This window comes from Cervus elaphus, chromosome 24, assembly GCF_910594005.1.
Source record: "Cervus elaphus chromosome 24, mCerEla1.1, whole genome shotgun sequence".
NCBI classification, from domain to species: domain Eukaryota; kingdom Metazoa; phylum Chordata; class Mammalia; order Artiodactyla; family Cervidae; genus Cervus; species Cervus elaphus.
Genome location: NC_057838.1, coordinates 15,228,064 through 15,300,152, shown reverse-complemented (window position 1 = coordinate 15,300,152; position 72,089 = coordinate 15,228,064). Strand labels below are relative to the sequence as shown.

General features: G+C 40.3%; 1 non-coding gene across 1 annotated transcript; it reads right to left on the bottom strand.

Annotated features, from left to right (window-relative positions):
- Positions 1 to 38,224: 38,224 nt before the first annotated feature.
- On the bottom strand, positions 38,225 to 38,331 carry LOC122683420. The gene has a single exon (XR_006337757.1). It is a non-coding gene; the product is annotated as a U6 spliceosomal RNA (small nuclear RNA).
- Between the last annotated feature and the right edge of the window lie 33,758 nt (positions 38,332 to 72,089).

Genomic DNA, 72,089 nt, shown 5'->3' with positions numbered 1-72,089 from the left:
ACTCTATGCCTTGCACTAGTCTAACTGGTGGGAGTACAGCAGCAAGGTAAAGTACCTACCTTGATTTTGTTGTTCAGCCGCCCAGTCACGTCCAGCTCTTTGCAATCCCATGGACTACAGCACACCAGCCTTCCTTGTCCTTCACTATTTCCTGGAGTTGGCTCAAAGTAATGTCCACTGAGTCAGTGATGCCATCCAGCCATCTCATCCACTGGCAGTCCAGTGATTAAGACTCCATGCTTCCAAGGCTGGGCCATGGGTTTGATCCCTGGTGGGGGGATTAGACATGGAATAGTGGGCTGGTTCAAAGTTGGGAAAGGAGTACATCAAGGCTGTATATTGTCACTCTGCTTATTCAACTTATATGCAGAGTACATAATGCGAGATGCAGAGCTGGAAGAAGCACAAGTTGGAATCAAGATTGACCAGAGAAATATCAGCAACCTTAGATATGCAGATGACACAACCTTTATGGCAGAAAGCAAAGAGGAACCCCTTGATGAAGGTAAAAGAGGAGAGTGAAAAAACTGGCTTAAAACTCAACATTCAGAAAACTAGATCATGGCATCTGGTCCCATCACTTCATGGAAAATAGATGGGGAAACAGTGGAAACAGTGACAGACTTTATTTTGGGGGGCTCCCAAATCCCTGCAGATGGTGACTGTAGCCATGAAATTAAAAGACGCTTGCTCCTTGGAAGAAAAGCTATGACAAACCTAGACAGTGTATTAAAAAGCAGAGACATCACTTTGCCAACAAAGTTCGTATCATCAAAGCTATGGTTTTTCCAGTAGTCATGTATGGATGTGAGAGGTGGACCATAAAGAAGGCTGACTGCCAAAGAACTGATGCTTTCGAAATGTGGTGCTGGGGAATACTCTTGAGAGTCCCTTGGACAGCAAGGAGATCAAACCAGTCCGTCCTAAAGGAAATCACTCCTGAATATTCATTGGAAGGACTGATACTGAAGCTGAAGCTCTGGACAGCCCCTATTTATTGAGCATAGTTCATGTGCCAGGCACTTTCTAGGCACTAGGAATAGAATAATGAACAAAATGGACACATATCATACCCTCATGGACCTCATATGAAGAGAGTAAATATGCAGATAAATCAGGAAACTGGTAGACAAGAAAGTCTCCACTTTAAGTAACATTTCAGTGGAGATTTGAAGGAAGCCTCAAGGCAAGCTGTTGTTGATGTATCTGAGAGTTGTGTACATTAGACAAAGAGAATAGGCAGTGCAAAGGCCCTGAGGCAGGAGGGTGTTTGACATGCTTGGCGGACCCATGTGGCTGGAACAGAAAAGCTTGAGAGGGGCCAGCCATGTAGGGAGAGCCTTGAGAGTGGGGACCCTCAGTTCAGTTCAGTCGCTCAGTCGCGTCCAACTCTGCGACCCCATGGACTGCAGCTTGCCAGGCTTCCTTGTCCATCACCAACTCCTGGATTTACTCAAACTCATGTCCACTGAATCGGTGATGCCATCCAACCATCTCACCCTCTGTCGTCCCCTTCTCCTCCTGCCCTCAATCTTTCCCAGCATCAGGGTCTTTTCAAATGAGCCAGCTCTTCATATCAGGTGGCCAAAGTATTGGAGTTTCAGTTTCAGCATCAGTCCTTCCAATGAATATTTAGGACTGATTTCCTTTAGGATGGACTGGTTGGATCTCCTTGCAGTCCAAGGGACTCTCAAGAGTCTTCTCCAACACCATATTTCAAAAGCATCAATTCTTCGGTGCTCAGTTTTCTTTATGGTCCAACTCTCACATCCATACATGACTACTGGAAAAACCATAGCTTTGAATAGACAGACCTTTGTTGGCAAAGTAATGTCTCTGCTTTTAATATGCTGTCTAGGTTGGTCATAACTCTTTTTCCAAGGAGCAAGCGTCTTAATTTCATGGCTGTAGTCACCATCTGCAGTGATTTTGGAGACCAAAAAAATAAAGTCTGTCACTGTTTCCACTGTTTCCCCATCTATTTTCCATGAAGTGATGGGACTGGATGCCATGATCTTAATTTTCTGAATGTTGAGTTTTAAGTCAAATTTTTTACTCTCCTTTTTCACTTTCATCAAGAGGCTCTCTAGGGGACCCTAGGACATGACATTTCCACTGAGTCAGATGGGACAGCACTGGTGAGATTTAAGAATAGTGGCATGAGCCAACATGATTTACAGCCGTCACTCTGTCCTTCATATAGTCTAGACTATAGGAAGACCCAGGGGGTGCTGGGGCCAGTTAGGAAGCTGTTGCAGTGACCCAGGTAAAAGACGATGGTGGCTCAGGACTCATATGCTGTATCTATTTTGAAGAAGACAGGCTGATGTAATTTGCCAATGGTTGTGCTGATGGGAGGGTCAATGGTAAAGAATCCACCTGCCAATGCAGGAGATTCGGGAGATGAGAGTTTGATCCTGGGTTGGAAAGATCCTGGAGAAGGAAATGGCAACCTGCTCCAGTATTCTTGCCCGGGAAATCCCATGGACGGAGGAGCCTGGGGGGCTACAGGGGTCACAAAAATTTAAAACATGACTGAGGGAGAGTACACCCACACACACATGCTGATGGCTGAGTATGACAAAAATGATTAAAAGGGCTACTGGAATGGAAAGCCTGTAGGCTCTGCCACTGCTACGTATATAATTTTTTGTATGCCTTTCACAATGCTTGGCACACCTTAAATGTTCCACAAATATTTGCCAAATGCATATATTTTAACCTTTTAAGAGGGCTACTCTCAGAATTTCTCTCACTCTACCAGACATCCACCATAAATGATGAAACAAATTTAGGGAAAAACCCAAATTCTAATAGCACACAACAAGACTGTGTTTTCTGTGACTTTGTGTCAGTGACACTACTTCTGGAAACTTAAGGAAGAAAATATACTGCAAGGACATTTGTTTGTGACATTATTAATAGAACTTTCAAGAAGAAACCAAGTACAGAAATCTCCCATCCAACCATGATGGAATTTACCTGCTGTGTAAGTGGCTTGTTCAGACCAAGTCATTTTCACACTTTTGTGTGGGAATCACACGAGGGCATATTAGGTGAGAAAAAACAATTGCGGTGGTAGCTGTGTGTAGGAGATGGAAAAAGGAAGAGAAGAAAGAATTTTTAAAAAGATTTCTCCAAACTAGCAAACAGTAAAAATCATGAAAGAAAGACTGTCATCATCGACTCAAGTTCAAGATGCTCAAGGCCATCTGCCAGATGAAGAGCTGTAATGTGGAGATAAGTAACTCTTTCTAGCCATCTTTTTCTCAAAAAATAACCCTGGACTTTCATTCTTCGAGTGTCTCTGGACTTATGGGTTGGTACAACATAGAATTAAAATGTTAGAAATGAGTTCAGTGATATTCGGTTGGCTAAAATATTCATTTGGTTTCTCCAATAAGATGTTAAGGAAAAACCCAAATGAACTTTTTGGCCAACCCAATACTTTAGGGTCTAGTCCAGTTGTTAAATGATTTTGTGTTCAATGAAAACCCTCAGGAAACAAGAAGATGGCTCTAAACCCCAGTCCTCCTGACACCAAGGATGGGATCTTTCATTCATTCCCATCTCCCTAACCACAAATGCTTATTTCTCTACCGCCACCGCCCACCCTTGGAGATTAAATTGATGATCTCACTAATGTGAGACTACTCATCTCACCCAGCTTGAAACTCTTTCTCCATAGTCCCTTGAATCTGAAACTCCATTAGACGCAAGTGAGATTCTCAGACAAATGTTATTTAGGCAAATTCAGTGGCACTTCAGAGAAGGCAATGGCACCCCACTCCAGTACTCTTGCCTGGAGAATCCCAGGGACAGGGGAGCCTGGTGGGCTGCCGTCTATAGGGTCGCACAGAGTCGGACACGACTGAGGCGACTTAACAGCAGCATCAGTGGCACTTGGGCCTTGGAAAGCTGGGGTAGGTTCAAGCACTGAGGTTTCAAGCGTCCCATCCAAGCCAGTGGGCAACCTTCCCTTTCAAAGGCTGAAGGAGCAGAGGCACAGCACAGAACAGTCTGCGATGAGCTAGCACTCTCAACTCATCTCCTTCCTGTGGCTCTAGCAGGGAGAAGATTTCATTAACAAAAGCCAAGCCACGTCAGACCCTGCCGAAGTTATTGTCTTCTCGGAGGGCCCACGTGCTCCAGCCCCCTCCTTGGTTCCCATAGGAGGGGAATACTCCCATAGGAGGGGAAGGACAATACTGTCCTTCCAAGTCCAAGATGATTTTCTGGCTCTTGTTTTGATGTCTTTATTCTTTCTATTAACTTACTTCTCTTAAGGAAAAATTTAGAGAAAAAGAAATCACCAACATAAGGAAAAGTTAAAAGCAAGAATGACCAACAACAGCGCTAAGGAAAGATAAAATATTGCAGAGTGGTGATTTTTTTAATGTTACAATGATTAGTTTTAAAATCTAGCTTCTTCTCTGAAGTTTGGAAAAAAGCTGCCAACAACACCAATTCATGGGGAGATAGACTGAGCTAGATCTTGCTCAGGCTTCATTGAATCTTTAGTCATTAGATGATGTGTGTTACTTCTAGACCTGCTGAGCTTTATTTTAGACAGTGAGGTCTGACAGGATGATCTCCTTGTGTTGACTGCAAAGAGCATCCATGTCTAGGAGGTTGGAAAGAAAGAGGTGATTATGCTCCAGTCACAGAATTTCTCTTTGCAGTCAGCATGCATGAGAAATGCAAAAACTAAAGAAAAGCCTGGCACTTTAGCCATTTTCCTTGGGAATAGCACTGGTTTCCTCAAATGCTCTTCCTTGCACTCTGCCCATCTCCTCTGTTTTCTGACTTTCTACCATTTAGACCAGCTCTCTGTTTGCAGTCTGGGCTGAAATACCCTTTTTCTTGCCTGGAGGGACAGGACGAGAACTGATATTTCTGATATTTCAAAGCTCAGGTGAGCCTGAGCCTAATTGGATCCTATGTTGCATCTCTTTAAAAAATAATTTTTAAAACCACCATGCAGGAGGAGAAGGGTTGTAATAGAAAAGTTGGTGGCAGTAGAGCCATCTAGTCAAAGCTTTGGTTTTTCCATTGGTCATATGAGAGTTGGACTAAAAAGAAAGCTGAGCCCCAAAGAATTGATGCTTTTGAACTGTGGTATTGGAGAAGACTCTTGAGAGTTCCTTGGACTGCAAGGAGATCCAACCAGTCCATCCTAACAGTCCTGAATATTCATTGGAAGGACTGATGCTGAAGCTGAAACTCCTACACTTTGGCCACCTGATGTGAAGAACTGACTCATTTGAAAAGACCCTGACACTGGGAAAGTTTGAAGGCAGGAGGAGAAGGGGTCGACAGAGGACGAGATGGTTGGATGGCATCACTGACTCAGTGGACATGAGTTTGAGTAAGCTCCGGGAGTTGGTGATGGACAGGGAATCCTGCTGTGCTGCAGGCCATGGGGTTGCAAAGAGCTGGACACGACCGAGCGGCTGAATTGAACTGAATGTGATCAATAGAAATACACACAGCTTGTGGCAGGCAGCCATGGAAGAAGCCAACCTCCATTATCTGAGGATCCCCAATTTTTTGAGAAAATTGAACAGGTGCTGTGGGGTGTGATGGCAGAGATGTCAACAGAATGAATATAGAGACCAGGCATTCCTTTTCTCCCAAGCTTTTTTTCTGCAAATAAAAGGAAAGCTAGAGATGTTGCCCTGGGCACTGGACTGTGGATTTTAGCCACCCCATTACTTCCCTGCAGAGAACTGGGGGGATTTGTAAAGAGTTGGGGGATTTTGTAAAGAGAACTGGGGGATCTGAAAAGAGTTGTGCCAAGGTGTAGAGTCACTCTGCCCAGAGGAGTATTTTTGCTAAAGGGAGTGTTGGAAAGGGAGGTGGGGGAAGAACCCTATACATTGTTTTGCTCAAATGCAGAATTGAAAAACATCTAGCTGTAAAACTCGATTTCTTTAGTTTCTGTACTTTGCTAAGCTAGTGAGTTATAAAGAACCACAGATGAAAAAAAATTTTGTTTTTCTTTCAGGAATTCACAGGAGTTTTGTGTATATACATTCTCTTTCATGTTCTTTTCCATTATGGTTTATCACAGGATATTAAATATAGTTCCTGCATCTCACCATTCTTGAGTAAACCACGATGACTGGATTTTCTGTCAGAAAGAGAAAGACAAATATCATATGATATTGCTTATATGTGGAATCTTAAAAAAATGATATGAATAAACTTATTTACAAAACCAAAATAGACTCACAGACTTGGTAAACAAACTGATGGTTATCAAAGGGGAAGGTAGAAGGGTAGATTGGGAGTTCAGAATTGACTTTTAATTACACACAACTGTATTTAAAATAGATAATTAACAAGGACTGACTGTATAGCGCAGGGAACTCTGCTCAGTAGTCTATAATAATGTAAATGGAAAAAGAATTTGAAAAAGCATAGATACATGTATGTATATAATTGAACCACTCTCTGCTGTACATCTGAAACTAACACAACATTGTAAATCAACTATAGTCCAATATAAAATAAAAAATTTAAAAAATAAGTATATTCACACATACATCCTTTTTTACAAAACAGAATGTAAGATATGTTTTTGCACAAATGTGAGTAGATTTGTAGAATACATTTGCAAAAGTGAAAATGTGCTGTGCTGTGCCATCATGTCTGGCTCTTTGCCACCCTAGGGACTGTAGCCTGCAAGGCTCCTCTATCCATGTGGATTCTCCAGGCAAGAATACTGGAGTGGTTGCCATGCCCTCCTCCAGGGGATCTTCCCAGCCCAGGAATTGAACCAGGGTCTCCTGCATTGCAGGCATATTCTTTACCAGCTGAGCTACCATGGAAGCCCAGAAGTGAGAATACTGGGCTCTAAATTATAGGCCTTTACAGTTTTAATAGATAGGGCTAGATCCTCACTTTCAGAGTTGTTTTAATGAGCATTCTAACCACTGACCCATGGGAGACTCTCATACTGTATCCTATCACGTGTCACAGAATCTTCAGAGCTTTGCCAAATGCATCGGTAAAGCATGCTATCTTGTCCTTTCAATTTGTATTTCATTAAGCTAACAGCATTCTTCCCCAACTGGCTATTGATTTGTATTTCTTTAAATTAATAATAAAGCTCTAAATTTTTCTTTTTTTCTTGATGAGTCTGGCTAAAGGTTTATCAATTTTGTTTGTCTTGTCAAACAACCAACTTTTAGTCTCAGCGATCTTTTATTGTCTTTGTCTCTATTTCATTTATTTCTGCTCTGATCTTTATGATTTCTTTCCTTCTACTAACTTTTAGTTTTGCTTGTCCTTCTTTCTCTAGCTGCTTTAGGTTCTAAATTTCCTTTTAATGACTCTCTGGTCTACTTTCTTTTCTTATTCTTTTGAGTAGTGCAAATTCTACTCAAGGTGTTGTCCTCAAACCAGCAGCTTTGACATTACCTGGGAGCTTGTTAGAAGGGCAGAATCCCATGCCCTAATGCAGGCCTGTCTGAACCGGAATCTGCATTTTATAAGACCTTCAGCTAATCTGTAGGCATATTACATTTTGAGAAGCACCATTACAGATGGTCTCCCCTGGCCATAATCTGGAACTGTACCCAACTTGGGCCTGTCATTAACAATACTGTATTGTGTATGTCCACGTTGAAGACTTTCAAAGCATTCACCTTGTTCATGTGACACAATTCTGTGGTGCTTGGCTGTGAAATGGTTACTGTCATCACCATGGTTTGGCTTATCACAGCCTCCTCCCTTCCTCCCCGCCCCCCCCCCCCCAGGGCCTAAACAGTCTATTTATAACTTCTACCCCTGTCACCGCTCCACATGTCACTCCTTTATTAATGGGGTCTATGCAGCTGATGATCTAAGGAAAGTGTGTGCAACCAGGCCATGTAAACACACAAAACTACCACCAACTGGTTAATGCATTCTCTGTTCATCACATGCACTTAATCAGGGTTTAAACATCCTGGGCTCAGAAAGTTGACTTATAGGTATGAATCTAGAGCTCAACAAAGAAAAAGCAATATCCTAATTCTGTAAAACAGACCGTTATCATTGCCTCTGTGCATGCAGCTTGGTAAAGAATCCACTTAAAAAACAGATTTACAACAATAAGAAGGATCCTTTTGTATTAGTTTGCTAGGGCTGCTGGAACATGCACTGGGGAGCTGAAACAATACACATGTATTTTCTCATAGATCAGGAGCTAAGAAGTACAAGTTCAAGGTGTCAGTAGAATTGATTTCTTCTGAGGCTTCTCTTCTTAGTATAGAGATGGCCATCTTTTGTTTTTCTTTCATATTTAAAACACTTTTCTAGTTGTGGTAAAAACACTTAACATGTGATCTACCCTCTTAATTTCTAAGTACACAATATAGTATTGTTAATGACAGGCACAAGTTGTGTACAGACCTCTAGAACTTCTTCACTTTCCAAAACTGAAATGATGCACTCACTGAATAGCTACTCACCAATTCCTTTTCCACATTCCTCTTGGCAATCACATTTCTTCTTGGCTTCTAAGGTCTGACTATTTTAGATACCTCATGTTAAGTGGAATCATACAGTATTTGTCCTTCCGTGATTGGCTTATTTCACTTAGTTGAATGTCCTCCAGATTCAGCTGTGTGATCAAATTTAGCGAGATTTCCTTTTAAAGGCTGCATAATATTCCATTACATATTTATCGCACAGCTTCTTTGTTCATTCATCCTTTGGCGGACATTTAGGTTATCTCCATATCTTGACTAATGTGAATAATGCTGCAATGATCATGGGACTGAAAATATCTCTTCCAGAAACTGATTTCAATTCTTTTATACACACACCCAGAAGTGGAATTGCTAGATAATTTGGTAATTTCATTTTAAAATGTTTTAAGGAACGTCTGTACTTTTCCATAGCATCTGCACCATTTTACATTCCTACCAACAGTGTACAAGAACTTCAATTTTTCCACATCCTCACCAACACTTGTTTTCTTTTGACTTTTTGATAATAACCGTCCTCATAGGTGTGAGGTGACATCATGTTATGGTTTTGATTTATATTCCCCTGTAGACTAGTGTCGTGTTGAGCATCTTTTTATATATTATACTATACAGATACTTAATGCTTAATGCTATTCTTCATTTTTGTTGGCTATTTTAAATCTTTTTGGAAAATGTTTTTTCAAGTGTTTTTGCCCATTTTTAATCAGTTTATTTGCTTTTTTGCTATTGAGTTGTAAGAATTTATCTTTTGGATATTAACCCTTTATCACATAAACTGCTTTCAAATATTTTCTCCCATTATGTAAGTTGCCTTTTCACTCAGCTGATTGCTTCCTTTGCCGTGTAAAACCTTTTTAACTTAATGTAGTTCAACTTGTGTATTCTTGCCTTTGTTGTTTATGATTTTGAGGTCATATCCAAGAAATCACTGCCAAGATGAATATCATGAAGCTTTCCCCCTAATTTTTCTTCTAGGATTTTTATAGTTTCAGGCCTTATGTTTAAGTCTTTAAAGAGTTGATTTTTGTGTCTTATGTAAGATGAGGGTCAAATTTCATTATTTTGCATGTGAATTAGATGGTCATTTTCTCCCTGCGTTTTCACAGGAGTCTTCCCTCTGAACCAATCTGTCTTCAATATCCTCTTCCTATAAGGACACAAGTCATATGAAATTAGAGCCCATTATAATAACTTCATTTTAATTTAATTACCTCTTTAAAAACTGTGTCTCTAAAAACAGTCACATTAGGGTTGGGACACAACTCAACACCTTCCAAATAAAATGCCTTGATTTCAAGACTAAGGGTGTAATGACTGGCTTCCTTTTGTGATTTTAGTGAATATAAGTGCTATTAAAGTATTCTAGAGCAAACATACAGTGGAAAGCAAGACATTATATGATTTTGGGTAAAAAGTTTACCTCAGTTCTTCATGTTCCATTTTTTTCTGTATATAATCCAGGAAACAAATGTATTCCCTATTCTCTGTGAACTTTTCCAAGAGAACACAAAATTTCAGTCTTTACCAATGATTTTTGTTAATATCAAAATCTTGTGTTTATTCTCTTCTCTGTGGTCTTCATTGCAGTGTAGCCATTTCCTACTTGTGTTCAATGATCACAAGTTCGCAGCAGCCCCAGGGTCTGGGTGAGCGAGCAAGTGCTCTCCACCATTTTGCTGATAAGGAAATCAAGGAGGCTAAGGAAACTTACATTTCCAAAGTCACGGGTAATAAATTGTGGCTTTAAAAACAGAATCAATTTAATTGTTACATCAAAAAGAATGAAATACCTAGGAATAGACCTACCAAAGGAGGGAGAAGACCTATACTCTGAAAACTATAAGATGCTGATGAAAGAAATTGAAGACAACACAAACAGATGAAAAGATTAGATTAGAAGAATGCTTGGATTAGATTAGAAGAATGCTTGGATTAGATTAGAAGAATGCTTGGATTAGAAGAATCAACATTGTTAAAATGGCCATACTATCCAAGGGAATCTACAGATTCATTGCAATCCCTATTGAATTACCAATGACATTTTTCACAGACCTAGAAAAAATTTTTTTTAATTTGTATGGAAATACAAAAAACTCTGAATAGCAAAAATAATCTTGAGAAAGCAGAACAGAGCTGGAGGAATCAGGCTCCCTGACTTCAGACTATACTACAAAGCTGTAGTATTCAAAACAGTATGGTACTGGCACAAAAACAAACACACAGGTCAGTGGAACAACATAGGAAGTCCAGAGATAAACTCACACATGTATGGTCAATTAATCTATGACAAAGAAGACCTGAATACACAGTGAAGAAAAGACATCTCCTCAATAAGTGGTGCTGGAGAAACTGTACAGCTACATGTAAAATAATGAAATTAGAATATTCTCTTAACACCATACACACACACACAAATTCAAAATAGATTAAAGACTTACATGTAAAACTAGACACTATAAAAATCTCAGAGGAAAACAGGCAGAACACTCTTTAATATAAATTACAGCAGTATTTTTTTTTTTAATCTGTCTCTTAGAGCAACAGAAATACAAACAAATAAACAAATGGGACCTAATTAAACTTTAAAGCTTTTGTAAAGGAAAGGAAACCATAAACAAAATGAAAAGACAGCTTGCAGACTGGGAGAAAATATTTGCAAATAATGGTACCACAAGGGATTAATTTCCAAAATATACAAACAGTTCATACAGTTTAATATTTTTGAAAAATGCAATCATAAAATGGGCAGAAGGCCTAGATAGACATTTGTCCAAATAAGACATACAGCTGGCCAACAGGCATGTGAAAAGATGCTCAACATCACTAATTATTATTGTTGTTCAGTCACAAAATCATATCCAACTCTTTTGCGACCCCATGAACTATAGTCTGCCAGGGTCCTCTGTCCATGTTTTGTAGGCAAGAGTACTAGAGTGGGTTGCCATTTCCTTCACCAGGGGATCTTCCTGACCCAGGGATCAAACCCATGTCTCCTACATTGGCAGATAGATTCTTTACCACCTAGCCACCAGGGAAGCCCCATCACTAATTATTAGAGAAATGTAATCCAAAACTACAGTGAGGTACCTACCACCTAATACTAGTCAGAAAGGTCATCATCAAAAAGTCTACAAAGAGTTTGTACTGGGGAGGGTGTGTAGAGAAAGGAACATTTCTACACTCTGGATGGGAATATAAATTGGCTTAGCCACTATGGAGAACAACATGGAGGTTCCTTAAAAAAATAAAAATAGAATTACTATGTGATACAGTAAACCCATTCCTGGGCATATATCTGGAAAAAACTAATTCAATAGCCAAGACATGGAAGCAAACTAAATGTCCATTGACAGAGGAATGAATGAAGAAGATGTGGTATATATGTCTATATATGTATGTATGTATATGAGTAGTGGGATATACCCAGCCATGAGAAAGAATGAAACGATGCCATTTTCAGCAACATGGGTGGACCTAAAGATGATCATACTAGATGAGGTAGGTCAGAAAAAGACAACATCATCTGATATCACTTATATGTGGAATCTAAAAAAAAAAGAGACACAAATGAACTAATTTACAAAACAAACACAGAATCACAAACATAGAAAACAAACTATGGTTACCAACGGGGAGAGAGAAAAAGGTAGAGGGCAGATAAATTAGGAGTCTGGGATTCACAGATACACACTATAATATATGAAATAGGTAGACAACAAGGTCCCATAAAATAGGTAAACAACAAGAGAACTACACGCAATACCTTGCAACAAACTATAATGGAAAAGAATCTGAAAATGTACATATATATATATGTAATGTAGATATGTATATGTGCATCTATATACATGGTGAAGGTGATAGTTGCTCAGTCGTGTCTGACTCTCTGCGACCTCATGGGCTACAGCCGACCAGTCTTCTCTGCCCATGGAATTCTCCATGAGAGAACACTGGAGTGGGTAGCCATTCCCTTCTCCAGGAGATCTTCCTGATGCAGGAATTGAACCTGGGTCTCCTGCACTGCAGGCGGATTCTTTACCACCAAACCACCGTGGAAGCCCGGATATATGTATAACTGAATCACTTTGCTGTATACTTGAAACTAATACAGCGTTGTAAATCAACTATACTTCAATAACAATGTTCTTAAATGGAATCAGTTTTTTTTCTGGCCTATTCTCTAGTGGTATTTTAACTACACTCTTAACATATCACAATTTTGAGCAACAGTTTTTGATGTTCTGAGACTAAATAGCTGGAAGCACTAAGAATCTTAGCACTTTTCTCTAGAACTGGCTTCCATTTCCCTAAGGGCAACTAGAGTGGGACATCTTATTAATAGCATGGCTTCAGCAGGAGTAGAAATATTGGCATCATTATGTATCTTTAGTACCTTTCCAGGCACTGTGTTTATAGAATGATGGTGACTCCCTCCCACAAATGAGTCATGTTCTTTGGTTTAGATATGTTTCCTCAGCTGATAATCATGAACTGATTATCATTATGGCTTTTTCCTGGGCTGGTTTCAATGCTGAATTTGGTTTAAAGAGTGTGCTCACACATCCCTTATCTTATAATATCCTTTGATGACTTCATATCTATTGGGTTGTTGGGCTTTCACGTATTAAGTCTCTTAGGTAGTACTGGTATTTACCCTGGTGTATTAAATGGATTGTAAATATTTTTATGGAATATTTGCCACATGAAAGTAAGTTTTTGTTTTACTTTTCATAGTAAAAATCTGTTGAATTTTATCTTGTTTCTGAATTTAATGACTTTCTTGCCAAGATGATATAATAATTATTTACATTTTGGCCTAATAGTTTGCAGTTTTTAAGGCCACATTTCATTTTTAAATTTACATGGAATTGTTTTGTATTTGTGAAGGAAGAAAGGATATAACTTAATTTTTTTCTCTGAGTGTCTAATCAATTATCTCAGCAATAATTTTTATTAAATTATTAAAATTCTTATTTTCTGCATTTATATCATATATTTAATTCCCATTTTACACTGGCTAGGTGCTGCTTTCTCTATCATCCTTATTAATTCTTTGGTCTATTTTTATACCACTATCACACTATTTAATTGCTGCACATTTCTATCATGTTTTGATGTCTATTGGGAAATTTCTGTATTTTCAATTATCTCGATACTTCTAGCACAGGTACTCTTCTGAGTTTAAAAATACCTTTGGGCTTTTATTTTAAAAGCCCAATATTAATATTAACCTATTATACCAAAAGATAAGCTGTTATTATGTTATTCTGAATTGACTAAGAAACTGGATTTTGGTACAAAAAACACACGAAACACTAACTTCCATATGGCAAATTCATCTCCAACAGGATTCAAATGCAGTTGACAATGTCAGAAAAATACTTGCAGTATCTAGTGAGCAACTTCCCATGTCAGACGTAAGGCACCGGGCCTTATGAATAACACAAAGAATGTTTCCTGCCCTCATGGCATTTACACGTGGCAGGGTATGACTGATAATAAACAATAAATATAGTGAGTAATTATGTGGTCATTAGCAGGCAGGTATGCTATGGAAAAAAGATGAAAAGTAGGGGAATTGCCATTACTTCATGGCAAATAGATGGGGAAACAATGGAAGCAGTGAGAGACTATATTTTGGGCTCCAAAATCACTGCAGATGGTGACTGCAACCGTGAAATTAAAAGATGCTTGCTCCTTGGAAGAAGAGTTATGACCAACCTAGATAGCATATTAAAAAGCAGAGACATTACTTTACCAACAAAGGTTGGTCTAGTCAAAGCTATGATTTTTCCAGTAGTCATGTATGGATTGAGAGTGGGACTGTAAAGAGAGCTGAGTGCCGAAAAATTGATGCTTTTGAACTGTGGTGTTGGAGAAGACTCTTGAGAGTCCCTTGGACTGCAAGGAGATCCAACCAGTCCATCCTCAAGGAGATTAGTCCTGGGTGTTCATTGGAAGGACTGATGCTGAAGCTGAAATTCCAATACTTTGGCTACCTGATGTGAAGAACTGACTCATTTGAAAAGACCTTGATGTTGTGAAAGATTGAAGGCAAGAGAAGGGAATGACAGAGGATGAGATGGTTAAACGGCGTCACCAATGCAAAGGACATGAGTTTGAATAAACTCCGGGAGTTGGTGATGGACAGGGAAGCCTGGCGTGCTGCAGTCCATGGGGTCGCAAAGAGTTAGACATGACTGAGCGACTGAACTGAACTAAACTAAGGGGAATTGGGTAAGGGAGTCTGAGTTCTGGATTGGGGTGGCAGTTGGAAGCTTTGAACAGTGAGTGTGATCAGGAAAAGCCTCATTGAAAAAGGAGCAGTTAAACAAAACTTGAAGAAGGTGGAGGATTTAGCTATGTGGATATCAAGGATTATCTCTTGGGATTGGTGGCTTATATACAAAACTCATTCAGTTTTGTATGATAGATGATAGATAGATAGATAATGATAGATTATTGATTCTTCCTACCCAGGAACCAAGTATGTCTTTCCATTTTTGTAGGTCTTCCTCTAATCCCTTCAGAAAGATTTGCATCTTTATGGATTTTGGATATTTATAGATTTTCCACAATTTCCATTAGGTATGCTGCTGCCGCTGCTAAGTCTCTTCAGTCATGTCCGACTCTGTGCGACCCCATAGATGGCAGCCCACCAGGCACCCCCGTCCCTGGGATTCTCCAGGCAAGAATACTGGAGTGGGTTGCCATTTCCTTCTCCAATGCATGAACGTGAAAAGTGAAAGTGAAGCCACTCAGTCATGTCCAACTCCTAGTGACCCGATGGACTGCAGCCTACCAGGTCCCTCCATCCATGGGATTTTTCAGGCAAGAGTACTGGAGTGGGCTGCCATTGCCTTCTCCGTCCATTAGGTATATTCCTAGGTAATTTATGATTTTTTTACTTTTGCTATTTCTGAAAAGTGAACTTTCCCATTATATTTTATAATTTTGTTTCTGATATATAGAAAAAGTATTGATTTTTGCTTATACATCTTATATCCATCTATCTAATTCAACTCTTTTATTAGTTGCAGGGTTTTTTTAATGTGAACATTTTTAAAATCTTTAATTTGTTGCAATATTGATTCTGGGTTTTTTCTTTTTGCTTCTGTTTTTTTGTGTTTTGCTCTTTTGACCATGAGGCATATGGGATCTCAGCTCCCCAGTCAGGGAACAAACCCGTAGCCCCTGCATTGGGCTTAACCACTGGACTTCCAAGAAATCCCAGTTGTAGCATAGCATACCTGCCCAGTTTTAATTTGTTAACAAGGTATAATTTTTCAATATGTAAACAAATTGTGTTGTTTTAGACAACCATATTAACTAAGAAATAAAAATAGTTCTGTTGTTACCTTTTATCTGTCCTTTTTATTTATCTATCTCAAAGATTGACTAGAATTTAGAAAATAACATTGAATACCACAGGTAGTAATAAGTATCTTAATTATCCATGACTTATTGCTGATATAATTGGAGATATTTCAAACTATTTCACCATTAAGTACTATATTTGTTCAAGGTTTCTAATAGTTCACCTTTTTTTTTCTTGTAATAGTTCACTTTTATAAATTTAATGAAATTTAAGAATCAGAACCAGATGTTAAAGTAATGAGTTTTTAAAAGTCATCTATTGCAATAATTATGTTATTTTGTGACTTTAAATATATATGTATTAATATGTATATATTAGTTTAATGAATGAATGAGTGAATTTTAATTTTTTAAACAATTAGTTAAATGCTTTTAGTTCATCATTAGGATGCTTATTTTTAACATAATACTAAATTCAATTGATTCATGCTTTATCTGCATGTTCACATTACATTTCTTAGTGAAATTGGTGTATAATTTTCTGTTTTGTACAATAATAAGAATTATCTCTCTTGGACCTTAAAAGCAATGGCTTTGAAAATTATCTGAACTTTGTATATCTTTTCTTGTTACTTGTTCAGTTTGCTCAGTGGTTACAGATCTAGTCAAGTGTCTAGCCCTTGATTTTGCTAAAAGATCATCTAGAGTTCATCTAGATTTTGATATATTTTGATATCAAGATGTAAAAGTTATCCTCTTAAAATTTCTTTTCTGTTATCATTGCCTGTTTCAGAGGGATGACCTCTTTTTTACCTCTAGTCTCATATATTTAATTCGTTTTCTCATCTTTTGGCTCAAACTTGCCCAAAGTTTTACTATTGCATTGGGTTTTTGTAAGAATGATTCAGTTTTATTGTCTGCTTTTATTATTTTGTTTTAGTTTTACTATTTTTAATGTTTTTTTATTTTACTTTTACTTTATTTCAGTTTTGTCTTTATTGATATTTCCCTTCCACTTTCTTTAGATATCTAGGTCTTCTTAACTTTTGAAGTTAACTGCCTATACATACATTTCATTTTTAAAACTAATGCAAAGTGTTAATAAAACAAAAGATTATAAAATCAATTACCAAGTTCCCTGCCCCACTGACTCCCACATTCCAGTTCTATTTCTTACAGTAAACCACTGTCAAATCTTTTACTATTGTATTTGGTCCTTACTCACTATCCTATCGTTGGAGAAGGAAATGGCAACTCACTGCAGTGTTCTTGCCTGGAGAATCCCAGGGACGGGGGAGCCTGATGGGCTGCCGTCTATGGGGTCGCTCAGAGTCGGACACGACTGAAGTGACTTAGCAACAGCACTGTCCTATCAGACAGACTACTTCCATTGCTAATTATTGGTCTCTCAGTTTTAAATATTAAATATTATCTATTAACTTCTGTTACACTTGGTCTGTTATAGGAACTCCATATAATTTAACTTGTCTTATAACTTGGTTTAACATAGCACTCAGTATTTACAATATTTTCATGATGTAAATAAACTTTCCTGGTGGCTCAGACGGTAACGCGTCTGCCTACAATGCTGGAGACCTGGGTTCAATCCCTGGGTTGGGAAGATCTCCTGCAGAAGGAAATGGCAACGCACTCCAGTGTTCTTGCCTGGAAAATCCCATGGACGGAGGAACGTGGTAGGCTACAGTCCGTGGGGTCGCAAAGAGTCGGAACGTGGTAGGCTACAGTCCGTGGGGTCGCAAAGAGTCGGACACGACTGAGTGACTTCACTTTCACTTTCATGATGTAAATAGAGTTTGCTATTGAGTCACACAGTATTTTCTTTCCTGCTCACTTCTGGTTTTTTCTGGAGTTGATATTTGTCCCACTTTTTCTTTTGTTTAGTAGTCCATGTATTTAAGACTATGATTTTCCAAATGTCCCAAGAAAAACCCATCTGTTTTCTCCAAGCACTAAACCACAACAAACAATCTTCACTCCATTTCTGTCCTGATGGCTTCCTTACCCCAGCTCTCCATGCCAACTGTAGAGCAATTGCTGAGGGCTTCCTTTCCTTCTTTTCTTACATAAAATTCCGTATTTCCTGATCTCATGTTTTCGCTTTTTGTTTTACTCTCATTTTACTGAAGCCCAACTTGCAGACATTTCTCAGAAAATGATGAACAGGAGGGCCTTATAGGTCTGAAATATCTCAATATTAGGCTTTTGTTTAATTAATTGTTTGACAAGCCATGGAACTCTAGTTTTAAAATCATCATCTCTTAATTTTGAAGGCATTGTTCCATTATCTCCTAGCTTTTAGTATTGAGGTTAAGAAGCCCAATTGTTCCCATTCCATTTCCTTGTTTTTAACCTTTTTGTGCATCATTTTTTCACAACAGTATTTTTGGATTTTATAATCATGGATGTTGGTATGTCTTTTTCTTTCCTTGCGATGGGCCTTTTCAATCTGTAGATTGCTTTCTGCAGTTGTCCCTTGTTTTTTCAAGGTTTTCTTGTAATTTTTCTTGACTATTTCCTCCCCTCTATTCCTCCACTATTCTCTCTATAACTAACTGCTAATAGTGGGATGTCACATGCTTGGATTGATCCTCTAATGTTCTTATATCTTCTTTCTCTTTGTCCACGTATTTGTTTAGTCATTCTTTGATTTATTTAAGTTTTAATTGAAGTGAATTCAGAAGAAAATCACTTGGTTTTTCAGAATTATTTTTATGCCACTCATTCCACATTCCCTAAGACCATTGTGGCAGGTCCTTCAAGCTGAAATAGCTTGACCAATGCCTTTTTGCCTTATCCTGCGATTCATTACCAGGAACATCCTGCAAGTGAAACAACTTGGAAAAGAGGTGGGAGGGGAAGGGGAATGAGGGAGGGAAGATAAAGAAAAGGAATGAAATTGATCAACTAGAACTTTTTTCCTTTTAAAAAAATTTTAATGAACAACATGAGATGAATAAATCAGCTTGACCTTGGAACAGCTCTGAAGTAAAGCCAGTTGCTCTAAAACCTGACCCAGGTAATGGATGAGATGAAAAATGGGTGTATGTGTTTACTGGAAAGTCACATGGCCATGCTTCCTGCCCCTGCTTAAAGCAACCCCCCTCTTCCCACACACACTAAAGTCTCCTGGGCACCTCTGCCTGCTTCCACCCTTGAACTTGCTCTCTACTACCTCTAGCTCCACAGCTACTTTCTTTCATGTATTCTGTGAACAACTATCCATTTAACACTTAATAAATTCCAGGCTACTCTTGGCGCTGCAGATATAGCTCTCAATAGTGCCTGTTCCTCTGCCTGGGCCACCGTGGAGGCCTAAAACTGCGTGGGGTCTTTATTATAAAGAATTGGCTGACATGATTATGGAGCTTGACAAGTCCCAAGTCCGCAGCTGGCAGCTGGGAACCCAGGAGAGCCCACTGTGGTCCAGTCTGAAGGATGCAGGGTGAAGATGCAGGAAGAGCTGATATTTCATTTTGAGGCCTTCAACTGATATGATGAAACTCACTCACATTAGAGAAAACAATCTCCTTTATTCAGATCGCCAACTGAAATGTTTATCTCATCCAAAAACACCCTCACAGAAACACTCAGTATAACATTTGACCAAATATCTGGGCATTTCAAGGCCCAGGGATGCTGACACATAAAATTAATCATTACGAGTTCCTTTTTGGGGTGACAGAAATGTTCTAAGATTAAATAGCTGTGGTAGTCCCCAACTCTGTGAATATACTAAAACCACTGAGTTGTACATTTTAAAAGGGTGAATTGAATGATACCTAATCGTCTCAATAAAGCTGTTTTGAATTTAACAAAGACAAAACATACTCAAAACTCAGAAACAAAAGCAAACACAAGAGCAGGCATGATCCTAATAGTGATACTAGTGCCATGAAATGTTCATCTAGAAATCCATCCATTACTTTGCTTCTCAAAGTGTGGTCCATGGGTCAGCAGCCTAGACATCATCAAGGAGTTTGTTGGAAAAGTAGAATCTCAAGCCTTGCCCCAGAACTGCTGAGCCAGAATCTGCAGTTTTAACAAAATCTTCAGGGACTTTGTGTGAGAGTGAGAAGGTTAGTGAGAAGTTTTTCTGATTTGGTGGTCTTAATTTTGCTTATTGGGTTCTTTTATTTTGGCTGTGCTGGGCCTTTGTTGCGGCCCTTGGGCTTCTCTCTGTTGCAGAGCAAGAGATCAGAGCACAGAAGCTTCAGTAGTTGTGGCGTGTGGGCTTAGGTGCCCGGTGGCATGTGGGATCTTAGTTCCCTGACCCGGGATCAAACCTGCGTCCCCTGCATTGCACAGTGGATTCTTAACCACTGAACCACCAGGGGAGCCCCTTATTGGTTTATTTTGAACAATGGAATCATTTCTTAATCAACATCTCAGACCGAAGCTTGTAAGAAACAGCGAGAAGAGAGCATCTCTGGCTGAAGAGAATCACGGAGCCCGGAGCCCACCCGGCTGTCCCCACCTTAGACAACTCACAGACCCTCCTCCCCCAGGAATCCAGCGCCAGTGGGTCAGCTCACTCTCCCTCTTCCAAGCAAAGTTTATAATAATAGTAATAGGCAGAGTCACAGGAGACTCAGTCCTCTCTTGGGAAAAGAAGTCCTAACACAGACTACCTCCTCTGCCCCCCGGAGCCCACCGCCTCGCCAGCCTTGGTGTCCCTCCCCGCCGTGGCGTGACCCTGGGGTCCACGCTGCCCTTCAGCTGGCAGCGTGGACTTGCCTGCCCTGGTGCACACTGCAAGGAGCAGACATTCCCCGGCACCTGTGTGTCTGTGGGTGCCTCCAGCTAAACCCCGCAGTTGAACTGTTGGAAATGCGCTGACCTTCCCCGAGGAGCTGATGCCCTCCCCTCACAGTGATCAGCGGGCAATCAGACACCATCCCAGTGACATTTCCTCACAGCTGCTGGCCATGGCCTTTAGTTCCCCTGGTGTTTAACCAGGGTGACGCAGCCCCTGGCTATGGCATGTTTGTTGGTGTGAGCGGAGCCCGGGCTCGTCTCTGCTCCCCCACGCCCAGGATTTCACACCAACTTGCAATCTGAGGGCACCTCAGCCACCACAGCACAAAACCTCTCCTTCCTCTTCTGCTCAGGCTTTGCATTTTTATGCTCCCTTTTGAGCGGCTCTCTGTCAACAGAGAATTGCAGGATGGAGCTGGAACACGTCATTTTAATGATCAGTAAAATCAGACATAGACGACCATCCAAGGCAGGATGCTACCTGAACTCAGTCTTTCTGATTCCAGATGCCTTTGTCCCGGACAAACACTGTCCCAAATCCTTCAGCTCATCACAGGTCAAAGTCCAGCAACAAAGCACCCAAATCACAGGAAATCCTATAGCATCTTTGTTTTGTTTTGTTTTTTTCCTTCCAGTGTTGCTGAGATGTAATGGACACACAGCATTGCATAAGTTTAAGGTATGCAGCACAATGATTTGACAGTGGACATCATGAAATGATCCTCACAATAAGTTCAGTGAATGTCCACCATCTACTACAGATACGGAACAATAGGAGAAGGAAACATTGTTTTCCTTGTGATGAGAACTCTGCCCTTTGCTCACTTTTCTTTCCCACCCACAAACCAGCTTTCTCTGTCTCAATCTGGGAGTTCTGTACAGACCGCCTCCAGCCTGGGCCTTGGTGAGTGGCTCCCACAACCACACAGAACTGGTCCTTGAAGGTTTCTGTGGCATCTGCTGCCATCAGGGAGGCAGCAGCTGTGACCCAAGGATCTGGAAGCCACCACCCTCTCAACACAAATGTTTCCTGACAACCACGGAGGTGGGGGATAGACACAGATGTTGCTTCAGAAGACTCACAGCTAAAAACATAGCTAACCAAGTAGTCATATGCACTTCTGCCTGCAAATTCTCCCGGGAATGCATTAGTGAGTGAATCTAATTTGAATATGCCGCCCTGGCTGCCAAGGGGCCTGGGGAACATCCTTGTTTACCCTTTGACCTCTGAAGCACAGGAAGGCATGTGATCAGAAAGGGGGTGAGAATCTAAGGGTCCCTCGACCACGTCTAACACACATAGTCAGAGCACCTTCGGAGAGGTTTCAATGTTACATAATCAAATTGGTCATTCTTCCCCTTTGTAATTTTTTCTCTTGCTTCAAAGCTTACAAAGTCATCCTGCTCCAGAGAGATATAATAAGTATTACATTCTGATTTCTTCTTATCTTCTTAATGACACAGTGAGTCCCCTACATATGAACTCAGTTCCATTCTGAGAGCACGTTCATAAGTCCGATTTATTCATAAGTCCAACAAAGTTAGCCCAGGTACCCAACAATCGGCTACATAGTTCAGTTCAGTTCAGTCACTCAGTCATGTCCAACTCTTTGCGACCCCACGAACCGCAGCACGCCAGGCCTCCCTGTCCATCACCAACTCACGGAGCCTACTAAGACTCATGTCCATTGAGTTGGTGATGCCATCCAACCATCTTATCCTCTGTCACCCCCTTCTCCTCCTGCCTTCAATCTTGCCCAGCATCAGGGTCTTTTCCAATGAGTCAACTCTTTGCATGAGGTGGCCAAAGTATTGGAACTTCAGCTTCAGCATCAGTCCTTCCAATGAACACCCAGGACTGATCTCCTTTAGGATGGACTGGTCAACTAACACAATTGGCTACATAGTACCATACTGTAATAGGTTTATAATAATTTTTACATGAATAATGCCAAGAAAACAAGCACAAAAGATTAGCATTTTTAATCTTACAGTATAGCACCTTGAAAAGCACAATAGTACTACTACATCATAGCTGCTTTTACTCTTGCTTCAGGACATCTTGGGCTTAAAATAAAGATACTATACTCTGGGCTTCTCAGGTGGCCCATTGGTGAAAAATCCACCTGTCAATGCGGGAGATGCAGGAGACATGGGTTTGATTCCTAGATCAGGAAGAGCCCCTGGAGAAGGAAATGGCAACCCAGTTCCAGTATTCTTGCCTGGGAAATTCCATGGACAGAGGAGCCTGGTGGGATACAGTCCATGGGGTTGCAAAGAATCAAACATGATTGGGCATGCATGCATGCACCAATGCATGTACTCTATGCATTACTGTACAGTAAAGTACGCAAAATCACAACTACTTCTAGAGGACACACAAACATGACAATGTACGCCAACTTACGTGATTGGATGTGCAAATGCATGTTGGTATCTTTGAAAGTTTGTAACTTGAAGGTTTGTATGTAGCAAACTTACTGTACTCTCATCTGAAATGAAGATGGGTGTAGAAACACAAAGATAAAAATAATTGTTGGGGAATAGTAGATTTTTTCATTGTTGCTCAAAACTAAACGGATATTTGTAAAATTTAAAAAATGATCTTAAAAAGTAGCAATATACAGATTGTTCAAATCTACTTTGGATTTCTGGTTATTGTAACTGGCTGTGGGCAAATCATGTCATAAACTAGGCACCAGTTAACACTGACGTGCAGTTTTTAAATACATGGGTAGAAGTTATCCTCAACTTTGCGCTCTCACAAAAGTAAAACTTTGGTCTGTTCTCACAGGACAGCTGATGGGACAGAAGTCCACAGGATCAGAAAAAACAAGGCAAGTTCTGACTTGCCTCATAATCATTAAGTGATAGTCTCTCTCTCATGTGAAGCTTAATTCAGAAATGATTCCTTCAATAAGGACCTACTGTATAGCATAGGGAAATCTACTCAATGTTCTGTAATAAACTAAATGGGAAAAGAATCTGAAAAAGAGTGAATATGTAGGTATGTGTAACTGAATCGCTTTGCTGTACCCTGAAATTAGCACATTATAATAAATCAACACTGTGTGCACGCTAAGTCGCTCTGTCGTGTCCATCTCTTTGAGACCCTAGGGACTGTAGCCTGCCAAGTTCCTCTGTCCATGGGGCTCTCCAAGCAAGAATACTGGAGTGGGTTGCCATGCCCTCCTCCAGGGGATCTTCCCAACCCAGGGATTGAACCTGTATCTTTTATGTCTCCTACGTTGGCAGGTGGGTCCTTTAACACTAGCGCCACCTATCCAATATAAAATAAAAATTAAACTAAAAATTAAAACAAGTAATAATTCTTCTTACGAGATTTTAACTTGAGGATTTCCAAAATCTTTAATTCTTTTAAAAAAAAGTCAGACTCCCCTAAACCCTCAGAATGTACTTCAGTTGTCCAGTACTTTAAAGACCCTCACCACCCCACAGATTTCTTTTCACCACAACATTCTGCCCGTGCTCTGCCTCCTCCCTGTGATGGCTAGGGGCTGGATGCCAATGTAGAGAAGGTTTCCCAGAGCAGCATCTGTGTCCCCACAAGTCCTGGGGCTGCAGCCAGCACGGTGGTCCTCAGAGTGCCCCCAGCACCACAGTGGGTTGGTTTAGTCAATTGAGGCCTCACTCCAGCTGTTACGTCCTTAGGAAACCTACCTCCTCTACTGTGCCTTTGGCTAAGACTCTGTTGAACCACTTTTCCCATCTTTGTTGTGGACAATCATGTGAGCTTATCCCTTTTCATGGGGTCTGTTGAGGAAAGAAAGTCATGAAGGCTGGTTTTCCCAATCTTTACTAAACATCAAAATAACTTTCAGAAATTAAAAAAATAATATAGATAGACCCAGAGATTCAGATTCAGTGGTCTGGGGTGACACGCAGGCATCTCCCAGGAATTCTATTCTGCAGCCAGGGTTGAACACTGGGGGAAAAGAAATGGGGGCCTAGCACCAGTGACTATTTTGCTCTTGTTTGCTTGAGATTTGTCTCGTAGCCTAGGAACCTCTCAGTCACAGGTAAACCAAGACAGCAGGCTGAGAAATTTCTTCTCTCCGATTTCTTCCGAGAAAGCCCGTCCCATGAATGCACCAGTCTGCAACGATGCAGAGGACACACACTGGCTTACAGACCCCAAGGCCAAGCTGCAGCCCTTCTGCTGCCCCCACCACTCACACCAATGGTGGCCCGGGGCTCACCTGGCTCTTCAGGGAGAGGGTTTCCTTATCTTCTGCTCCCTCACTTCCACATCATAGGGATCAAGCAACCGCACACACGACAGAAGGGGAAACTGAGGCTGGAGGAGGATGCTGACTGACGATGCTGGGTCCCTGGTTTGGGGAGCGTCTCAGCAGCCCCCCAGGACAGAAGGACATGCCCATGCCCCCACCTCCTCCCCTGGGACCACTCACTCTGCATGAACCCACATCTGCAGCTCAGACACTGTTTTTGGAAGTTGTTTCCCAGCCTCACTCTCAAACTCTTCCATCTCAGAATGTAGCTAGGTATCCCACAAAATTGGGCTTTCCAGGTGTTGCTAGCAGTAAAGAACCTGCCTCCCAATGCAGGAGACAGGAGAGATGAGACACAGGTTAGGTTCCCTGGAGGAGAGAATGGCAACCCACTCCAGCATTCTTGCCTAGAGAATTCGATGGACAGAGGAGTCTGGTGGGCTACAGTCCATGGGGTCGCAAAGAGTCGGATATGACTGAAGTGACTTAACATGCATGCACCCAAAATGTTATGGTGACCTTAAAACTGTATTCTGTTCACGTCTATAGTAACTTCCTATTGTTGGCCATCTGGGAAACAGAAACGTGGTACCCACAGACACTCTGTGATGCAGGAGGAAAATGGGGGCCCACATCTTCCAGAGATGCCGGAAGAGTCCTGGGGCTGCTTGTCTTACATCCAGAGTTACTGGCCTTTTGACTGCACACTCTCACAATAAAATCTCTGAGTAAACTTACTTCTTCAAAACTTAGTTTCAAAATAAATAAATAAGGACAACTAGCACCTTGTTTAAGTGATGTTCTCATCAGGGTTTGACTGAGCAACTTGGTAGGACCAACTCGCCCGTCTGGAGTTGAAGGGACAGAAAGGAACAGATTTTTAAAATAATTATTCATAAGATGTCAACTCTCATAACACTGTTTCTTGATTATCTCCTGACCTGAGGGGCTCTTGCTCTGCTCTTAGAATAATGTGTGACATGCTGACATCCGGCTGGTCAATGGTAATGAGATATTTAGTGGGTAAAAGAAGGCTGGATGAGTAAGTCCAGTCTCAACCCCCCTTTGTCTTCAATCCACTGGGACAATTCACATAGCATTTCAAGGGGTACTTGGTAACATGAACTGAGAGTTTAATCCTAAACATTTATGGTCTAGGTGGGGGTGGGGGGGCAAAGAATAAAAATGATCCAAGAAAAATGTAGACTTTCTTGAGGGAATTTTTAAGCATCAAGGGGATGTGCAGAATAGAAAAAATGGCTGTCAGGAAAATTTCAAATCCCACTCCATCAGTGTTCTGGCTGTGTGACCCTGGACAAGTCATATAAACTCTCTGAGTCTCCTCCCATCTTGAAAATGAGGTAAAACACCTCTGGGGACAGCGGTGATGATGAAATACAATAATACACATAAAGTATCTTGAGCATAAAAACATTATCCAAGTGATACTAAATTGCAAGATTTAGATGTAAATCATTATTTTACTTATGTTGAATTTTAATGTTTCCATTTTGAACTGAACTTCCAAACATGCTTTGTTGAATATTGCATCTGATTGGCATGTGTACTGCTTTGAAGAACATGATGTGAGTAGAAATTCTGACTTAGAGAAAGTTTCTGTGATTCTCAAGGGGCAATGACATTATGCTTTTTAAAAAATTCATATCGGCTTTTATTTGAATTAATTTTCATTTCAGTTTCTTGGAGGGTAAATATCATAGTGTGTGTATGTCCCTAATTTTTTAAAAAATTGATTTACAGTGATGCATTAGTTTCAGGTGTACAACAAAGTAAATCAGTTTTATGCACATTTGTATACATTCTTGTTCAGGTTCTTTTTCCACATCATGTTTGGTTCAAAGTTGCCTTCCAGGTTGGTTTCAGAGGTGCGGGTCTTCCTTGAGTTTCTGCCACATATGAGCAAAGCGGCTTGAGAAGGCGAACTATGTGAGATGAGGCGCTTGTCTCATCTATAATTATGGCACTCTGACCCTTCCCCATCACAGGGTTCCTGCAAGAACTAAGAGAAGGTGTATACGAAGGTGTGGCGTCCTGTATAGGCATGAGAAAGGCCATGATCCTGAAGAGTCCAGTGAACTCCGGACAGGTATTCACACCTTAGGGATCCAGGTGTATGCTGAATACATGCATTTTGGAGCCCCAGAGGAATCTCCTAGAGACACCAGCTTGGAGCCAAGATGGCCTCCTGGAGGCAACCTACCCCCTCCACACTTTATAGAGAGGGGGTTGCTCTGTCTCTGCTCTTGACTGGGCCACGCCTCAGGAGCAGCCAGTGCCCCCTGCCTGAGCCTTGACACTACCCGCAAGGTCCCGGAGGAAGTCCCACCCGGAGAAGAGCGTCTGCTGCCTGATGAGCGTCCATCACATCGTTGTCATCCTTGCCCACAGCACAGGGGCCTGCTTCAGACCCAAGTTCAGGATGTCCAAGGTCAGGGACCCCCCGAGGAGGTGACGCTGAACTCCCTGTCTCTGTCTCAGCTTTCAAAGACCAGTGAAGAAAATGACTCTTAGGAAAGATATTCAAAGGGCCATCCTACTAATTCGGCTGTCTAAATCATGACCCTTGGTCTTTTAATACATGAGTGTTCTTTATCAGCCAAAAATTGTCTGATTCTTTTTTTAAAATGGAGATGTAACTGACATACCTCATTACATTAGTTTCAGGTTTACAACCCAATGGTCTGATATTTGTGTATGTTGTGAAATGGTCACCACAGTGAACCTAGTGGTCAGTGCCTGCTGTTAGAGCCGACAGGACTTTTAAAACTGACTCACACTAACCAAACTTAAGAGACTGATGTATAACCAGAACACGGGCATGTGATTTCACAACAGGGGAGGCATCCATTCAGCAAAGAAAGTCCGTGTCCACCACCCAGCACACTGCCTCCCCTGTGAAAGGACACACTGTGAAAGCATTTGGGGGTCAAAATACTCATCAGAGCTTGGCTGGTGAACATTGAGTTTGATGCATAGAATCAGCCGCTTCTCCTTTCCATTCACTTTTCCTAGAACATTCTTAAGGCATTCTTCAGGACAATCTATGTGCTTGTCTTTGTCCCTCTCTGCTGGGTTTCTACCAAATATCCATCCAATGTGAAGTGCCCCTACCTCCTTGGTTGACTTCACACAGAAGCATATCCCTTGAAAACAAATTAGTTCAAACCATTTATTTGGAGAGGAGCTGGGAAGGGAGTCAAGAAAGGGAAGGAAAGCATGGCAGGGTGTGTTGAGGAGGTTGTCACTGCGGGCACCTGGGTCTCAGTCCCACTGGGGACTCTGAGGAATGATGTAGAGCACTCCTGGGAACAGCTACACTGGAGGAGCGGGGAGGCTGGGAGCTTCTCTTCCGACTCCATCACCATCACCAACTCCATTTCCGTTGGCCAAGGGATGCTCCCAGAGACGTCGTTTCCCCAGAGCCACCCTGAGCCAAGTGTACACAGAGGATTCACTAGCATAGAGAGTCACAGGTGTTGGCAGCGTGAAGCGGTCAGATGAACAGGCATGGTGAGTTGGGGTGGGGAGTGGGAGATGTGCAAGGCACTGCAGCATCTGCTAATATCCCACTGGGCATGATTTGTGTCAAGTCATTTTAAAGATGGTTGACTCATAATTTACATATGATTATTCAGGGATTAGATGGAGGCGACCATGGCAGGCTTTCCTCAATTCATGGACATCACCCTGAAAACTTGTGTGACTTTTTTCCTAAGACAAGTGCAAACATGTTTAAACTTTATTTCCTGCCTACCTACCAGAGTTCCTGGGTGGCTGAGGTGATGAAGTAAGATAAAGGATGTAGAAGAGAAACATGGTTGATGATAGTGTATCATTTTCCACAGTTGCTATAATGAATGGCCACAAATATGGCAGCCAAAGCAGCACACACATTTGTCATCTCACAGTTTCCAATGACCAGAAGTCCAGGGACAGCTTATAAAGCACAGGATTGCACACGGCTGTGATCAAGGTATCAGCCAGACTGCAGTTGTATCTAGGGAAGATGTCTGCTTCCAAGTGAGTTCAGGGTATTGGCAGAATTCATTTCCTTATAGTTATGTGATGGAAGGGTACCCTGAGTCTTTGCAGGACGCCAGTTAGGGACTATATCCAGGTCCTAGAGGCCTCTCAAATTTTTTTTTTTTTTTGCCATATGGGCTTCCTCAATATGGCAGTTTACTTCATCAAGTCAGCCAGGAGAATCTCTGCTAGGAAGGAATCTTGTGTGTGTGTGCGTGTGTCTGCTTAGCCGCTCAGTCGTGTCTGATTCTTTGTGACCCCATTGACTGTAGCCAGCCAGGCTCCTTTGCCTATGGAATTTTCCAAGCAAGAATACTGCTGTTGGTTGCCATTTCCTTCTCCAGGGGATCTTCCTGATCTAGGGATCAAACTGACATCTCTTGCATCTCCTGTATTGGCAGGCAGATGCTTTACCATTGTGCCACCTAGGAAGCCTCAGGAAGGAATCTTACATAATACAAAATCATCACAGAAATGCCAGTCTATCATTGTTGCCTTATCATGTAACCTATTCACGGGAGTGACACCCATCCCTTTGGACACACTCTGTTGGGAGGAGGCACGTCCCAGGTCAGGCACGCACTCACAGGAAGCAGACGGCACAAAGGAGTGGACTCAGGAGGTGAGGGATCACTGAGGGGTCACCTGAGATCCGTCTGCCAGATACGTAGTGCATACTCAGTATGAATGTGTTTCCCTGGTTTAGACTCTTCCATGCCCGCGTGTATTATTACTGTCACAGCACATTTAGGCCAGAATAAGGCCTCATGATGGACATGGACTCGCTGGGATTGAGAATGCAGTGCAGACATGACAGCTCCGTGGTGACGAGGAGCACTGTCAGATCCCATTACCTGCCTGCGCACAGTTATCACACATTTAATGTGGTGAAATGTTATGGCCACATCACAGTCAGGCTGAGCTGATGGTTTTAATTTGGGTCTAACGCTAGGGCTATGCTGATGCTTTTCACCACTGGCTAGACCCGGGGAGTCATATTTCCATGAGCTTCTGCAATCAAGAGGAAGTCTTTGTTCCTTCTTCATCTTGAAATTTTCAAGCAAGTGAAAGCTAGTATTTACCAGGTGGAAAAAACTGTCCTTAGACATTAGTCCCTTGCATTTTATATGAGATGAGATTCTAAGTGAGTTATGCAAATAGAGGGGTTGACACACTCAGGCTTCGGGAACTCTAAGTGGCAATTGAAATCTGGCTTCCTAAGGAACTGGTTTTTACCAGATCTTTTTAAAAGAGCTCATACAAGTCTGCAGCAGCCAAGATGTCACCTGAATATAAGCTGCAAAAATGCTTTATGTTCATGCAACGATCATTGACCTTTGAACAACATGGGTTTGGACTGCATGGGTTCATTTATGTGTGGGCTTTTTCATTTCCCATCACAACCCCAACCCTGCTAGTTAGAGCTCCCCCCCAAAAAAATGACTTGGCAGTCAACCTTCCCTGCAGCAAGGAACATTCATGACTTAACTTGGAGGATCATATTCTTGGATTGACCTCTGTTGATTTTGGAGAGATTGAGCCCATTTTATTGACTGGTGATGGTACGACAAATGTATATGGATTAAGAAATCCATAAGCAAAGTATTGCAATCTTTATAATCTCATTTTCTATGAATTCAGAACCTGAGAAGTCTGGGGTTGTGATGTTGGAAAGAACAAACATTGTGAAGAAGACAAATTCTAGAAGTTCCAATTGATACAATTCTGTGTCCACACATAGATTCCTTGAGGATACCACTTGTGGAGAGGGCCCAGTTGATTCTAAAATCTCCTTTTGGAGATTTGATCCAAAAGGCACTGGGAACATTCCCCAGTGCTTGTGCAAATGACCATGGAGGCTGTGAATAGCTTGAAACTGATTGGCTGTGATCAGCTCAGTTTCATTATTGGTGACAAACTCTCAGAATATCCATTTATATACATATATATATCCATATATATATGTATATATAAAACTGAGTCATTTTGCTGTATAGAAGAAATGAACACAACATTATAAATCAACTATACATCAATAGATTTTTTAAAAAACATCAAACCTTAAAAAGAATTATTATGAGGAATTATTGAAAAGGTAACCCATTAATCAGATGCAAAACTGAGGAAGATTGTGTCACAGTTCCCAAATTTTAAACATCTACAGATTCACACATCACATGTGGAGATAATTCTGTCATTATTTTTTCTAATAATTTTCTTCTACTTGATTTAAGCTTAAATAATGTATTCATCATTTTAATGCAGATAGGTACTATTAAGGGCTTCCCATGTGGTGCTAGTTGTAAAGAATCCACCTGCCAATGCAGGTGGAGGAGACCTGAGTTCGATCCCTCAGTGGGAAAAATCCCCTGGAGTAGGAAATGGCAACCCACTCCAGTATTTCTTGCCTTGATAATTCCATAAGCAGAGGAGCCTGACTGGCTATACTCCATGGGGCTGCAAAGAGTCAGACACGACTAAGAAACTAAGCACACACTTGAGATATTATTAAAATTATGCTTTTTCAGGACATCGTATAATAAAAAGTACAGGGAAATATGCAAAAGTATGTGATTTGGGGTCAGATGGACCAGAGTTGACTTCTATGTCAGTCACGTATCAGCTGGTAGCATGAGCAAGTTATTGAAACTTTCTGAACTTCAGTTTCCTTATCCATAAATTTGGGCTAAGAATTTCATAGAATTATGGTGTGGGTTAAACGAAATCATCCAGGCGAGATGCTAAGTACAGGTTTGGCACGCATTAAACATGAAACAAATGCTCTATTTTCCATGTTTGTCATTATTTCAAGTAAGTCCTGGCTAGTTTATAACTAGAAAATGTAGATTAGGAAAGATATCCTCCTTTAAGTGCTGTCCAATAGAATTATAACACAAGCCACACATGTAAGTTTAAATGCCCAAGTAGCCCCAGTAAAGTAAAAAGGTAGAGGTGAAATTAATGATACATTTTATTTAATCCAATATATCTGAAATATTGTTTCAATATGTAGTCAGTATAAAAATTATTAATGAGGAACTTTTTATTCCTTTTTATACTCAGTCTTTGAAATCCCATATTCACACTTAAAACATTTTAAGTGCTTAACATCCCCACATGTCTACTGTTGGTCATGTCCAACTCTTTGTGACCCCATGGACTGTAACCTGCCAGGCTCCTCTGTCCATGGGATTCTCCAGGCAAGAATACTGGAGTGGGTTGCCACGCCCTCCTCCAGGGGATCTTCCCAACTCAGGGATCGAACCCAGGTCTTCCAAATTGCAGGCGGATTGTTTACCGTCTGAGCCACCAGGGAAGCCTATAAAAATGATTAACGAGGAACTTTTTATTCCTTTTTTATACTCAGTCTTTGAAATCCCATGTTCACACTTACAACATGTCAAGTGTTTGACAGCCCCACGTGTCTACTGTCTTGGACAAAACACAGTTGGAAACTTTTGTTTGAAATGGATTGTAGAAAAGGCTTCTGTCATGAGGGTGACGTTGGTTGTGGGAGTGCTGTGAACCAGTGCCTCTTGAATATAAGAATAACCTGTGGAGCAAGTTAAAATGCAAATTCCTGGATCCCAATTCCAAAGATTCTGACTCATTAGGTCCAGGTTAGGGACCAAGAGTTTGCCTTTCCAGTAAGCTCCCAATTGAGACGGATGTTGGTCCATGGACCACAGGTTTTTTTAGTCTGTCATTTTCCTTATTAAGATAAATTGCTATGGTAACAGTGAAACTCTGTTTACCTGAAAGTCTTAAGAGAATGAATCATTTTGAACAGAATTTCATCATAGCTAATTTCTAAATGCATGGTCAGTTTTCCTCTACAATTTAAATTTTGCTCTAAAAACTGTATTCTATACTTTCTCAGCTTCTTAATTATAGTAAATTGAAAATAATTTTACTTTTGGTTTTTATTCAGGTCATTATAAGCATTATTTATTATGCTGTGCCATCTAGGAAGTTGCTGATTGTTTCTCCTTTTGTGGGAAAAATAGTTCTTTGAGATCTTGTGTATGCATTCTGTCATTTTTTAAAACTTCTTATCTTCTATTGGAGTACAGCTGATTAACAATGGTGTGATAGTTTTAGGTTGGACTACATTTTGGGGTACATTGGTGCAAAGTCTCCCTCTTTGAGTTTTACCAGGACCTCACTGTCTTCATTAGTTTTCCAAAAGACTACATGCACCTGCTTTGGCCACAGTAATAGAAATGCAGGACTTTTCCATGGCACACATATCAGGTCCTATCTATACCAGCCCCACATACTTATGGGATTGAAAGCTCGCAGGCTGTTGACTCTGCTCTGCTATTTATTGAGCTGCTACAACCCAAGCCTGGTCGTATCTGGAGAGCCTCATCTCCTCCACCAGCTGAGGACCAGCTTGCTCTTGCTTCCCCACACCCAGTGATCTGGCCGAGGTCCCCCTGGGGCCTGTGCCTCTTCAGCTGTTACCTCTTCCTTCCAACCATCATAGGCTCTGCCATTAGTATTATCTTGAGTGTGCATTTAAGATAGTTTGGCACAATGGACTGGCTGAATTTATGTGATAATTTTGTCTTAAAATCAGCTCAGTCTATCTAACATAAGGATATACTAATATATATTCAGTCTTTCTCCATAGTATATATTAATGATTGTTCCTATTGCTTGAATACAATGATGCTAATATTTAGGCAGCAGATCATCTGCTCAAACACATGCCTTCATGCCAGTATTCACATGTCAGATAATCTTTATTGCTTATTATATTGCCACTACAAAAAGATGTTGAATAGTTATGATGGAAACTATGGTTTAGTCAATGTTTATATTTAACTTAAGTGATGTGTCCACCATCTTGTCTCACCTGAGCACTATTTCAACAATCTGGCCTCATGGTCCTCTGAGAGGGTGTGTACTGAAAGCTCAACAATCTATTCTGTAAAAGCTGTTTATCATTTAGTTGGGGAAAACTATGCAAATGAAGGAGATGTAGCTCAGTAACGTTAAGTTCACCTAAAACGCCATGAAGCTCCGGGCACCCAGTGACCAGAACCACGAGAGGCAGGAAATGGGCTGAAGAAGTGGACCAGGTTTGAGTGATGCTTGTCACTTACCAGTCTGTGTAGTAGGAGGCCAGTTACACAACCTAGTTACTTCCTAGTCATTTCTCCAAACTTAGTTTCCTGTAAAACAAAAATCACAAAACCCCTAGCTAATGGGGGTGACTGTGAAGATTAAATAATGTCAGATGTGATTGTTCCAGAAGGAAAAAAAAAGTATTCCTCACTTGATAATCTGAAAACATGTCATGAAGGAGGCAATACTTGAGTTGGATCTTGAAAACTGGTAAGATTTGTTTGATCTTTTTTTTTTCAATATTTTTTATTGGAGTATAGTTGACTTACAATGTGTTAATTTCTGTTGTACACCAAAGTGATTCAGTTATACATATATACATCTAAGTTTTATTTTTCATATTCTTCTCCATTATGATATTGAGAATATTGAATATTCTCACAGGATATTGAATATAGTGCCATGTGCTATATAGTACGACCTTGTTCTTTATTCATTTTGTCTTTTTTTTTAAGTATTTTTAAACATGAATGAATCCATTGTATAAAATATTAAAGTTAATTAGAAAAAAATCACTAATGATTCCATCATTCAAAGATAGTCCTTGTTACTATTTTGGTGTGCTTTCCTATCTATCACTTGGTCTTTTTTATAATTTTATGTAAAACAGCAACTTCTTTAATATGACTTTTCCTATCTCGGGGTTGACCAATGTCCCCACATTCTAAGGCAGGGTACAAAAGCATCTATGCAGGATTTTCATTTGGGGTGCTCTTTCGCCAGCATTAGCTCACCACCCATCTTCATAAAAAAGAAGAAAAGCTAAAGAAGTCATTAAGAAGTAGAGAAGTTTGCAGAAAAAATGCTTTTAGGTCAGTGGCTCTCGGGTGGAGGCAATTTTACCCCCCAGGGGCCTTTGGCAGTGGTTGGAGACATCACTGGTCGCCACAACTGAGAGCTGAGGCTACTAACATCTAGTGAGCAGAAGCCAGGGATGCTGCTTGTCGTTCCATAATACATGCGGCAGCCCCGCAATAAGGACTCACCCAGGCCCAAATGTTGATCGTGCTGAAATGAAGAAGCCCTGCCTTACAGAGTGCCATCCTGAGCAGCGCACTCTTCCACCCCACGACCCGCAAGGAGCACTTCCCTCTCGCCTTGATCTAAGCATAGAGACTCAAGAAAAATACTTGGATACCTTGGGCCTCTTGAGCTTGCTGGACACAGTAGTAGTATTTGATTCTCTCCTGGAAAAATAAAAGATGAGGAGCCGAGGGAAGTAATCAGTGCCAGGAGGTGGGGTGGGGGAGCCTGAGTGAAGAAGTACCTGTACATCAAAGCAACAACAAAAACTGTACTGTATACTTGAAGTTTAAGACTTTGTAACACCATACACAGAAGTTTAAGAAAGTATGTCTTAAGTGTTCTCACCAAACACACAACAGAAGGGGTAACTATGTGAGATTATAGATATGTTGATTGACTTGATTGTGGTCATTTTTTCACAGTGTATGTGTATATTAAATTATCACATTGTACACCTTAAATATGGGGCTTCTTGGGTAGCACAATGGTAAAGAATTCACCTGCCAACGCACAAGATGCCAGGGACATGGCTTCAGTCATCGGATTGGGAAGATCCCCTGGAGAAGGAAATGGCAACCTACTCCAGTATTTTTGCCTGGGAAATCTCATTGACAGAGCAGCCTGACAGGCTATAGTCCATGGGGTCACAAAAAGCCAGACATGATGGAGAGACTGAGCATGCATGCACACACACCTTAACTATATATGATTTTTATTTGACAATTATATCTCAATAATGGAGAAGGAAATGGCAAGCCACTCCAGTATTCTTGCCTGGAAAATCCCATGGATGGAGAAGCCTGGCAAGCTACAGTCCATGGGGTCACAAAGAGTCAGACACGATTGAGTCACTTCACATATCTCAATAAAACTGGAAAAAATTTCAGACATAGAATTGGGTATTTTTTGTTAGGAAATTCAAACACTGAAATACTTATGAATGTAGATTTAATTTCTAAATATGTAAAATGTGAAGCAAGTACATGTTTATAAATTATATCTACATGACACCATAGCAGCTGAACACAAAATGAAATATTCAATTCATTTTGTAGATGTTATGCTTTCCCTCCATCAAATGTCTCTGTTTTTTCTCTTAAATGACCTGATATTTTGACAATTTATGAATTCAAAATGCTGAGAGCTTACTGACTTGAGGCTTTTTCTTAATTATTGAGATAGACAAATAAATCATAATATTCTTTAAAAAAAAAAAAAAAAGTACCTGCACTTCAAGAGTTCACTGGGACCAAGATCCCTGTTTCTCTGTTTTGCTGGCCACATGGACCATGGCTATAATCATCTCCAAAGGGATCATTTCCAAGAAGATGTTGAAAATAGCGACAGATAGCCTGGCGTGAGGGCTGAGGAGACAGTCATGGGCACAGAACCATCCTGATGAGTGGAGAGGGCAGAGGGGAGCTGTGCAGAGAGAAGGGTCAGAAGATGACGCTGTGGCGGAGGGCACAGCATATGCTCTGAGGATCCGTGGGTTACCGGCCGTCACAGCCAGAGACAGGATGGCACCCATCTTTTCTGACCTCTGCTTTCCTCCCTCCCAGGAGGACAGGGAGTCGGGAGCCCAGTGGGTGCAAAGGAAGATGAAGGAGCAAAAGAGGGGGTGAACTGAGACTGGGATGGACGTATGTACACTATTGATACTGTGTATAAAGCGGGTAACTTACGAGAACCCACTGCACAGCGGGGGACCTGAGAGGGAAGGGAGTCCAGAAAAGAGGGGATTTATGTATCTGTATGCCTGACTCACTTGGCTGGGCAGTAGAGAGTGACGCAACAATGAAGCAAACACACCCCGATTAAAAAAAAAAAAAAGCCATAAAATATAAATGTTTGCTTTGGAGCAGCAGCAATAAAACAGATGCCATTTTTCCAGAAAGAATCTGAGTGAGAAAGGATAATAAAATGGAAATAGTTCAAGATGTCTTTACAACTTCAAATGACCAGCATTTTAAAATTCATTCAGCAAATAAAAAGGACAACAAACACTGTTTTTAAAGTTAGAAAACAGAGAAAAACTAAGCAGGTGTTTTCTTACTGCAACCAAATGTATATACACATAATGTAATTACAGCTAAGTAAATGTGAGTTTAACGAAACATATGCAAAAATCTAAATTGTACAATATGTTTTCTCAACCATTTCATAACATTCTTTGTTCACTCACCAAGATTTCCAAAATTGGAGTATAGCCTTTGCACTTTCGTAAAGAACAAAAATTTGCTTTTAAATGTGTATAATTAGCTTTTCAGACTATGAATTGATGCTGCTTCCACAAAAATAAACTCCTAAAAGTAAAGAAGAAAAGGAAAAGAAACAAAGTGGCACAATTGTAAAGAAACCAACCAAGTCCTTTCTCAGGAGAGAAGTTTACCTTAAATAAGAGACTGAAGGTTGGATGTTAGTCTAGACTTTTCAGTATCTTCAAATGGCTGCAAAAGCTAAAAGATTTGCTCACAAGTTCATCCTGGCAACAGAAGGTATGAGTATTTAGAATTTATCTGAAATGTTGTATGAAAAAAATAAAGGTATGTTATATTTGCAACCTACCAAGTCCAGTTTATGCAACAAATTGGTTACATGCATTATATAATATATATGGTATAAATATGTGTGTGTGTGTAGAGAATATATCCATGTATAATTATATCATACATATAACAAATAGGTGTACACACATATGGGTATGTATATATATTATATATTTGGATCACACTGTATCAATAGTTTTATATCATGATTTATTCACTCAACATTTTACTATAAGATTATTTTCATGTCACTGAAATAATGTCATATATGTATATCAACAATTCATGTGAGCAACTCCTAATTTTGTTGTTGGAAATTTCAATAATGAATTACCAATTTACTACTGGAAATAGCACCAAAATGAACATCCTTATGGATCTCTGCCTATATTATGATTTCCTGAACTTTGGTTATGAATTTGGAGTTCCCTGTCTGTCCAGTGGTTGAGAGTCCATGCTTCCACTGCAGGGGGCATGGGTTGGGGAAGTTCCACATGTGTAGAAAAGAAAAAGATTATTAATTTTTTTAGTACTATTGATATTTTTATCCAATTGCTTTTGAGAAAGCTTTATCATTTTCTAAAATTACTGTAATAGACATAACATAAATCTTACCATCTTAACCATCTTTTTTTTTTTTTTTTTTTAAAATATGGAACGCTTCACGAATTTGCGTGTCATCCTTGCGCAGGGGCCATGCTAATCTTCTCTGTATCGTTCCAATTCCAGTATATGTGCTGCCGAAGCGAGCACCATCTTAACCATCTTTAAGTGTACAATTAGAAAACTAAGATCATGCATCTGGCCCCATCACTTCATGGCAAATAGATGAGAAACAATGGAAACAGTGACAGACTTTATTTTTGGGGGCTCCAAAATCACTGCAGATGGTGACTGCAGTCATGAAATTAAAAGATGCTTGCTTCTTGGAAGAAAGGCTATGACCAACCTAGGCAGCATATTAAGAAGCAGAGACATTACTTTGCCCACAAAGGTCCTTCTAGTCAAAGCTTTGGTTTTTCAAGTAGTCATGTATGGATGTGAGAGATGGACTATAAAGCTGAGCACTGAAGAATTGATGTTTTTGAACTGTGATGTTGGATAAGACTCTTGAGAGTCCCTTGGACAGCAAGAAGATCCAACCAGTCCATCCTAAAGGAAATCAGTCCTGAATATTCACTGGAAGGACTGATGCTGAAGCTGAAACTCCAATCCTTTGGCCACCTGATGCGAAGAACTGACTCATTTGAAAAGACCCTGATGCTGGGAAAGATTGAAGGCAGAGGAGAAGGGGACGACAGAGGATGAGGCGGTTGGATGGTGTCACTGACTCGATGGACATGGGTTTGAGTAAGCTGTGGGAGTTGGTGATGGACAGGAAAGCCTGGCGTGCTGCAGTCCATGAGGTCTCAAAGAGTCAGACATGACTGAGCCACTGAACTGAACTGAACTATTTGCGTTAAGCATATTCATATTGTTGTACAAGAAATTTTCAGAATTTTTTCATCTTTCAAAACTGAAACTATGCCCATTAAACAACAGCTCTCCATTTCCTTCTCCCCCCAACTGCTGGTAACCACCATTCTACTGCTTCTATGAATTTGACTATTTTAGATAATGCATATAAGTGAAATCATACAGTATTTGTCTTTTCATAACTGATTTATAATGTCCCCAAACTTCATTCATGTCATAGCAGGTGATAAGATTTCCTCCTTTTTTAATTCTGAATAATATCCCATTTTATGTATATGCTACACTTAGTTTATCCATTCATCTATCAATTGACATTTAGATTACTTCCACTTGTTGGCTATTATGAATAACACTGCTATGAATAATGAGTGTACAAATATCTCTTCAGAATCTTTTTTCAATTCTTTTGGATAAAGGACTTCAGTAGACATTTCTCTAAAGATTATATTAAAATGGCCAACAAACACAGGAAAAAACATGTTCCACATCACTAATCATAAGAGAAATGCAAATCATAACCACAATGAGATGTTACCTTAAGCCCATGAGGGTGACTACTAATAAAAAAAAAAAAACCGAAAAAACAGAAAATGAAAAGTGTTGACAAGAATGCAGAGACATTGTAAACCTTGGGTACTATTGGTGGCATCGTAAAATGGTGCAACCACTATAAAACATAGTATAAACTGAAAGTGTTAGTCGCTCAGTCGTGACTCTTTGCCCACCAGGCTCCTCTCTCCATGGAATTCTCCAGGCAAGAATACTGGAGTACATTATCATCCTCTTCTCCAGGGGATCTTCTCGACCCAGGGATCAAACCTGGGTCTCCGGCATTGCAGGCAATTTCTTTACCGACTGAGCCATCAGGTACTTCAAAAAGTTAAACATTGAACTACCATATGATACAGGTTTATCAATTTATATGCACACCAGCAACACGGATCTTTACACATTAGATGCACAGCATCAGTTCTATCCCATTCTAGTGCTCAATACAAGTCAGACTATCCCAATTCTAAAGAAAAAGAAATACATGCCACCTCTTGATGAGAGGTTGACATGCATGTTACAGCAATGGAGGAACTCTAGGTGGCTATCTTTACAGACCATTTGCAATAGATAATTTGATGGATGGATGGTGATAATCTTATGCTTTTGTGCATTTCATTGTGCATTGTGCATTTCATTGATTACTTGCAGGGTTTTTCTCATATTTCCCAGTCATTTTGTAGTTCTGTGAATCATCTGTTCATGCCTTTAAAGTGTCTTCGACAGTTTTTAAATTTCATTTATAAAGTCTTTATATATTAGATTTGTTGATTGTAAGAAAATATGACATTAACTCATTTTCTATATTTATTGCAAAACTCTCAATCCATCCTATAGCATTAAATATTTGTATGCAAAAAGCATTCTAAAATTTTTAATTTTTAGAGCAAAGTCTGTTGAGTTTTCTTGTAACATGTTCAGTGATGATACATAATATATGTCATCATAGTGAACAGTCATCATCTTTGGCAACTCAACATTTAATGCTTTTCCTTAATTGAGAACATTTCCAGTTGTTGGGTTTGGAATGCGACAGGCACATGCCTGGTGGTATATAAATATATAAAAATTATATATATATATATATATAGTTCACTAAGGGAACAGACAAAAATTGAAGTATCTCTATTCATTGATTGTTTTCCTTAAAAAATACAGAAATGACACTTGACTAATACCCAGTAGAGACACGAGCCCTGGGGACTGTGCCTGGGTCACACCAGTCACAGGAGGCGCCCTGGGAGAAGGCAGCAGCGATGCTCTTCCATCTTCTTCCTTCTCAGAGGGTTTCAGTGTGTTACTATTTATTTACAGGTGCCTTAAAAGGGGCATTTGTAGGTGATAGTACCCAGCTTTATTTAAACTATCCTTCAGATATGGACACGTGTCTAGAAGCTTTCCTGCAAATAAATGTGGAATGGACACATTATCATCAACGTAAAGTGAACAACAGAAGAACAGCAGAACTGACACCCCACTTCTTAGTATCTGCCTTCAAAACTCATCAGATATGCCCAGAGATTAGTCATCCGAGTTAGAATGAATGAGAAGGCTATCTGACGCGTACACATAGACTGACACCTCGTGTACACATTTCATCTCAATAGCTAATAGCAACAGGAAGTCACAGTAATTGGCAAGACGATCTACATAAAGGTAAAAACAAACATCCATCATTTTTTTTACAGATTAAAATTCACATGATGCTTATCCGGTACTTCTTTTTTTCCCCTAAACGTAATGATAGATGTTTATACTGAAATTTTTTACTGAAAAATCTTTCTGAGGAGAAAATTTTCAGCTGTGACAGCATTAAAAGTTGGTATTAAAATAAACTTAAATAAAATAAAAATAAATAATAAAAATAAAATAAAATAAATATAAAAAATAAAAATAAAAAAATAAAATTAACTTAAATAAAATAAAAAAAATTAAAAATAAAATAAAATAAACGGTTCTTGGATACACTCTCGAAATAGTGAAGGCAATGTTGTGGTAAAGCATTTGAAATAATGCTGCTCTTTACAAACTATTGTTTATAACCATTTTAGGGCATAAGTAAAATACATTACCACTACTACTGCTAATATAAAATAAATATGATAAAAAAGCAATAATTTCCATTTTCATCTTTATATCACTTAAAATGTATATTTTTGTGTGACTTTTATATATATTTACACATAACCACATATAAAGAAATAAATATGCACAATCATGATACTGCTGTCCCAGAAAATAGGCAAATTATAAACAGCATTCTTAGAATACACAATGGGGAAAAACAGCTTCTTCAATAAATGGTGTTGGGAAGATAGGATAGCTACATTCAAGAGAATGAAACTAGACCATTCTTTGCATCATATACAAAATAAAGTGAAAAATAAAGACTTAAGTATAAGACCTAAAACCATAGAACTGAAAAGATAGCAAACTCTTTGACATCAGTCTTACTAGTATTTTTTTTTTAATCTGTCTTCTCAGGGAAGAGCAACAAAAGCCAAAATAAACAAATGGAGCTACAGTGAACTATGAAGCTTTGGTCCTGTGAATAAAACCATCAGTAAAATGAAAAAGACAACTCACTAAATGGGAGAAGATATTCGTAAATGGTATATCCTCTAAGGGGTTAAAATCCAAGCTATAGAAACTCAACATCAAAAAAACAAACAATCCAGTTAAAAATGGGCAGAGGACCTGAATATACATTTTTCCAAAGGAGACATACACATGGCCAATAGACACACAAGAAGATCTGAACCTCACTAATCATCAGGGAAATACAAAACAAATCACAATGAGATATCATCTCACCCTGTCAGAAAGACTACCATCAAAAAGGGAAGGAATACCAAGTGCTGGTGGGGATGTGGAGAAAAAGAACCCTTGTACGCTGTTGGCAGGAATTTAAATTGGAGCAGCCACTACAGAAAACAGTACAGAGGTTCCTCAAATAAGTAAAATGTAGAACTACCATGCCATCCCCCAATTCTACCTCTGGGTAATTACCCAAAGAAAACAAAAACACTATTTCAAAAAGATTTTTGAACACTGATGTTCATTGTAGTGTTATTTACAATACTCATGATACAGAAGCAACCTAAGTGTCCACTGATATTAATAGATGAATGGATTAAAAAAATTGTGTTATACACAATGGAATATAGTCAGCCATAAAAAAAAGAATGAAATCTTGCCATTTGTAACAACATGGATATAGAGAGTATTATACATAGTGAAATAAGTCAGACAGAAAAAGACAAATAATATGTGTGTTTGCTTTCATGTGAAGGTAAAAAAAAAATGAAACAGGACAGAAATAGACTCATAGATACAAAGAAACTGGTGACTGCCAGAGGCGACGGGGCTGGGGGACTGGGCAAAATAAGTGAATGGAACTAAAAGGTTCAAACTTCCAGTAATACAATAAACAAACCATGGCATATAATATATAGCATATATATTACATATAAATATAATAATATAATATTATATTATATATATAGCATATAATATATAGCACAATATAGTCAATAATATTGTAATAACTACCTGGTGATAGATGGTGACTAGGTTTATTGTGGTGATCATTTCATTTAGTATTTAAATTTCAAAAGACTGTGTTATACACCTGAAATGGATATAATACTGTAATTCAACTATACCTAAATAAAAAAATAAGAAGGCCCTCGCACTTTCAAAAAAATAGTGCTTTCATTAAATAAGTTTTTTTTACTAATATATTCCTTAAAAATGTATTATTTATTTCTACAAACCACAAAATTACCAAATATGTTGTGCAAGTTATAAAAATAAGATTACCAAACATAAAATAATAGAAAGTGAAATTTTTAAACAAAATAATTACAAATAACACAGTTACTTTATTTTTTAAACAGTTGTTCTACAGAAATGAAACATTTATGATGATTTCAATTCTTACTAGCTTCAGTATGTCATTTTCCACAGAAATCACCTCTAGGTTTCTCGAGATACTGCTGATCAACTTGAATAGTTTTAAGTACATTTAAAATTGATACTCTGTATTCTTCACTAGCAAATCTCACAGTGCCACTTTTTCTACAGACTTTGCTCACTTCATGTCTCTGTGTCACGTTTTAGTAATTCTTGCAATATTTCAAGCTTCCACGAAATTGACAACCCACATCAGTATTCTTGCCTGGGAAATCCCATGGACAGTAGAGCCTGGTGGGCTACAGTCCATGGGGCCACAAGAGTCGGACACGACAGAATGACTAAACCACCGCCAGCAGCAAAAAGATTTTGACTCCCCGAAGGCTCAGATGATAGTGTTTTATTAGCAATAAAGCGTTCTTCAAGTCTTCCTGGGTTGGGAAGATCCCTTGGAGAGGAAAATGGCAACCCACTCCAGTAGTCTTGCCTGGGAAATTCCATGGACAGAGGAGTCTGGCGGGATGCAGTCAGTCCATGGGGTCTCAAAGAGTTGAACATGGCTTAGCTACTGAATCACCACCACGACCACATTTGTTTAGACAATGCTATAGCACACAATAGGCCTGAGGATCATGTAAACATAGCTTTTAGACCCACTGGGGAACAAAAGAATATCTGTGACTTGCTCTACTGTGATATTAGCTTTATGGTGGTGGCCTGGAAACGAACCCACAGTACCTTCAAAGTGCCTGTATTTGAAAATGTGTTCAATAAATTTTTGTGGAAAACAATTCAATAGTGAAATTGCAATATCTCAGGGGAAATCAATCAAGATTTTAGAAAAGAGCTTAAAATTTCTAGTTTCTCGAATATTCACGACTCACCAATATCACATCCTCTGTTACAGTCATCAGTGGGTGGCAATTATAGCTTTTTATGTTGTAGTATTTCATAGTCCTCATGCTTCCTCAAATGTTATTTAGAATATCATCAGACAGACAAGGTATTTGCTTAGCAACATGAAACTTTCTTTAAAGCTTTCCTTAATGATGACATCATTGCATTTAATAAAAAAAACAAAATTTGTGACTTGGAAATTTTGGTTTTGTATCACAGATGGGTTGATTGGGAGATTCCCAGTCAAAATCGGTCCTCTTACTTTTAGTTTTTATCTAAAACAGAGAGGTTCAGACCTGTGTCAGCAAGTTGCAATTTTTTTAGCACAATAGTAGATTCTTCAGAAAAATCACATTTCTTTTTAAAAGGAATCTCCTACTCTCTTTGAAGTTTTGAGAATAGTATATCTTTTGAATTTGGTTTCTGCAACATTTTGCTTATAACTTTCACATATTAAATATATGGTAAATTAGTACAAACCAAATGTTATAAATGTTATAAAGTATAAATGTTGATACTTTTTCAAGTTTGCTTTGGTTTATATTCTAGAATTCTTAGATTAATATCTTTATTAATACCATCAAAATAGTCTAAAAGAGCTTTAACCTGCTTCAATTTGTGTTTTTATTAACATGATGTTACCAATTTCATTTTCCATTAAAAATTCAATGGTGGCCAATACTTATATTTGGCAAATGTGTTTTCAATAGTCTTCAACTTCTATTGAGTCTACAAAATAGTTGTACAGTTTGTGCAAGATAAAAGCTGCTCGGTGTTGTGAGATTTTTTGCTGTCTCATTTCCTCCCAGTTTAAAAATGCACAGAAAGCAGAATGCAGGATATTCTATCATTTTCAAACATCGTCAGTTGCAATTTGGTATGATTTCCATGAACATCTATGCTCTTACTGTAGTCTGATTTTAGATGTCCAGATTATATCTTTGTAAGTAGTCCATTAAACATATGTAGAATCATTCTTGAGTTGGTGTTACCTATAGGACAAAATCATCAAAAATAGTCTCATTTAGAGATACAAGACTTGCGTTTTGAAATTCACACATCAAGCAGCTATGTCATCTGTTGTACATGACTTAGACTGTATGTATAGGAGCCAGATTGCACTGGTTGGTGAAAGCCGATTGTTAAACATGCAGGAATCTTATGAGCCAGTTATTAAACCACTGGAAACTTGAAATAAGCTTTATTAGGGTTGTTTAATTTACCATTCAGTGTTACCATTGAAATTGGCATTTTTATTTCTTTTTTAAGAGAGTCAGTTTATCAGCACACCACTAGTTGTATCTAAAGTAGTTGAATAATAATTAGCAGAGCTCACTTCATGAAATTAAATAATTTGTTAATTTCATCATCTATAATCTTAATTTTTGGTTTTATATTTCATCCCCTCAGTAATGTACAGTGTTGTTATTTATCTTTGATGTTTGTATTATGGATAAGTATGAGTCGTGACATTGTCAAATTCTGCTATGACTTCTACCGAATGAAGAAAAATTCCAGTTGTGCAATTTTTTCTCTGAATGCTAATTGTTTTGCTAACCACATAGATATTTATAGCATATATTTATTAGTAGCATGTTAACATTTTCTTGTTTTAAACTATTTTCTGTCACATCAATAATTATATCTTCTTTTCAAGAATTTTAAATTTTAAACATTCAGTAACATGTTTGTGGTGCATTTCACTCTATTCCTGTCTTAAAACAATTAAGTGATAAAATCTGCTACCATTTCCTTCACTCAGTTGTTTTTTTCTCCATCCTTAGTTTACAAAATTAAAAAAAATTTTTTTTAGAAAGAAGGGCTTTCAAGCTTAAAAAAAAAAAGTAGTTAGAATTTTTTTCCCACTGTTTGTCAATATTCTTGTGTAAGAAGTTTCCAGAAACTTCTTACTGTGCTTTCTTCTGCAAGATAAACATTTGTTACTTGAGATGGATCATCTCTTCAAGAGGGGGTTCTGCTGTTTAATATTCAAAGACACATAACTAAATCAACAGAAAGTACCTTTCCTTTAATGGATTCTCCATGTTGTTGTTTTTTTTTTTCCTCTCATTTTTTAAAAGGAATCCATCCGTTCTTATTAATGTGAAGATAAAGGGTGGGTTCACTATCTCCCCCTCTGAGATAGTATTAAGTGTCTGTACTGGATCCTCCTGAGACTGACCGGGCATTGAACAATCCAGGTAATTTTCTTTCATTTTACTGTTTAGTAGATTCCCATTTTCTATTTTTTCTGACTGTGATATGTTATTTTCTTAGCTTTCAAATACTGGGCAGAAATAATGTGATCATTTAATTAGTTTACCATCAAATGTGTATTATTTTAAAATTATACTTATTTAAACGAGCCGTTAAACTTTAACAGCGATCAAAACTGCATGATAAAACGTTCACAACAACCAATAAATAATAGGTGTGATATAATTCATTGATTATTTGGTAGTGGAAAATAAATATTAGGTCCTTATTATATAGTCATTCATGTCCGTTTAAAGTGTTGTTAGACTTAAATTGAAATATCATTTTCATAAAATAAGTTACAGTACTGTGAACTGCAAAACGAGACAGCAGATTTAGCTCACTTTTACTGTAGGGAATTTCTCTTTTTCATCTGAAGATATTTTCTGATGCAGTGCGTGCATGTGTGCTAAATCGCTTCAGTCCTGCTAAACTCTGCACCCCCATGGACTGTAGCCCGCCAGGCTCTTCGATCCATGGGATTTCCCTGGCAAGAACACTTGAGTGGGTTGCGATTTCCTCTTCCAGAGGATCTTCCTGACCCAGGGAGCGAACCTGTGTCTCCTGGGACTCCTGTATTGCAGGCGGACTCTACCGCTGAGCCACCGCGGAAACAGAAGAGTGCAAAGGCCCTTCCACTGTTAGGAGCATTGTTCATCGCTAAACAAGTCTTTTGTTCGTGGAACCCCTTCCTTCTCCAGGAGTCAAAGCAAGATGATACCTGTCTCCTCTGTCAGTGAGAAGGCATGCCACTTGGTTGGTCAGGGAACGGACATAACGAATACACAAATAGTCTGTCTTTGCAACCTAAAACATTATAGTAAAACTGTTTTAAAAAAATCTCAAAATAGTGGAAGTCTGCACTGCGAGTGGTCGCGCCCACCCACAGGACGCAGCCCGTGCATCTATGGACGCGCGCTTGGGAAGGCTCAGAGCCCCCTCATCATCGCCGTGGGAGCCCCGCACAAGCAGCCCATTTTTACTGCTTTTGCTGTTTCCAGCACTAAAAACAAAACTTAAACTAGTTAATTTGATCAGTCCATTCCTTTTGTGATTTCCTCCACTGGTTTTGCTTTCTATTTTTGCTTCTAGAGTCTTCCCCCCCACTCCCCCGGAGATCATGGCGCTAATTGTAATTTCTGTCATTTTGTTATATTAAGAAAACTTTCCAATTCTGTTCAGTTTCTTGTAATACATAATATATAGTGAGATTCTAATGTGCTCTCACAGTTTGCTGTGTGGTGTACTCACCCTTTATTTGACAAGGTAAATTTTATCATCATAATTTTTTACAAACTAACATCAGCTTCTATAACACCTCTTTTATTTGTACCCATTTTTGGACCATTAACCTGCTATGCTATCTGGCATAGCTTTATAATACACTTTATTATTTGGCAAGATGATGCTTCACTCATTAAGCTTTGGATCTCTTTCTTCACAAGACATTTTTGTCTGTTTATTTTTTCAGATACACACCATGGGACTTTAAAGAGTGGAGATAAAGAGAGAAAAGATATTTCAAAGAGGGAAACAGAGAAAAGGCAAAAGAACTTGCACTGGACAGATACACTTCAGGTCCAGTGAAGTGTTGAGTTTAAAAAAGGTGGGTCATCTTTTCTCCTCATCTCAACTATCTCAAAGCTAAGTTTGCTGATAGAAGATCGTGTAGGTAAGAGGCTTAGAGAAGAGAAGAAATACATAAATATTCCAGTAGAATGATTACAGCTGCCTTGCCACAGAACTTGCTGCTTTTGAATTTGCTCTTTACAACATGTCATATAAATAGAAAGTCTCTGAAAACATTCTGAGAAAGTAAAATTTTATTTTTATAATGGTTTCTCCTAAACCTGCTATTTGTTTCACACTGCCCTCCACAAAAACCTTACCTCCTACCAACTTTTGTGAAGTTGTCATATATTCTTTTAGTAAACCTGAGTCAAGATTCAAGGAAGCCCTGGTTTTAAAATGTAGAGGTTTTGGCTTGGTTTCATTTTGAGGTTTTGGGGGTTATAGAAACTCAAAGCAAAATGAAGTCTCTATAAATCCTCAAACCTCCATTTTATAAGAAGTATTTTTGTGATACCCTCTGTTCTATGCCACGAAATTTATAAATAATTAACCTACCTACACATAAAGATTTTTAAAAATTAATGTCTACATTTAATATAAAGAATAAATAGAAGGAAAGACATTCATAATCTCAATATGTAAATGCTTGGTCACAGTCACACGACAAGGTGTCAAGAAGTTGTAGATACTTATAAATCTATGTAGCAATCACCGTGAATACTGAGGCTGTTAGTGAGGTGCAAGGTGTTGGCAACTCAAAAGCCTGAGTTGAGAGACTGTCAGTAACATGATTTTCCAAAATGGTAAACCACTGTTGATAAATTCAGCCTAAAACAAAAAACAGTCTTCTCTTGATTTTTATGTGTCTACATCCTTGAAAAAGTCAGTGTATATAGAAAACAAGTTGAAGTCTAGAGTCAATTCATCACACACATCCACTGTCTAATGCATTCCAGAAGTGCTGTAATGTAAACACTTGACATTCCTAAAGGATAGACTCCCGGACACTCAAATGGGACATGCCCAGGATCATAATGAGAGAGACACTGGATCCACCATTATAATCTCAAACATGTTAGACAGATAGGAGTGAGCACAGATAGACAGAAGAGAGGGAGATGGGTGGGTGATCACACCCAAGACAAGCTCTCAAACCAAAATTCCAGACAATGCACAGAAAACAAACACCAAGAAGTTCAGCCAACAGAACCAACAACCAGGAAATAGAGTCAGCCTCTCTAAAATAATTTTTCTTAAATATAGAAGAGTCTGTAAATAATTCCACCCGTCATCCTCAATTAGCTCTGTTAGCTACATAAATAAAATATTTTCACATTAAAAAGTCTGCTATTTTTCAGATGGATAATTATGATTACATGTATAACCTGAGCTAGGTTTTTTCTTTATGTGGACCACTTTGAAAGCCTTTATTGAATTTGTTACAATATTGTTTCTGTTTTATATTTTGGTTTTTTTCTCCACAAGGGATGTGGGATCTTAGTTCAAACCCACACTCCCTGTACTGGAAGGCGGTCTTAACCACTGGACCATCAGGGAAGTCCCTGAGTTAGTTTTTACTGCATTTTTTTCTTGAGGAAGTGTCACATGCCACAACCGGAAGAAAAAGCCTATTTCAAACTGAATTTTAAATAATTTTAGCGAACAAATGAAATGTCCTAGGGGTTCAGAATCAGAGACCTCAGCATCATTCAGTCCAGTGCCGAACACACCAGAATCTCAGATCTCTCCACACAACCCACAACACCTTCATAACCCTCTCCTAGTGAAATCACTACTTGTGAGGCCAGTCTAACTGTAAAGGTCTTTGTTACTACATGAATTCAGAACACGTCTGGAAGCAAAGTGAGGCTGCGGGCCCTGCAGCAAACCTGAATTTGTCACCTACGGGTTGTGTGAATTCAGGCAGGTACGATCCACATCTCCACACCTCCGTTTCTATACCTGGTAAATGCAGATGCTGATACTAGTACCTGCTTCCCTGCTGGCTCAGCGCTAAACAACCCGCCTGCCAATTCAAGAGACACAAGTTCGATCCCTGGGACTGGAAGATCCTATGGCGGGCTGCATTCCCTGGGGTTGAAAAGAGTCAGACACAACCGAGCAACTACATATCAAAACCAACAACAATAACACCTACTGAACTGTTTGCTGCAAGAATGAAGAGTTACCTTATATAAGGTGACTGAGACCGTCCCTGGAAGATAGAAAGTGCTACAGAAGGCCCCCCTTGGTTTGCATTTCACTCTGAACACTAGAAAAGCGCTAGAGTTGCAGCTAAGATCCCAGGTCCTGTTTGCCTTCTCACATTGTGTGACTGTGATTCTCTTTTCATCCTCATCAGGCTCCATTGGGCAATACTCTTGCAAACTGGGTTCCTAGGTGGAATCCTTAGTTCAGGTGTGTTTGGACCTGTGTGACACAGAATGCATCCAGGCAGCAAATTAAAATTAAGCCTATGCTACTTCTAATAATAATATGTCCAAAACTGGTATTTGTACAGGGAACTTGGATCTCAGACAAAACGAAGGGGTCAAGAAATTTTCTTTGTTTTTCTGAAACTGAGTACAATTTATAGTCTGAGTCTCTGGGGGGCAGAGACTTAACGAGTCAGTTCACTTCCGCTTCCCCCGCTTCCCCCAGGGTTGCGTCAGAATTCTGGGGGGCTGTAGGCTCACAGAACTCATTGTGTCCGAGTATCAGGGTGGATGGGTTTCCCAGGTGCTGCAGTGGTATAGAATCCACCTGCCGATGCAGCAGACACAGGAGACAAGGGTTCGATCCCTGGGTCAGGAAGATCACCTGGAGAAGGGCATGGCAACCCACTCCAGTATTCTTGCCTGGGAAATCCCATGGACAGAGGAGCCTGGTGGGCTACAGTCCATGGGGTCCCAAAAGGGTTGGACACAACTTAGCGACTAAACAATAACGACTGTCACGGGGTACTGGGAGAGAGCACCCGGTTGTCCGTGGGCATCTACACTCCTGCCCACTCATGTGTCCTGGTTTTCCTGTGAGACGTCAGTCACTGGCCGTTAGCAGACCAATACTATACCCTCCTACCCTACCACGTCCTTCCCATCGTTAAGGCCTCTTTAGGACCCCAGTGTCCCTCTGAGTCACACGTGTTTGGGGGAAATTCTACTATATGGTGCAACTCTGATCCTGGGAAACTGCTGTGTTTTCAGGTACTAGACCCATCTGTTGTGCAGGGCACATTCACCCCAGGAATCCCCGAGGCCATGCCACACAGCACTGAGGCTTCCCATCAGCTGGTGGCGGGCACTGGCTCTGCGTCTCCCCACCTCCACCCCGGGCAGCACCCCGGGACAGAAGCCCATGTCTTCTCTGCTGTCCTACCTGCAAACATAGCTCCGTTTTCTCTACCCTCGGCCCACCCCATTGCTGCAGGAGACTCCCAGGTCTCATCATGTCCCCTCTGAATCTCCCCAACATTCAGAGTAAGGAATCTTTGTTCATCTCTTTGCAGTAGATACTGACTCATTCATCGTGTTTTCTTCCAGATGAGATGAGGCCCTTGAAAAGCCAAAACTTATGAACTTGATCAGATTTCTTAAAGTCTGCTTTCTGCTATGGCATCCCTTTTCCAAAAAGAAGGCAAATGCCCAGCTCCCCAGTTGGAGGTAGACACAAGGAGAGAGGTAAGAGTCACAGGAAACATGAGGAAAACATACTAGTTAGAATTAGAAAACTTCTCACGTTATCCCCTTCTGGATGTCCATCAACCAGACTGAATCAATTCTGTGACCAAGTAAGAAATATTTTCTCAGCACCTACCATACAGACCAGATATTGGGCTGGTGCTAAGTCATCAAAGATAAATAAGACCTGGACCTTACTCCCAAGAAACTTATTCTCCTATACCTCAAGCAGGTCTCATTCTCTTCATTTCCTCTTCTGCTTTACTTAAGATCATATAATTTTTCAGTTGTATAAGCTTGTCTATCTCCCTGCATAAGTTTTCTTATTTTCTAGTTTTATGCACCTCCTACTCATTCTTCACATTGACTACCACATAAATCTAATCACATCATTCTTTTACTTAAAAATCTGCAGAGGGCTCCATCATCTTCAGGACAAAATGCCAGGCACGATCCTAGTGCTTAAAAATATTCTTTCAGTTCTGAAAACAGTTCTATCAGGTAGTTATTATGATCTCAAGTTTACAAACAAAGACACTGAAGCTTGAGAAGCTGAAACCATCCTGTTCAAGTTCACAGAGCTGGGAAGACCAGCATCCTGAATCAGGGTTCTTGTCTCTACACCCACTGCTTTTAATGTTAGACTTACTGCTCTGGTCTCCAAAATCAGTCTTCCTCGTTCATGCAGGGGTGGTTTATAGGAGGACTTACTGCCACTATTACTCCATGACTCCACGAGTGTAAAAAGTAACTACTGCTTGTTACTTATTGATAGTTACAAGCATAGTTACAAGCATGGTCACATGCTGTTATTTATCTTCAAAATGAAAAAGGAAGTGGGAGGCGGACACTTACCTTGTCAGCCAGGTCGGTCCATCAGTCACATGAACCTTGTCAGCCCACGGGTGACACATTGAGCCAGCCAATCACCCTTGAGTCCAATATAGGGTCCACAAAGACTTAAGATAAAATACTCAGAGGTCTTAGTGTCCTCAGATACTTAGTATTCATGCACCACGTCACTGAGAAAGCAGAATGGAAATTCCAACCTCCCAAATCCTCTGTCCACTAAGCCATAGCGCAACACACAAATCCACCCATCCAAATGAACCCTTGCATGAGTCAGCCCAGAGTAACAAGCTGCTTGACACTTTCGAAAGCTTCAAAATATGGCACTTAATCACATCTCTAGGAAGAGTGTGGTACAGCTAAATACAGCTAAATGGCGACTCACGGGCAAACCTCAAAAACACCAACATTGCTTCTGACTGTAAACCTCACTCAAAACTTTTTCCCAAGTGGTTTCAATATTCAGTTGGAAGAGTGACAGTTGAACTTAATGGTTTTCTTTTCTCACTTTTCTTCAGAAACTAATCCATCTCAGCGCTGCGGTGCTTTGAAACCTTTTTAGACCCATGACCCTTTTGGATAAACCTGAAAATCTCATGACACCATCCCCCCATTCTACCTCTAACTCACACCTTGAGCTTGTGCAGGGAACAAATTCTATTTCTTGCATATCATGTCAGACAAGAAAAAAAATTATGGCCTTTAAATTTCAAGTTATATGAAAAAAGATATTTTACTTTCCATATATAAATATATTTTAAAAACTTTTTTCAAATCACATAACATCCTCTCCTATCACCCCACCCTGTCCCTTCCAGCTACTCCATCCGCTAAGTGCTTCCATATGTTGATAATACATGGCCTATTTTATGCAATATTGAAGCTCAGTGTAAGGCTCTAAATGCATCTAATTATGAAAATAGTTAGCATATTTGTCCTTCATAAAAGAATTTCTAGTCAAAAAGGAAATCAAATAATAGACCCGAAATTCAGAGTGTTAATGGCACAAAAGGATTGTTTAGCCTCAGGCTTTCCATTTCAGACTTATGAGATCCAGTTTTTGACTCTGAGACCTAGGGATCTGGGTTATAAATAAGCAACTGAGATCAATTTAATAACCACTTGGATTGGGGACCCAGTTACTCAGTCTTATCCCATTATTTGGCAAGTGAGGAAACTGAAATGCAAAGAGATGATAGGCAGCTTACCCAGTTCACAGACCTCACTTCACTTTCTACTGGGTATAAGAGCAATTAAAAAAAAATCTTTCAAATCTGATATATACATTTTTCAGGCATAAAAACCTTGAAGATGTGATATTAAGTAATTTAAGTCAGATTGTTGCCATTTAGTTGCTAAGTCGGGTCCAACTCTTTGCAACACCATGGACTTCTCTGCCCCTGGGATTTCCCAGGCAAGAATACTGGAGTGGGTTGCCATTTCCTTCTCCAGGGGATCTTCTCCACCCAGAGATCAAAACTGCATCTTCTGCATTTCCTGCTTTAGCAGGTGAATTCTTTACTACTGAACCACCAGGGAAGCCCTCAAGTCAGATAGAGAAAGATAAATACTGTATGATCTATGATGTGAAAAAAAATCTCAGAAACAGAGACCAAATTTGTGGACCCCAGAGGTAGAGGATGAGGAGTGGGTGAAATGGGAGAAGGGGGCCAAAATATAAACTTCCAGTTACAAGAAAACTAAGTTCTAAAAGTGTACATGATGACTATAGTTAGGAATACTGTATTATACATTTGAAAGTTAAGAGTAAATTTTAAAAGTTTCATGAGGGAGAGGGATCGGCATTCATGGAAGAACCAGTTCTCCAGCAGATCACCCCAAAGCAATGACAGCCTTGCGTCTGTATTAGTTTGCGAGCGTTATCACAACCACATCCCACAGAATGGATGGCTTAAACAAGAGAAATTTATTTTGCTTTAATTCTGGATGACTGAGATCAAGGCATCAGTAGGTTGGCTTCTTCTGAGGTCCTCCTCCTTGTCTTGTCTTTTCCTTCTGTCTTCACATGATCCTCCTATGGTCTGGATATCCCAGTCTCCACTTAAAGACACTCAGCCACATACAATTGGGGGCTCCTCATATGCCCTTATTTCACCTTTTTGAAGACTCTATTTCCAGATGCTGTCACATTCTGAGGTCCTGGGGGTTAGGACTCCAACATAGAAATTTTATAGGAACACAAAAGATTGTTAATGCTTTACTTATAATCATGGTCATCAAGAATCATTAGACATACAGAAAGCTCTCTAAACACACTCACTCACTCACTTATTCAACACACCCCAAAGAAAGTTATTTTACGTAACAGGGAAAACTTTAAAGATACCAATTAATATCTTCAGAGAAATATGGGAATATCTCAAATTGGCAAAACCAGAACTGACTATTATAAAAGAAGAGCAATCAAAAACAAAGAATTTGAACAATTAAATGATAATAACAAAATATAAATAAACACACAAGGAAGAGAAGAGAAAGTCTAGGATATCCCTCAGAAAACTGAACCCTACCCCCAACAATATATGAGGCTTCTCAAGTGAAGTTAGTGGTAAAGAACCTGCCTGCCAATGCAGGAGATGTAAGAGACTTGGGTTCGATCCCTGGGTTGGGAAGATCCCCTAGAATGGGAAATAGCAACCCACTTCACTATTCTTGCCTGGAAAATCACATGGACAGAGAAGCTTGGCGGGCTACATCCATGGGGTCACAAAAAGTTGGACATGACTGCAGGGGCTTAGTACACATGCACGCAAAATATAAGAAGGTGGACATATGAAGGCAATGAGAAATTAAGAAGCTCAATCTAAGAGGTTGAAAATCTATTAATAAGGATTTCAGAAAGAGATAGCCGATAAAAATGAAGAAGATATCAGAGAAATAGGACTAAGTGTTCTGAAATCTCTATGTCCAACCTGTTCCTCTGTCTTGAACACCCCAGGAACAGGGAAGGGAAAAAGGAGTTTCTCCAAAACAGCAGCCTTTTTGGCAAAGCTTAGATAAAGGTGACATTGTAAGAGATTTCAGAACAACAGAGAGTGAGGGCAAGGTCAGGGTACGTAGGACACATGGTGAGGGTGGAGTGGGGGGAATTCTAGTCACGGGGTATTCCCCAATCTTTTTCACTTCCAAGACCTATTTATGCTCTTTTTCTTCTAGAAGCTTCCCCACCCCCATAAACACCATACTTCCCAGCAGAGAAGACTTCTCTCAGTTTTTAGCCCAGGGGAGGAATTCCCTAACCCCTCCCCCCAAGGGAGGCTGGCACCCTCTCTTGGCTTCCTGAGTACTCTGCTGCAGTGCTAGGACTGTGTCCTCAAATATCTGTCGTTACCATTTGACTGTGAGTCCCTTGGGGTCAGGGGACATTTCTTTTCTTATTGTTTCTTCTCTGAATGACTCTAGCCTACATATCAAGAATGTTGATTGGCTGAAATAGAGTTGCTGAATGATCCAGCAATCCCACTCCTAGACATATACCCAGATAAAACTATAATTCCAAAAAGATACATGCACCCCAATGTTCATAGCAGCCCTATTCACAATAGCCAAGACATGCAAACAATCTAAATGTCCATTGACAGATGAATGGATAAAGAAGCAGTACATGTATACAATAGAACACTACTCAGCCATGGGAAAGAACGAAATAATGCCATTTGCAGCAACATGGATGCAACCAGAGATTATCAAGCCAAGTGAAGTACATCAGAAAAACAAAGACCAATGCCATATGATATTACTTATATGTGGACTCTAAATTATGGCACAAATGAACCTAGCTATGAAACAGAAACAGATTCACAGACATAGAAAATAAACTTGTGGTTTCCAAGCGGGGGACTGGAGGGAGATAGATGGAGTACGAGTTGGAATCGGCAGATGCAAACTGTTACATTTAGGATGGATAAACAACAAGGCCCTACTGTATAGCACAGGGAACTGTGTTCAATCTCCTGGGATAAACCATAAGGGAAAAGGATATGAAAAAAGGGAGATATATATATATAACTGAGTCACTCTTCTGTACAGCAGAGATTAGTACAATTTTTGTAAATCAATTAAAAGTTCAATTAAAAATTTTAAAAATTTAAAAAGAATGTTGACTGACTGAATGATCACTTTTCCAAAGGCGTAGTCTTCCAAATATATATGCTCAAACCCAGCAGAGCCTAGTCACTGATAGTATTCAGAGGCAGAAAGGCCTTGATTTTTGTTTTTGTTTGTTTGTTTGCTGACCTTACAACAAAGGCCAATGAACTCAAACATCGGCAGCGGCTAAACAGGTCAAGTGCATGAGAAGGGGAGGCTACTCAGAGCACACACTGATCCTCAGAGGCTGACGGCTGGCACTCCCTACGCTGAGGTGCTGTCCAGGGGCACTGTGAACCAAGCCTTGCTTCGACTGTTATTTCAAGAGAAGCCTGAAATCCAGATGTTGTGTGACATGGTAGCCAAGTCAAGTGAGTCATCAAGCCCAATCACATCTGTGGTCTGAAGTTGGCCCAAATCCTGCCCACTTGCAGCCTCAACCAACAGAGTTTGATCCTTGTTTCTACCCAAGTGTCTCTCAATCTAGAGGACTGTCCTGAGCACTGTGACTCTACCAGCCCTGCACACACACACACACACACACACACCACACACTTATATGTGATCCCCTTAAGTTGCTTAACTTTTCACAGCTATTATCACTATCTGGCATTATTCTGCAAATTACTTTGTATATTTTTTTTCTTATGTGTGTCTGCTACTAGAGTGTCATTTTCGCTAGAGCAGGGTCCCTGTGTTTTGTTGACTTCCCCAGGACGTGAAACAGTGCCTGGAACACGTATGAGACAAAATATCAACTGCTTAAATATTGATTGTTCCTGTCTCCTCTGCTTTTCTTTGGGATGCTTGCCCTTTTCAGACACCCAAATACATCAGTAGAGATTCTTGTAAGTTTCCTGTCTCTAGTCCTGAACTGGAATTTCACCATAAGTGCCTCCAGTCTTCCAAAACTGTGATGGGGGCTCACGCTATCAAATGAAAATCTAAGCCCTCACTGAAGACTTAAAGCTCACAGCTGAAGGCCTGGAACCAGCTGGAAGAGAAAGAGCCTTCAGGGGTTAAGGGGAACCATTCCACAAGGAGGGCAGTCTGCAGGCAGGCCTTAATGCTAACTGGGGAAGGAGGAGGCAGAAAGGACCAAGTTCACAGGAGGCAGTTCTTCACTTTCCTCCAACAAGTTCGAGCCTGGGAGAGCCCGTCTCCAAGGAGCCTGGGATGAAGATGGATGAGAGGAAGGGAGAGGCAACCTTGGAGCCAGGATAGTTGTCCCATGACCCTCGGGGCATATGCTCTGGGAGGGGATCTGTGAGGTCATGTGAATACAGAGCCACCTATCTTAACCCCCCCACCCCCATCTCATCTTCCTTACAATTTCTCATGTTTTACCACATATGTTTACTTCCTTCTTGTCATTCATTATTAGTTTTTTTCTATAAGTGAATCTAGTTGCAAAATTATTCCATTTACTTCAAAATAAAATTTCATGTGACAAACACTCATGGAAAAGCATGATCACTATACCCTTTCTCCTTGGAAGAAAAGCTATGACAAACATAGAATATTAAAAAGCAGAGACATCACTTTTCTGACAAAATTCTGTATAGTTAAAACAGCTTTTTCCAATGGCTATGTATGGGTGTGAGAGCTGGACTATAAAGAAGGCTGAGCACTAAAGAATTAATGCTTTGGAATTCTGGTGCTGGAAAAGACTGTTGAGAGTCCCTTGGACAGCAAGGAGATCAAACCAGTCAATCCTGAAGGAAATCAACTCTTAATATTCATTGGAAGAACTGATGCCGAAACTGAAGTTCCAATACTTTGGCCACCTGATGTGAAGAGCCGACTCATTGGAAAAGATCCTGATGCTGGGAAAAACTGAAGACAAACAGAGAAGTGGGTGGCAGAGGATGAGATGGTTGGATGGCATCACTGACTCAATGGACATGAGTTTGAGCAAACTCCGGGAGATAAAGACAGGAAGCCTGGAGTGCTGCAGTTCATGGGGTCGAAAGAGTCAGACATGACTTAGTGACTGACAACAACATACATAAATAGGTAAAACACACACACATGCAATGTAAACAAAATACTATTACTAAGTCCTAGATAGCTGCCAAAGTTCTTTGCATAGACTGTGGTGTTTTTTTTTTTTTTTTTTTGCTGTTTGCTCTGTTTTTTGTTCTGTTTTTTTTTTTCCCAATTAATTTTATTGGGGGGCATGGTTGCTTTACAATGTTGTGTTATTTTCTACTGTACAGCAAAGTGGAGAGTATGCAGACATATATCCCTTCCTTTTTGGATTTCTGATATTGATGGGCCTAGAGACAGTCATACAAAATGAAGTAGCCTATCTTATTTGTGCTCATCTAAAGCTTGGTTTGTTGTTGTGTCCAACTCTTTTGCCTCCCCATGGTCTGTAGCCTGCTGGGCTCCTCTGTCCATGGGATTTCCCAGGCAAGAATCTGGAGAAGGTTGCCATTTCTTCCTCCAGGGGATCTTCCTGACCCAGGGATCAACCCGTGTCTCCTGCAAACCCATGGTGGATGCTTTACCACTGAGCCACCTGGGAATTATTCTTGACCTAACTGGAAGGAAGGCAGGAGAACTTAGAAAGGAATAAGTCTACATGATACTGATAGTCAGCATTATGGCCCTGATTCGTGGCCCCAGGTGCACACAGGAAAACACAACTCCCAGGCTTGGGAGTCACCTGGGACCAGCAACCCTTGCAGGGAACGATGGAACTTTCCATCACCAGGCTAGCTTGGGTTTGGAGCCTTTACCTGGAGGGTCTTAGTAGCGGCTGGTGGTGGGCTGGAAACCGCAGAGCCTGCGGAGTGAACGGGAAGTCCAGGGGACTTCCACACTTGCCTACAGCTCCTCCTGCTGGTCCAGTCTCCATTCAACTAGACTGCGCGTCTTCTAGCTCCGTGACTTCAAGGTTCCAAGTGGGGAAGGGCAGATGCAAAAGAAGAAAGGTCTCTTAAGATAGAGGTCCCAGGACTGGAAGGAAAGCACGACAACCACATTCTACTTGTCAAAGTCCCGAGAGAGCTCCATTCAACGGGGATGAAAAATAGGTCTTAGTTCTTGAAGACAGTAGCAGCAGCATTACTTGGCAAAGGGATGGAGACTTACCGGGGACTCCTGTCTTAGTGACCTATCTTCTGTGCAGCCCCCTTTGTGGGCCCCCAAAGCTCTCATGTTCCTCTAATCACACTCTGCCTTTTTAAAAATTCTTGGTGCTGCTGTTTTATACAGTAAACTAGGTTGGAAGCTGCTAAAAGGAGCCCCATGCTGATGCAATTGAATTTAACCTAAGCACTTAGACTCCCCAGTTTGTTATCAATAAACAGAGTGAACGTGGGTGTTTTCTTTGATAGTTAGGCTGTTTTTAAATTTAACTTTTATTTTATATTATACTTGTTTTACAGTGTTGTGTTAGTTTTAGGTATAGCGTTAAGTGATTTAGTTATACACATATCCATTCTTTTTCAGAGTCTTTTCCCATAGAGTTTCTTATAGAGAGTTGAGTAGATTTCCCTGTGCAGTAGGTGCTTGTGGATTATCCATTTTATATATATTATCGTGTGTATGTTAATCCCAAACTCCTAATTTAGTCCTCTGTCTGCATTTTCCCTTTGATAACCATGTTTGTTTTCTATGTCTGTGAGTTTGTTTCTCTGTTGTAAATAAGTTCATTTTTTAAAGATTCCACATATAAGTGATATGATATGATATTTGTCTTTCTCTGACTTACTTCACTTAGGGTGATAATGTCTAGGTGCAGGCATGTCACTACAGATGGCATTATTTCATTCTTTTTATGGCTGAGTAATATTACATTGCATGCATGTACCACATCTTCTTTATCCATTCATCTGTTGATGGACATTGAGATTGTTTTCATGTCTTGGCTATTGTGAATAACGCTGCTATGAACACTGCATGTATCCTTTTGAAATATGGTTTTCTCTGGGTATATGCCTAGGAATCAGATTGCTGGGTCATTGGCAACTCTATTTTGAAAGTGCTTTTTTAAAGTACTGTTTTCTTTTGTCACAGCGCTGAGAGCTAAGTCCCCATTAGCTTGAAGCAGTACAACATAGGGCAGTGTACCACTGTTAGAAATGCTGACTACCAGGTTCTACCCCAGACCTACTGATTCCAAGTCTCTTGGTTGGGTCCCACCATTTGGGTTTAACAATCTTCTCCCGGGGCTCTACTGCACCCTGGAATTTGAAAACCACTGATGTGGTGTCAAACATGCAACCAGATTCAGCATTCCTACTCTACTGCTTTACAAGCTGCCTAGCTTTGGGCGAAGTAATCTCTCTGTGCCTCAGTTTTCTTATCCAGAAAATGGTCATAAGAGGGAAACGTGTCTCGCCAAGCTGTTGAAAGAGTGAGACGAGGTAATGATAGAAATCTCTGAGAACCACACCCGGCACCTTCTCTGCATGGCGTCAGGTTCTGTTACTGCTTGTGCTGCTGGATCATGGCGTTTAGCGCAGCAAACTGGGTGTGATACAGCTAAGGGCATGTCTGACAGAAGAGAATATTGACCGAGGACAGAGGGTGGGGAAAAGCATTGACAACCAGGATGCTTTACCGGGAACTCTGCTCTCAATATTCTGTGATAATCTATACGGGAAAACAATCTGAAAAAAGAATATATAGATAGATAGATAGATAGATAGATAGATAGATAGATAGATAGATAGATAGATAGATATAGACATAGATATAGACATTTATATCTATATCTATATATAGATATAAACATCTATATATATATAACTGAATCACTTAGCTGTAGACCTGAAACTAACACAACATTGTAATATCAACTCTACTCCAATATAAAATAAAAATTAAATGAGAAAAAGAAAATCAGGATCCTTTCAATTGTCATTAAGTGGACCATGATCTTGTCAGAACCAGGTTAGTGTTCGCTTTAGTTTCCTCAAAGACTAGTTTATAATTACATCTGTAATGTTAGAAGAAGGGCAATGGTGAATAAACCTTGGGGTTGATCTAGGAGTGAAAGCTAATAACTCTAAATTTGATGTAAGAATTCTGTCCTGTGAATTCTGTATTATATAACAAGATCAGAGAATTGAAAGACATCTCTCTCCACCCATCTCCTGCAAGCTTCACTTGCTCTCTTCTCTCAAGTCTGTACTCAAAGTCCAGTTCTGTGTCAGCCTTTCCTGGGCAACCTCCTTAAAATTTACATGCACACACACATATACACAAACATACACACACATAAACACACACACATGCACACATACATGCATATACACACACATACATAGACACACAAAAGCACATCACACTTACACACACACCCATAAATGCTTCTGATCCCTCTCCCTCTTCTCCATGTTATTTTTTTACCCTTAATAATTATTTCATGGTGATTAGACTTATCATGATCATTTTGAAACGTGTAGAAATATCAAATCACTACATTGTATAACAGGACCAACATAATGTTGTAGGTCAATTATCTTCAAACAGAAACAAGAGAACTGCTAGAAAGAGAGATCAGATTTGTGCTTATCATAGGTGGGGCCTGGGGAATGGGGAACTGGCCGAAAGCTGTCAAAAATACAAGCTTCTGGTTATGAGACAAATAAGCACTAGGGGCGTAATAGTGTGCAACATGGAAAATATAATGAATGCTGCTGTATGTTCTGTGTGAAGTTTGTTAAAAGAGTAAATCCTAAGAGTTCTCATCACAAGGAAAAATGTTTTGTCTGTCTTTTTAATGTCCCTACATGAGACGCTGGATGTTCACTAAGCTTACTGTGGTCGTCATTTCGTGATGCATGTAAGTCGTATCATGAAGCAGTGTACTTTGAACTTATGCAGGTCTGTATGTCAAACAGGTATATATATATAAAGCTGGGGGAAAATAACGACCCCCATCTCACCATGTCCGCACTATTTATTTTGTTTCCTGCTGGTAACAGACAGCTCAACAAAACCCTGTGGAAATAAGTTCTCAGAGGACAGTTTTTGTCTGCTTTATTCACATTGTACCCCAGTGCCTGGCCCCTAGTAAGTAACCAAAAACATTCTTGAATAAACGAGTGATGTTGATACCTTTAATTAGGTATTCTCTCAAACAGAGAGAGTAAAACAAGATCTAGAGAACTGAGGTTGTGACTGGGGAAGGTGAAGCTTACCTACAAGTAAGACAGAACCATTGAGCGCCCAGGATGCTGCCGCTGAGCCTTGCGTCAGGAGTCACTGGGCACCTCTCAGGCACAATGGAGAGATTCTATATCCAGTCTCTACCACAGACCCATCAGATAGATAACCTCATCTCTGAAAATAAGGAAACCCAGGCTGGGAGACCTGTACGTAACTCATCAAGGGCTTGTGCAGTTGGGAAAAAGCAATGTAGACATTAGATCCAGGCTTTACCTCCAAATTCAAGTTATTTCTTCATTGTCAGTGCAGGAGATAGATCCTCAGAAAGGTGAACATGGAAGGCTGAATGTGGAAATTGGGCTCTACATTTTTTTTTTGTCTAGACCTGCCCTCGTAATTTTACTGATGATAATAATATAATAATAATAATTCATCCTAGCCAGTATTTGTTTGGTGCTTAGTATGTGAAGATATCTTACATAAATTACCTCACAATTCTCAGAATGACCCCTATAAAATATTTTCTTTTGTTATCTTAGCTACAGTCCATGGAGCCGCAAGACTCAAACATGACTTAAGTGACTAAACCACCACCACCATTATCTTATCTTCTAACAGACGACTACTGGGGCTTAAAGATCTCAAGATTGCCTAAGGTCACACAGCTACTGAGTGCTGGAGTTGGGGTCCTTTGTTAGATGTTTGAAATAACAGCATTTAAAAAATAAATCTGCAGCAATTCATAGTAGCGATGTAATCAGGTTATACTTAATCCAGTCTGCCTGCTGGTAAACCCAGCCCTGAGTCCACTGACATTTGTGAATCTCTGAATGTTTTCCTGCATTTCTATCCTGGTGACAAGCAGATTCCCTAAAAGAAAGAAAACAAAGAATAAACATGCAGAGTTAGTGAGGAAGAATGCCTCCAGGATGGTCACCTTCTTGGTAGGCCCCTTACATTCTTTGTTTCTCCAAAAATAGGAAGTGATTTCTGTCTAATCATATCGAATGCAGGATTTCCAGTTTTCTCCACTTATTCTGCCGTGTCTTTAAGGGTTTCCCTGCCATGAGGATGGGAGGTGAAATTTCAGGAGTTCTCTGCCCGAGCACCCGCTTGCCACATCCTTCACATTGGTTTTCTGATGTGAGCTATTACCCACAAGTCCCAGAGCTGAGACGTGAACTCCGTTTCCTGGAGGGCTCTGACCATAATTCCCTGAAGTGAAAGCCCAGTCTTTTACCCACCAGCATCCCACTTTTTGTAGTTAATCAACTGGCTAAGTCCTCTGAAGTGAAAAAATGCACATTTTGTTGCCTGCAACTCACTGAGGCTGAACGCCTCTCACAACAGCAGAGCCTACGGAGCGCCTGCATATTAGGGACGAGTGATTTCTCACACTTAATCTGTTTCTACCCACGACAGCCCGGCTGGTCCACCGGGCCTCCGAACTGAGATATCATATTTCCCACATTTCTTGCTTTTCCTTCTACTTGTGCTCCATTATTTATTAAGGTCTTGAATGCACCTGGGGCTCACCGCCAGCTGGGGTCAGACTTCTCAGGCCTCCTTATCTCAGGAGTTGAATTTTTATGAGTGTGAAAGATACCCTGCAATAACCCCGAACAAGCGGGCTGTTATGAAGAATAGAAATGGAGACACAAAAGCTCAGCTGAGAGAAGGTATTTCCAGGACTTGAGGTCCAAAGACCAATCTATCGCCTCTTAAGATTTGTTAAGAGGAGCCCTAACACTGTGTGTTATGGCAGAAGCTGATCAATGGTGTGCCTCTACCAATTAGGACACCTTTACTTACAAGTCATAGGAACCTTAATTCAGAGGATCCCCCACCTTCACTATGTAAATGCAATGTCTGGGGCTGTGTTAGGGTTCTAGGAATACTGAACACAGGGGCTCAAAACATGTCCTCAGGCCTCGTGTTCCCCCATTTCGTCCTCTACCCCTTCCTCCATCAGCTTCTCTCTCTAGCAGTGAAGAAACACTTGATTTTCTGCACGTGCCCTCATATGCCTTTTTAAAAACTTACATGTTTTATTTTTAAATTAATTTTTATTGGAGTATAGTTGCTTTACAATGTCGTGTTACTTTCTTCTGTTCAGCAAAGTGAGTCGGCTATAGGTACACATACATCCCCTTTTTTTAAATTTCCTCCCCATTTAGGTCACCACAGAGCGCTGAGTAGAGTTCCCTGAGCTGTACAGAGGGATTTCATTAGTTATCTATTTTATACACAGTATTTTTTTTCATTTATTTTTATTAGTTGGAGGCTAATTACTTTACAATATTGTGGTGGTTTTTGCCATACATTGACATGAATCAGCCAAGGGTTTACATGTGTTCCCCATCCTGATCCCCTCTCCCACCTCCCTCCCCATCCCATCCCTCTGACAGGGTAAGGGCTTCCCTGGTAGCTCACCTGTAAAGAATTCACCTTCCAATGCAGTAAATGCAGGTTCAATACCTGGCTTGGAAAGGTCTCCTGGAGAAGGGAATGGCAACCCAGTCTAGTCTCCTCTAGTAGTCTTGCCTGGAGAATCCCATGGACAGAGGAGCCTGGCAGGCTACAGTCCGTGTATGATAAGTCACTTCAGTCAGGTCCAACTCTGCAACCCCATGGACTGTAGCTACATGGGCTAGAGTCCATGAGGTCGCAAAACAGTTGGTCATGATTGAGCAACTAAACAACAACAAATTCCATTTTTCTAGATTCCACATATATGTGTTACTATATGATATTTGCTTTTCTCTTTCTGACTTACTTCACTCTGTATGACAGCCTCTAGTTCCATCCACATCTCTGCAGATGGCACAGTATGGTTCCTTTTACGGCTGAGTAATACTCCGTTGTATACATGTGCTTCTTTACCTGGTGCCTTTCACCTCTAAGGGTCCATGCTTCCTCGCATTTTGAGCCAGACCTGCCTAGGAATGTAAAAGTCCAGATGCAGAGGTATCAATGCCCAATGCCCTCACCCTAACTGGAAGCACCTTTGCAGAGGGCTCTGCAGTGTCCCCAGAGCTGTCCTACCTCCCCAAGAACCGAGCCACAGTTATAGAACTTTGCCTACTATTACATCTGTGTTCAGCCTCCCTCCCTTCCAAGTGTGACTTCCATACACCCCCTTGGGTTTTCCTGGGAGCAAAATCCTGGGATAAGGGGAATCCCACTGAAGACAGGCAGATTCCTTACAGATGCTGTTTCAAACATTCCCGACCTACCTCTTTCTAGATTGAAACCCAGAGCTGTCCAAGCAAGAATCCCTTCATTTAAATTAATTTGACTCCAACTCAGGTACTCACCTCTAGTCAATCATAGTGAATACAGGCTCACAGGATGTTTGATCAGACTTGGGTCACAGGCCAACTGCTGGGTCAAGAGTGTGGACGAAACCATCTGAACCACATGGCCTGGGAGTGGAGTTGGTGGGAGGGGTGGTTCTGGATGAAAATGTGGGTCTCTTTTAGAAAAACAGAGAACAGAAAATTCAGCGCCATATAGCAGGGATTGGCAAACCCAAACAGGACCCCTGCCTGTGTTTGTAAATAAAATCTCACTGGAACACAGCATCTCACTTTTTATAGATGGTCCGTGCTGCTTTCAAGCTAGAATAGCAGCCCCAAGGGGCCACCACAGGCATTGTAGGGCTCACCAAACCTAACCTGCTTACTATCTGGGAGGAAAAGTTAGCTGAATCCTGAAATAGAGCATCACTCTAGAATGTACTCTGAAGTCCATGTGAAGCACATTCCCAAGGAAAATGCCAAGAGGTAGTTAATTGGTGTCATCACACTTATAGGTGGTTTTGTGCCATTTTCTGCAGGCCTCCAGATTAAGGGAGGGTCAGTGGGGTACAGTGGTGGCCAGCTGGGCACCCTGAAACCCTGGTGTCCTGGGCGGGGCTTCCTGGCCCAGAACTGCAACGGGGTAGGGGTGTGGCAGGAGCCAGCACACAGGTTTCCCCAAATCCTGCTCTGCTCCCCACTTTCCTGTCCACCCAGCCAGCTGGAGTGCGGGTGTCCTGTGTTGTAACCATAGAAACTGTGTTTGTGTTTCCGGCCTTGCTCAGTGGGAACAGCCCCTTCCTTCCCCAGCAGGATCGGTGAGGCGACGCAACTACTAATTCTCAGCACAGAAAGTCCTACACTCACTTCAAGTCCCAAACAGGCTTAATTCAGGAGTCTAACTGTAGAGCATCAAGTCACTTCTGAACAAAGCAAATGTAACCCCTGTGCCTTCCGGGCAGGGTATGCTCATCCTCCGCCCTCCCAAACTCCCTACTGGCCCATCAATACCTCTTTTTCTATAAAAATCTTTTTCTTTAGTATTGGAGTATAGCCAGTTAACAATACATGTATCCATTCTCCCCAAAATTCTCCTCCCATCCAGGCTGTCACAGAACATTGAGCAGAGTTCCATGTGCTTCAATAGCTCTTTTTAAAAATTTCTTTCTTTCTTCTTCTCTCTTTTTAAAAATATTATTGATTTGTTTGGCTGTTCCTGGTCTTAGTTGCTGTATGCAGGATCTTTAGTTGCAGGATATGGGATCTAATTTCCTGACCAGAAATTGAACCTGGGACCCTGCGTTTGGAGCTTGGAGCCTCAGCCACTGGACCACCAGGGAAGTCCCTAAATTTATTTATTTATTTGTTTATTTGAAGTATAGTTGATTTACAATGTTGTATTATTTACTGCTACACCACAAAGTGACTCAGTGTGCATGTGTGTGTAAATATATACATATATACATATATACATGTATATGTATATATATACATATACATCTATGATTATATATATATATATTTACACACACACACGCACACTCTTTTTATTTTCTTTTCCATCATGATTTGTCACGGGACATTGAATATAGTTCCCTGTGCTGTACAGTAGGACCTTGTTGTTTATCCACAGTTCTGATTCTTCTCTCTACCTGACTCTTCTGATTGAACAGAGAGGAAGACAGAGAATTAAGGGAACAGAAAAGTTTAACTAGCCAGCTCCTGCCTAGCTTTGTGATCTCCAGACCTCAGTGGTATTTAAAACTGACTCTCTGTTTCAAGAGGCATTTTTCTTGGCTTCTTCAGAGGGCCCCCAATGTTGAGAACATTTTCAGATTATATCCCAGACTAGGACCCACAGATATAAATATGAGAGGTACCTCCAACAGTAGGACATATACCGGGTAATCAAAAATCACCTTTATTTCTGTCTCTCACTACCCCTTGCAAATGTACTCAATGGAGAGCATCCTATCTCTGTCCCTGGTTGAAGACTAACCAGGCTATGTGCCTCTCCACATCACTTGATGCTAATGGGAAATCCCACAGTCACTTTACACCACAGTTTCAATTCAAGAATCAAAAACGCCCAGTCCCTTTGTCAGACCTGCAAATTTGATTGGGAGTTAAGTCTTCCCTTTTCCCATTCTCCTTCAGCTCACTCATTGTTTCTGACCTTCCCACAGCTGTGGTTTGGGAGGAACAGAGGGCAAGGACAGCGGACCTGATTCCACTAGCGTGGTGTAGACATGAAACAACTGGACGTTGGCAGGGACTCTCTGATGGGCAAATTCACAGGTTCTCTGTAGAGTTCCCTGTTCATTCCCTCTAACTTCTCTTTTTTGTTCTAAGCCAAGGAAGGGCTGGCAAACTATGGCAGAGAGGTCAAATTCCATCCTTGTTGTTTTTGTAAATAAAGTTTTATTGGAACACAACCATGCGCACCCGCTGACATAATGCCTTCAGCTGCTTCTGGGCAACAGCCACATGGTCAGTAACTGCAGCAGAGACCTCAAGACTCACAGGTTAAGTTGTTACCATCGGACCCTTTAGAGAAAAGATTTCCAACTCCTGTGCTAAGCTCTGTTGTGCCTTAGGCCAGATGGCCACCTGACAACCTGCTGGGGATCCCTTCCCAGGGTCGCCCTCTAGAGCATAATTTCTTTTAAAAGTGACCCCAGGTCCACATCCCCCCCATGACTCCTCCATGTGGGCCCTGATATCCACACTCTATGATTACCATCAGAGGGGAATGCAGTTTCCCAGTTGTAGCCACAGGACCCTGCTACCCTGCCCTTACATGTTGGGGGCAGCAGAGGAGGGAATTACCAATGAAATCCTTCTGCACTGCTCTTTAATTTTCACAGCCGGTTACTTTTCTGTATTTGATGGGGATGAGATGTTGTTGTGGGCCAGGATCCCTAGGAACGGAGTCTGAACTCTGAATTCTTATTTGAGTTGGTGACCAGATAAAATACAAGATGTCCTGTTAAATTTAAATTTCAACAAATAATTTTTCAGTAAAAGTATGTTCCAAATATTACATGGGACACATGTATACTCACATAGCTTTCTCTGCTGACCTGCAGTTCAAACAGAACTGAGCATCTTATGTGTTGGTTTTTCCTAAATCCAGTGACTTTCATTCTTGTTCAAGTGATTTATTGGAGGGATGCTTTCAGGAGGCAGGAAGCCAGATGAGACGAGGGGAGAATCTGAGTGAGGGTGTGGTTTCAGCTGGAGATGGAACTTAACGGGTTCTGATGAGGTGCTCTGTAACACAGCAAGTCCTATGTTAGAGCAGCCTTCAGACCTCCATCAGTCATGAGGCTGCCTCCTAGGTGAGGTGGGTCCCATGGGTTGTTCAGCTTAGAGCAGTTCTCCAGAAAAGGAGACAGCTGTGAGCCTTTTGGAATGAAAATTCACAGCATCTGGGGGAGAAAGTCATTACACCAGGAAAGGAGACCTGGATGGGGTGCCAAGAGCATCTATCTCAGATGTCTAGCAGGTAAGTGTCTATTCTGAGAGTGCCAGTCTGCGAAATCATCTGCACCCTAGCACTTGGGTCAAAGCTTCTGGTTTAACATTCTGCTATATCTGTTTTATGCAATGGGTATTATACTTTGTAATAAATAGGGTTTTATGACTTGAGAGAAGATTAGAAATTGCATGAGTCTGGGTTGAAGGCAACTTGCGATTCAGATTTTGCCTACGTCATTCATTAGCTATGATCTTGCGTGCTCAGTCATGTCCAACTCTGCGACCCTATGGACTGTAGTCCACCAGACTCCTTTGTCCATGGGATTTCCCAGGCAAGAGTACTGGAGTGGGTTGCTATTTCCTTCTCCAGGGATCTTCCCAACCCAGGGATCAAACCTGCGTCTCTTTTGTCTCCTGCGTTGACAGGCAAGTTCTTTACCATTGAGCCATCTGGGAAGCCCAATTATCATCTTTGACATATGTTTGAACTTTCCAATGATAGTTTACTCAGCTGTAAGTTGGAATTTAAAAATAAAATCTCTCCCACAAGGTTATGGTGTTTTATTTTTGACTCTGTTCACAGCATCAAAACCTGGTTTTCTCTTTTTCTTTTCCTAGAAGGGTATTTTCCCCACCCTCTTCCCCTGTCTCCGGGTGTAGGCACTTCTAGGTGGACGATGCCTGTTTCAGGTTGTCAGTGGAGAAGACAGACATCAGGCCTCAAGTCTGCCTTGTAGACCAGCCCCCTTGGGGTAGGGCAACTGAGCTCACCCATTGCCAGGGAAGAGGAAACTTGCTTTCTTATCATCAGGCCGATTATTATTCAAGTCAAGGGGGACAGGATATTTGATCATACTTTTTAAGAAAATTGCACTTTCCTTCCAGTGAACTCTTGGAGAAGATCTTCAAGTGGTTTTCAGTCTATCCCCATGTGACATATACATTAAGCAAGAGTAACTACACTGGTAATACACAGAGCTCCTACCTGAGATTCTTTTCTTTTTTTATTACAATAGGATCTCTCTTTAAAAATTTTTCATTGAAGTATAGTTGATTTACAATGTGGTGTGTTTTTTTCTTTTTGCTTTGCTTTTTGTCTTATTGAGGTGTAGTACCTATCTGAGATTCTAATCCAGGCTTCCCATAGCTCCCTACCCACCTTCTATCCCTAGACCATGAGTGAGAAATTTACTTCTCTGAGCCTTGGTTTCTTCCTTTATCAAATTATGGTGCATAGACTCCACTCAAAATTCAACATGGAATGTCTGCTGAGGACTAGGGTTTTATTTAATATAGTTTTCAATAGTATTTCTCTTTACAATCTTTTCCCATTACAAACAGGCTTCCTAGCTGGCACTGGTGATAAAGAACTCACCTGTCAATGCAGGAGATGTAAGAGATGTGGGTTTGATCCCTGGGTCGGGAGGGAGGAGGGTATGGCAACCCACTCCAGTATTCTTGCCTGGAGAATTCCATGGACAGAGAAGACTGGCGGGCTACAGTCCATAAGGTTGCAAAGAGTCAGACATGACCGAACAACTTAGCATGCACACCCATGATAAAAGTAATATAGGCTTATTGGATAAAATGGATAACAGATAAACAGAAATAAACAGGTCCTGCATCCGCTACCTAAAGCAGCAGCTCTGTCATATGGTACATCTCTTCCCATCTTCTTCCCCAAAGTGTGTGTGTATTTATGTATTTATATGTGCCTTCCAAGATTTAGTTCCTACTGTATATGTGTTAGATCCCTCATATGAAGCTGTAATTCGAAAACACTATAAAGTTTTTATTCGATGTTGGATTGTTTTAAGAACTACCCATTTTCCCGGCATGTGAACTTTTGCAGTGGTGTTATAAAGAATTAGGTTAAATATTGGGAAATGCCATAAATGATGTGACAGCTTTGGTATCAAAGCCTGAGCCCAGCAGAGTAGGTAAGTGCTTCAGAAATCTTGGTGGCCCAGAGATAAGCAGTACATCCTGTTTCTTTTCTAACATCAAGATGGTGGTTTCCTGTAGGCTGTTGATGTGTAATGGTTGGAGTTTTCTTTGATAGCACATTGAGAAAGTATTTCAATTAGATCAAAGTATTGGACGTTGGATGACAGGGAGGCAAAAGAGTCCTACACAACTCGAAGATTGAGTTGACAAAGGTTATCTTACCTGGAATAGGAAGAAAAAGAAAAAAAAAAAAGAACCAATCATGAATTTCAATTTTTAATGCATTAAATAAGGCTATTAGACAGCATTTATAGTTTCCTTTAACAGATGGAATGGGAAATACTTGCGTTTGAAT